This window comes from Chiroxiphia lanceolata, chromosome 9 (assembly GCF_009829145.1).
Source record: "Chiroxiphia lanceolata isolate bChiLan1 chromosome 9, bChiLan1.pri, whole genome shotgun sequence".
In the NCBI taxonomy this organism is placed as follows: domain Eukaryota; kingdom Metazoa; phylum Chordata; class Aves; order Passeriformes; family Pipridae; genus Chiroxiphia; species Chiroxiphia lanceolata.
The window spans coordinates 20,174,981-20,246,175 of record NC_045645.1 but is presented as its reverse complement, the minus strand read 5'-3'; the positions used below and the strand labels follow the sequence as shown (position 1 = coordinate 20,246,175).

The window sequence follows — 71,195 nt, the reverse complement described above, 5'->3', positions numbered from 1 at the left end:
CGATTATTTACTATGATAGAAATTACAATGGTGTTCAGAAAATGGAAATCCCTTCCTATTGTAAACACAAATAATTTCTAAGGAAGAGCAGACTCTTACCTGTATCTGCTACATTTCGTACGTAAGGAAATCTGCTTTGCCCCTGCTTGTGTGACCTTGGCAAATCACATAATCTTGGCAACCCTCAGAGTTCACATGGCCCCAGAGCTGGACCAAAGTCCAGGATCATGCAGGGGCAGGGCAGATTGCCCTTGGCAGCCTGTGCTGCACTGGGGAGGGCAGAGCAAGAGGGATCATTAGAACCCTGCGAGACAACACTTTGGCAATCTACATCCTACCTGGGAACAATCATCAGTACTGCAGGGAAAAAACAAAAGATGCAAGATAACTAAAATGGCAGAGCCACTGTGTTTGCTGAAAGAAAAAAATAGAACTAGCGATCAAAAGCTTTGGCAAATAAAGGACTCAGGGTTTATTGTTACCTCCAGCGGAGATTTCATTGTCCTTATGTTGTGCACCATGCTATTACACTAAGGGTATGAAATTAAATTTCCTTTCTTCTCCAAGACTATTTGCAAGCTGCTCCCACATCAACACATACTTCTTACTTGCAATGGCTGCCAAATTTTGAAGATGATAAAACAAACCAATCAATTCCTGTTTAAAATGATCAGATAATAGGTTGCAAAAAAAAAAAAATTTCTTTCTGACTGCATTTCAAACCCCTATTGAGCTAAAAGGGGGTTGTGTGTGAAAAAATCTGAAACCTCTAAGAAACAGCCATTTTAAGGGAAGGTTGAAATGGTCTTTTCAGGGCTTTCTCTTTATTTTGAAAATTTTTAGAAATATAGATTTGAACAGACCAAAGAAAGGGATGAGACACCCTAAAAGGAAAGTATGAAACAATATTTAAATGATGTGTGATTTCATTCTTGCCTGAGGGCATGCTGAATTCATAAAGAGGGTCCCCCAGGATATTTCACAGTGTGGTGGTACACAGCCTGCTTCCCTGACAGGTCATTACTGCATATCATGCTGGGATCCAGTACACGGCACGCTGGTGGCTGCTTTACCTGCCTTGGTCTCAGTGTAGTCCCTGTAAACATAAGTCAAGGACTCTGTCTTTGTCATCCCAGATGTCCAAGGAGTCTCACAAGACGGGTGATTGATTTCCACTATAGGACAGAGCTGTCGGAAAAAGTTGTCTTCAGTTCAGAAGGTTTATAAATGAGCTCCTTGAAAAATTTAAGTGCATAACGTGGTCAGTTATGTGGGGTTGGCCTACTGAAGAACTCCTTTCTGACTTTGTGCACAGTAGCAGACTCCAAGTGACTGAAATAAGTTCATTAAAAAGCAGGAGAGATTAGAAAAAGTATAGAATAAGAGGAGGGCAGAATGTAAAATACATAATAGAGATGCATTAGAATGAATGAAACAGTGAGGAAAAAATACTTCCTTAGTGGATACAGTGAGGGCACACCTCTCAGCTAGCAGAAAAACTGCCTTTCTATATTACTTGGTGTATCAGCTGAAAAAATCTGTGGTTGGTGTGAAAGTTCTGCATGGCTGTTTTGAAAGCTATGCTGGCTCCTCTGGACTTGCATGAGGTGTCAGTGCACTGATGACAGTGAAGGAGGAGGAACTCCCCCTCCCAAGCCAATCTTCCTCTGCCAATAAATTATCATCTGACCTTGGCCCACATTCTGCCCAGTCAAGTAGCAGAGCAATGATAGAGTAAAAAACATAAGTGCTTGAAGATATTTTAGGCCAAGTTTGATGATCTAAGGCCTTTAGCAACTACAGGTATTCAGAAGTTTGCATTGCTTCTGCAAACTGTTAGTGAACAAAAGCTTTTAAATAGGATTTGATGCTTATAACTTTGAGAGGAAATCACTTAGATTTTCTGTTTTCTAATTAGTGTAGCTGTGAACATTTTAGGGATACACTGAAAATAGGAATACAGTGTTACTTCTGTCCAGTAAAATATTCAGCCTTCTGAATCAAGACAAAATTTCAAGGTTTTAGACATGCAGGTTATTTAGATATGTTTGCATTTAGATTCAGAAACTGAAAAATTAGTCTTCTGGGACTAAAATACTACTTAGTAATAATAACAGATAAAGATTCAGGGCGTGGCCACGCAATGAGAAAAAAACCAGAACACTCAACTTTTATCCTAGATTAACAGAATTTAACTTTTGGCCAGTTAAAATAGTTATTCAAATCCATTGTGGTCTTCCTGTAAGTATTCTAATTAATTGGACATTGAATTTTCTTTTTGAAATATGGTTAAAAAAAAAGCATCTACTTAGTATTAGAGTGGGAAGTGTAACCTGTGACCTTATTGTTCTTATTTTAAATCTTAATGAGCAGTTTTTATTATAATGGAATAGAAAAATGTGTGAATCAATAGAGTTTCAGTACTAACTAGCAGAATTGAGGAAGTGCATCTGGGGATAAAAATAGCTAGAGGCTGTTTTGTAGTTTTTACTAATCTACCTTGTGAAATATTCACCTATGTACTTTTTCTTTCTTCCTTCCTTTCTTTAGACTTTCTTAGAAATAACCTCAGTTTATTGATTTGTTTTACCCCAGATTTCTAAATTATAAAAGTAGTTGGGACTCCTGGTTTTACCAGATACCTGTCACCTTGACAGCACTTGTAGGTTTGAATCATAGTTACTGCTGTGTTTGGGAAAGTCCTTAGTTTATGAAGGCCCTGCTAGATCATTGTATGGGAACATCAGAAACCAAGGCTATCTCACTGCACTAATTTGTAACACAAAATTGTACATCAGTGCTTTATGTGAGGTTTAATAATATCTTCTTGTTTGAGCACTAGTGTTTTTAAGCCAACAACACAATAATATGAGAAATAGAAGGCAGGGTGTGGAGGACATGTGGACATGACTAATCAATGCATGCTCATTCTCTGTTTGATCTGCATTACTGAATTTAATCCTGCTTCTCTGTGGATACAGATGGCTCCTTTGCATTGCAGCCAGCCTGGGTTTTCTACATAAAAACAGAAAACAGTGGATGGCCACATGGGAATGCATGGCTGGCGTACTGCACAAAGCTCAATTTCTTCACTTGCTCACAAGGTAGGAACATAGTGGAAGTAAATAGATGAAGAACTAATAATTCTAAAATGGAGATAAATTTAATGCTACACTCAAAAAGTGACCAGGCAAGTAAATGTGCAGTCATGTCATGGCAGGAAATGAAGCTTCTCTACCTCAGCTTCCCCATCTATAAAGGGATTTGGTCCACAAAGGTTCTTGGCATCTTAACATTTTTAGACCACTCTATAGATCATGCAACTTTTCTTTCATGAGACTATTCCTAATTAAAAATGGTTTCTGGTTAGGACACTTTCCTTCAGGCTCATCTGCTTTTGTAATATCCCATTATTTCTAGTTTCTATATTCCATTATTCTCTCAGCTTACTCTTAAGTTCCTCTTCCAACACAGTGATAGTTGCCATACCACCCTTGGTCAATGTTCAACTACATTACATAATTCTCATAGATGTTCCTCATCAGTCAAATTGTTCTGTGCTTAAACATTAGCATTACTTTTTGGGTTTTTTTCCCTAAGCTCAATATTTCACCATCTATCATTGCCCTTCTTTTATAACTTGTCAGCCAATTTTAAATCCATGAGACAGTGCTCATTTCTAACCCAAATGAGATTAATTTTTAAGTATGATTTCTGAGGTACTGCATCTGATGTCTTCTGAAACTTGATGCAAGATCCAAAATTGCTGCATGTTACAAATTTGTGACCACCCCACTGCAGTCACCCTGTGCTCCAACACATATGTCTAGGATCATAGTTTCACTCATTGCTGTTTATTGCTCATGTTTCTGCTGTCAGCTGCTGACTTTCTTTTTTGAAAAAACCCAAAACCTCACTTCCGTTATTTTCCTAGGGATTGTAATGGGATTTACCAGATGATATTTTCCACGATTACTCTTTATTCATCTTCTAAAGTTCAGTGCCATCCAGCCATCTGGTGTTTCATTAGTTCTGCAAAAGCCCTAGCCTACAAAGAAAAAAAAATACTCACATGGCTAATTTTAACTATGTGAATCCTAATGATGCAAAGGAGACTGCTCATATTTTTGCGCGAGGCATATAGATAAGTCTTAAAGGACCAGGCCATAAAATAATTTTTTAAAAGGTTTCTGTGTTTAATAGTATAAAGTAATTAGCATGGAAAATGCAATGTACTTCACGCACAAGTGCTAATAGGCCTGGATTTAAGGTTTTCCATGCATTTCTCTACCAGCTCTTTATCAATCACCTACGCATCAGATTTTTGATAATAAGAAGAGCAGCGTAAGTGTTCACATGAAGCATGTTGATTGATGTATGCTTTCAGGAAATTTGGAATCCGATGCAAAATGTTCATCATTTCTTAATTAGCCATTTTGCTTTCCCTCTTCCTCATGGTGCCAGAGATCTACATACCAGCACAGTCAATTTAGAATCAGCATGATCTTTTTTTTTGGTCTTCTTAAATAGCAGATTTTATCTCTTAAATTACTTGTCCTCACCGATATATCTGCAAAACCCTATCTTATTTGTTCTGTATTCTGCTATGAGAATTCATTTTTTTCTGTCTAGAAGGGTGTTACTGCAAAGGAGCAGCTTTATTCTATATCCTCTTTTCTGAGAAACACCTTTCGATTTGTTAATGCACTGCTTAGTTGAAAACATCCATCGTGTTGCAATTTTTAGAGTGCCATCATTTAGGTTTGAACCATTTTGTGAAAGGCGATTGTTATTGCTTTATATCATAAATATCCTTCAAACACCCACTCTTTGAACCTGTGACTCATCAGTCTGGCATCTCAAATTCCCTTCTGTTAATTACAAAATACCGATCTTGCTCATTACCACCGTAACAATAACACCTAGTTAGGAATAGAAAGCTGCTTCTCCTGGCAAACTGCAATGTTTCATGTTTCATTGCTTTCTGCCACTTAGCTTATTAAATCAGTTTGCACATAGCCAGCTTTCCACATGCCTCTGCAAAATCCTGAATGTCCTTTTGTAGGCTTGTGAGTTCAGACTGGGTGATGTGGAATACTCAGAATGAATGTCAGTTGTTACCATTAACTGCTGGAGCTTACCCCAGCTCATAAAGGCATTGTTGTGCATTCTCTTAAGGAACGTAGGAAACTATGTATTTTTATCTCTTTGAATATGGATCAGCAAAACAATGAGAAATCAAGTGTGTTTTCCTAGGACCTATAGTAACTCTGCAAGTGAATTTTCTGAAAACCATTAAAAGGCTTAGCTGCAACATTGTTCCTTCTGAAAAGGTACAGCCTCCAAGCCGGTCATTAATGGCTAGAAAATATTAATCAGATAAGGTAGAGGCAAATTCACCTGACTATCCCTAACTGATTGGAGACAGCAGGGGGTATTCAGGGTTATTTTATCTGCTTTTATATAATGTATTTTTTTATGTGCATTTTCATACAAGAACCAGCACTTCCCCAGCCTGGCAGAGAGGAATCTTCCAACAATAACTCACCCAAGAGAAACAGACTGGCCAAACTCTGGAGTTGGACTATGTACAAATTTAAATAATCAACAAATACCTCTTCCCCTAAAACAAAACCAAACCACAACATATCCACAGTAGCATCTTTAAGTTGAAGATATTTAAATTATGTAATCACATTCCAGATGAGAAATTGTTAATGGCAAGCAAGTGTTTGGTCTACATAACAATACTAAACTCACACTTGGAAGTTTACACAGTTAAGTAAGTTTGAAATAAACACTAGAATGAACGACTTTCACAGATCGGGGGAAAAAGGTTGTACATAAACATCCTGACAAAAGAAGAAAGTCACTTTTAGAAAGCCTCTAGATTTAAAGCACTGTGAATTCATTTCAGGCTTAGCATTACAGTCCTGATGGACCAGGATGCTCTCTGGGATAAGCAAACAGAATCTCGAAAGAAGAAACTTCAGCAGAGCCAAGTCAGTTAAAGATCGTTTAATGCAAAATCTCCATGCAATTTCCTTTTATTTAAACCATTATTAGAAATAGCCTTCAGCTTATCACATGTGAAGCATAAGCTTCCTTTGGTATTAACTCTGACACTTGGGGGATTATATTAATATAGGTGATAGTACCTGTTAGTGAGCATTTGATTGCCCTCAATGCAGAAGGATTTACTCTTGTTATTGATTCGTTGGCTAATATATTGGTTGGAAATCCCCTGGTATTGCTGGTAGTGGCGTATTCTAAATTTTATTGGAGTTGTGAGCGATTTTCCCCTGTCTTTAAACTTATGATCACTTTATAAAACGAAGAGCCCAAGAGTAAGCTGAAAAACAAATCCTTGTTTTTATTTTGCTGAAAAGGAAAGCTGTCTTGTTTTGCTTTGTTCCTGGTTGTTGATTGCATTAGTCTGGCTTTTGTCATGGTTACTCTTGAGACTGGTAACAAATGGAGAATACATTGCAACAGGAGCCAGCAAGAGAGAAGCCATTACCTCTAATGGGCAAAGGGTCACCAGGGCAAATTTTGTTTCACAAAGAGGATAGAAATGAAACCCGTCTACCCTTTAGTTGCCATGAGTAAGCATATGGGCTGATGAAACTTCTTTTAAAGCACTATTTTCCTCCTAATGATTTCCCTAAATCCTTTAGGCAGGAGTTAATGAAAGCCAAGGATAAGTCAGATTACACTCTTGCCAGCCTGACCCCTGAGTTCAGGGTCGTGGGCATCCAGGCAGCCCCTGCCCACTCACACATACCATGGCAGGCAGGCGGCCTGTGGGGCCAAGGGGACAGGCAAGGTCTGTCCCCTTGCCTGCAGGCAGGACACAGCCAGGGAGCAGGTCCATGCACCTCTGAGAGTGTGTGGTGATGACAGCAAGCAACTGGCTTCCATTCCTGTGCTGTGCCCTGGTCTGTGCTCCAGTAATCAATATATTCTTACTCTTTGTTATGTGGTCCCCAGAGTGGTAAATTGATTTATCTTTATCTGTTCTTCACCAAGCCGTAATTCCTCTGTCCTTACACACTGAAATTTCTGGTAGAATACCATAGAACTGTCACAAATAATAAACGCAGAATTGGGCCTCTAGGACACTAAATGTCTCCTCTTTAGCTTTTCTTTAAGACTGATTCATAAAACTTGTTCAGAACTAACAGCAACAACGAAAAAGAGAGTTTAATTAAACCCATATTGGGAAATGTCTAAAGAAATAAAGTGTTTCATTATGTTCTCTTAATATATCCTACAATATTCATCGAATTAAGTTTGGCACTCAAGTTATTTTTAAGATGTGGCACAAATAAGACAACCTAAGATATCATATGATTGCTCCAGCTGAGATATAATAGTTGAAAGTCATTTTTTCCAATAAAAATAACAGTGAATAGTGCTATTAATTCATTGTAATGATGCTACTGGGAGAAGTGTATGACTTCCACTGCTGAATAATCAACAAAAGTAAATTAGCTTTAAGCAACAAAATGTGTCTGTATGTGTAAGTCTGTGAGGGTAAATGACCTTGAGAATGAAGAATTGAGAAAAGCAAATTAAATACAGTTTTAACCATCATAAGAATGTTTTTTTTTTAAATTATGTATTTTGAAATGCAGTCCATGTGAATTCAACACTCTGCAAGGCAAAATTCATTGTCATTCACTTCTTACATATTATAACTAAAAGGCAAAGATGTATATACTTCTACCTGAAACCTCTCCGAATTTCAGCTTTATCACACAAAGAAATATGGTTCCTGGTGCATTTCATTTTTGCTTCTAACTCAAGAAAATCAGAAGCAAAACATTAAATTTAGTAAATCTGCAGTTTCTTACCCCTTGTCCCTCAGTCCTCGTTGTTTTCAAGAGGGATGTATTTAAAGAGAAAGCATTTATCTCCATTGCAGACATTTTTGATTTCCATTGCAGATGGTTTTGGCCAGCCTTTTCAAGCTGATTTAAAACATTCAACTTCTCAACATAGGAAATTCTTTTTTTAGCTGTATTTATCTATTAACTTGAGTTTTTTCTTTCTTTCTTTCCTACTGTTCTCAGAAGGTACATATTTTCCTAAAACTACCTGCTTTTCACTTCCAGTGCATTTTTGCTATTTAATCAGGTGTGCATATTGTGCACTTTTACCTCTTCAAACAAAATGTGGTTGTTCAAACCCATCTTGTTGCCTTTGAAAAAAAAGAATACTTTGCCTTTTTTGCAGTTCATTCCTTACATTTGTTCATATATAGATACTCACCTACACTTTCTTAATGATTCTTCGCATTTTTTCTGATCACTTTCCTTCCTTTGTGTTGCTTCTACTTGCAGCCCCTCTCACCAGATTGGTAGCTGTACAGCAGCCGTATACTTTTTTCTCTCTTAAACAGTCTTAAATACATTAAATGTGTATTCATGTATCAAATGAGAGAAGCTGCTGTGTCGTGAATCTGATTGACACAGACTTTTACTGAAAAGAAAGAAAAAAAAAATTACTTTTGAAGACTACATGGTTTTCAGTTTGGAGTACTTAAATATTCATAGCTGAAAAATTGGAAATATCTGATTAAGTGTTGATTATTTAATGTAAGATTATCCCCCAGTAATGGCTCTTTCTTATTTGTTTGTTTTAACATGGTTGTTTTCCTACAAAAATGTAGATAGAGATATATAAAGCAGAGTCAAAGACTTAATGAAATATTGATTTTTATCTAGGGTTGAAAGGAACCAGTACTTCCACAGTTTCTCTGCTGCAAATGTTTTGTGCATGAATATATACAGAGTATTTTTGAACATAACCTCAGAGTGGCCACTGTGAAATTATTATACTGGATTGGCATACAACTGTTACCAACAACTACTTTCAAGTAGAATTTAGGATAACATTTTGGCAGATATGCACATCAAGGGACATGTGAATTCACTAATATTTCTACAGCTTAAAAGGGCAACTTGAATGATGATAAATGTATGAGATATAATTGGAAGCAAATTAGAGATGGATTAGTATTGTCATTCTAATCATGATTTACTTTAAGAAACTGGAATCTTACAGTACTGATGTACTTCAGCCCCTCAGTATTTCAGGCAATACTGTAAACATTTTTGTGCTTTTGTGTGGCTTTAGAGTCAGGTGAAGAATCCACATTTGGTAATCAGTTATAGGACTCAAACCTCTTTTGGTGATAAATCGTCTAAAATAAATATTGCGGTGTTCACATGTATCTGTTAGATGGTGTTATTGACTAAAAATATGTAAATAATTTTTAAAAAGTATGATACATATGATGAATTCATTTTGACGGTGCTGAATGATACTGGCTAAGACAAATATATCTTTCATTGATTAGAATGAACCCTTTGGATTTTTGTTGTCTGGAATTATCTAGAACTACAAAATTGCAATTAATATAAAATTTATACTTTTTGTTATGGCTCTTAGTGATAAATCTTTTTAAGGATATTTAAAGAAGACAGAAAAGTCTGGACATGGATAATGCAACTAGAAAAAAAGACCTGTTTGGAATTTTTTGTGGTGTTTACTCAAGTTGACACTGAGCATAACATCAGTAGGAGTTCTCACAGATGAAATTCGAATATCCTACATGTATTCCTACAGAAGACATGGCTAATAAAGAAAGAGCTATTGTCTTTCAGTAAGTCTGGATTTGATACAATGAAGTAGCATCTAAGAGGACTGAGGAAAATATCAAGAATCCAAGAGCACCATCCACAAAAGCCCCCTCAGCAGCTGATTGCCATCTGAGATCATGATGAAGTTATCCAGGTCAAAAGGTCTCCATTTCATTTTCATATATCTGCAGGCTAGACAAGTGACAAATTTTCTCTAGGAGAAAGTGGTAAAACAGATTTTTGTCTTTGTAAATTGGGATTTGCTCAGGGAAGGTTTTCAGCCATATGACAACTGCAGTTACTTCAGACTCTTGCAGGTAGTTTGCCAGTGCAATGAGTGCTCCAAACTGAATGGATACCCTATTATGCTGTATTCCTAACATAGCTGTGGATTTTTATTCCTTTTCTGAAAGAGCTTGGATCTGATGGTGAGTAACCTGCATGTCATAGGTATGTAGTTTTCAAACTTTCTGTGTACAGAAGACATATCTGGAAGAAAATGAACTTTGATTTATCCATACCTGGAAGTGTTCCCCAGAGTTATGAAGAGTATATACATAAAAGTAATAGTCCTGCCAGAAAATATTCAGAGACAAAAACTCACAGAATCCTGGAAGCCAAAAGTAAGCAACACAAAGCAAAAAGTAAGAATAATTTCTATTCTTTTGTTAAATTATGTTTATTTAGAGACTGGCATATGGATAAATAATTTATTGTTTAAAAATAGATTTTAGGTATATGGATTTACACATAGATATGTACAAGTCTATACATTATATATACAGATATAGATTTACATATAAAGTTATATATTTTTTAGATATATAGGTAAGATATTTAAATATTTTTAAAGATCAGATCAATGATCAAGGGAATATTAATTGAGATCAGTTGGAAAATCAAACAGAATGAAAATACAAAGGAAATCTCCTGAGTTATTTTGGCTTTTTTTGGAAAAAATACATGTCAAAAATACTGCAGAATATGCCAAGTTGGAAGGGACCCACAAGGGTCATCAATATATTGCCATGTTGAAAAATATAATCTTCAGAGTGCTTCACTTCTGCTTGTCAGTAGGTCTATTTAATTAATTTTAATTACTTCTATCTGTAAAAAGTCAGAGACAAAAAGGCCAGAGAGCTCTGTGGGCACTCATTTAAAGGGACAGTTAAATATTAAGCCAAAATCTATTAATGTCTCAAGATACATTTGCCTTTGACTTTGCTATCTCCATCTTCAGTTTAAAAGGAATGAAATTTTACTAGAAGAATGTTTTAAGCATGAAAACAACTGTATGTATTTTGTATATAAAAATTATGTAATTATCATTAGATGTCTCAGAAGACAGACGCTCAGAAAAATAGATTTACAAAGTAAGTTATTTTGAAGTTGGAAGAGAAAGTTCCCTTACTTTTCCTAGTAATAAGCAGATAATTCATGCTCCACAATTTCCTTGATTCACATAACCTCTTTGTGCTCAAGAAATATTTTTAAACTGATAGGGATTTTCCTCAGATTTATTCAAGATCCAAAAGTATTCACCAAACATTTCTTTAAATTGTTTTCTATTCAGCGTGATCTGCAGTTCACATTGCTTTGTTTAGCTGAGAGCTGCCAAACAGTGCTTCGGGGGTTTTTCCCACCCACTCACTCATTAGGTGTCCAAGCACAAATTTCAGATTAGAGCACTGAAATGGACTTTCGGCAAAAGTCCCCGGAAGGGGCGTCAGCCAGCTGCCGGTTACAAACAAGGACAGAAGGGCTACAAACTTCAGCTAAAGAAAATTCATTCACAAACACTTGTGAACAGTTACATCATTAGCCAACTTGTTCTGATTTCACCCAGTTACATCATACATTAGCACAAGACCTAAGCTATCTGAGGACTGTGTTCATCACTTAATGCTGTGTGTGAAAACAAATGCTGCTTTCAGCTCTGTAAACAAATGAGGGGTACCCAGAAATATGTTATGTCCTGTCCATATAAATAAAGAATAGGTAAAAAAGGATGACTCTATCAGTACAGGAGTAGCACTTTGAGTGGTGGGAGTCTGTAGGCAGCACGGTGTTGAACTGCACAACAGATTTCCAGGACACTTCACACTAAAATGAGAAGAACAGATTTTTATTAAACATATATTGTCTGAAAAAATCTAGAGATCATTTTTGCTGATGTTCTTTGTAATCTTCCAGCTAAAGAAAAGAGTCAGTTATTTTACAACACAGAAATAATTGCTAATGGCTAATTAAGGTGAACGAGAAGGGAAGGCATTCATTGTCATCTCAGTCCCACCAGAGGGGTCACATTAACACTTAGCATTCAGTAAGCTGGAGGCAGTACTTTTTAAGTATGTCTAAGGATAGACAGACTGTGGTCTTCTTTCTTCCATACGTTTTTGCAACTTAGCTTTTTGTATCTTGCCAGATTTTGCACTACTTGCAATAATGGGAAATGTTCAGTCTTTACACAGCACATGCATGAGAGTTAGTCAGGGTATTATATTATTTATCATCAGACTATCCTTCCCAGAGATATTTGTGCACTGCCTCTCAGGGAAAAAAAAAAAGGGGGAAAAAAAAGGAAAAAAACCCCAAACACCTACAGCAAATTGTTTATCGTAGGACCATGCTAATTGTGGACTGTGTAGGGGATGTAATTTGTTCTGTTTGTCTGGCTACTGGGGGTTGGCAGCAGGAAGGAGGGGGAGTTTGTTTATTTTTCAGTTTTGCTGTTTGCTTTTCTGTTAAAGATATGATGATCCGAATTCTAGTGCCTGTGACTCGAACTGTTAAAACTGTCTTGCCAGAGCAGAATAATGTTCCAGATTTGGCACAAACCTTGGAAAATACTTCCAGGTTTTACAAATGGTAACTTTGCCCATGTTTGAGGCAATGTCATATTCCTTGCAAAGTTCCTCACCTCAGAACTACATTTCAGTTTATTTAGTCACTGTCACTCAAGTATAATAGGAAGCTCTTAATAAACTGATTTAGTGATCATTTTAACAATCCTTTCAAATAAATTAAAATAGAATAGTTTCAGTTGGAAGGGACCTACAACAATCATCTAATCCAACTACCTGACCACTTTTGGGCTGACCAAAGGACATTATTAAGAGCACTGTCCAAATGTCTCTTGAACACTGACAGGCTTGGGGTGTTGACCACTCTCTAGGGAAGCCTGTTCCAGTACATGACCAGTACATGACCAGTCCTTTAATAAAGCAATGCTTCCTAATGTCCAGACTAAACCTTGCCTGATTCACATCTTATCTACAGGCTTTGCCAGTGTCTCAAAACCTTCCCATTTGACCTGTTAAGACTCTGGTTAGAGGAAATGTTCCCCCCTGCCCCAGTGTTGTAGCTTAGTGTCCGTAGTAGCTCCATATGCTCGGTAGGAAGACAAACTGTGGATTACACGGCTGTGAGAGGCAGGAAGGACAACGACTGCTCAGCGGGGACAACATCTTTGGGAGCCTCTTGTGTCACACAGTGTGTGTGAGCCTGTGTGGAGGTGCATGTGTGTGAAACAATCAGGCACAGAGGGACTACTCAGCCTTTCCGATCTTTATGTGTAAGTCATGTTTCTACTCAGACATTTGGGCCTTGAAGCCCAATCACTGTTTGGAATTTTTTTTTAATGCACTGTCAATCTGAGAGGCAGCAGAAGTGGTAATGTACTTGGGCCACGTTGATGCTCTGCTTTGCTTTTTATGGCACCTTGTGAAACAAATGTTTGAATAAATTTCATACAGGCTAAAAATCCGAGGCTCTAAAGTTCTTGAAAGGTTGGCTGAAAAAAATCCTTTATGAGATTTTATCCAAAGTATATTGGCGTTGGCAGTTGCACAGTAACAGTGAGGAATTGCAGTGTGTTTCGGCTGTGTCCCAGGAAGACTCCTGGCTGAAGCAGCAACTCAGAGGCTTTTGATGAGCTACTGGCATGATGGAAATGTGTTTCAAAGTGTAAGTCAACTATCAGAGCCCTAAAGACTTACACAGCTGAAAATAAAATACTGTTTTCTCTAAACTCTAGCCACAGTGGGCTTTTAACAATGGTTTGCAACTTGCTGGATAATCTAGATGTGAAAACCCAGATTTGAAGGATCAGTTTTGGCACCCAAACTCATACTGGGTTTTCTAGGTTTCCCTGAATCCATAAGAACTAAGGCGCAAGAACAATTCTAAAAGGTAAAGCAAAAGGTTTTTTATAAAGTTGCCTCTTTAATCTATGAAATAGCATATAAAGTAAAAAACTCATTCACAGAATTTTTTTTTTTTTTACTAAAAAGCTGCAGAATCTTTAAAACAAGTGGCACTTCCATCCTTATCTAACATGTGGAGGTTTTAACATAAACTGACTTCAGTGATTTACACTTTGGCATTGCCTATTAAAAGTACACTAAAGAAGAAACTAGAAGAAGCAGGTATTAACAGTGGATACTTTTAATATTATAAAGAAGTTTCAACTGCATTTTCTGGGAAAGTCCTCATAGGGGACTGAAAGGACGTTTACACAGAGATATGCTATGTAATTTGTTTTGCATGCTCATTTGGAGTTCTAACAGAAAGTTTTCAAGACCTAACCAGAGAGAGTCTTCCTAAGCAAATAAAACTATAATAGTTATCTAACATATGCCTTCAACCATCTGTGCTTTGCTGGCTTATAAAATTTCTATAAGAGTTTGTTTTGATGATGTAAGCAGCATTTTCTCATGCTTTCTATGCATGAGAAAACAAACAAATGCAGGGATACTGCACTGCCATTCCATAAATTAAATATTGTCAGTAACCTGTTTTCTGTAGGAAACAATGCTGGCACTCCATTTTCTCTGCACTACTTATAAACCAATAGACCTGAGCCTTAGGGGGAAAAAAATAAAATAAAATAACCTTATCTCTGATCATATAGATTGCCTTTTTCTGCACCATTTTTCTGTTAAAGCAAATATTATTAATAAACATTTTTTAAGACTGATGTTCATTTAACAAAAGCTAGGAAAAGCTTAGAAAGCTCATCTGACGTAGAAAAGGAACAAATTAATATTGTGATTAATGTGTATTTCTAGAACTAAAACTTTGTCCTGAAAGAAACATGTTTCTTTTACAGACAGAAGAGTAAGAGGACTCTAATATTAAATCTTTTTGATGCTTTAAACATATTAAGTATATTTAAAGATATTTCTCTTAGGGTAAATATGAAGTGATGAAATTTTGGTTCTGTTAAACTGGGTGATAAAACCACCATAGCAGATTCCTTTAGATCCATAAAGTGTCTAGTTCAGTTGTTGAGACTAAGTTAAAAGTGTCCATGCTCTTGAGAACCTTTCTGCTAAATATAAGCTTCCATTTTTCTGATTTAGAAATTTAGCTGAATACTTATAAACACAAAAGTAGCCCCTGGAGAGCTCTGTCTGGATTGCTCTCTGGACTATGCATTTTGAAAATGCACAATAAACTTCTGAAGCTGGTATATCTTTCAGGGCTGTTGAGTGTGAGTGCCGCGTGTTCAAAGAGCTCGGAAATCTGCTCACTCACCTGGCTTTTACTCTTCTGGTCAGTATTTCAATAACATTTTGAGAAGTTAAATTTACAGTGCCATATTTTCTTCTATAAATTAGAACGTTTGCTTACTGAATCACTTTTCATGCAAAAATGTTGAAATTATCATATAACTGTCTTTTGACTTTTTAATAGGTATGAAAAAATCTGACAATTTCTGCTATCATCAAGTGTGCTGATGTTAAAGCTTTAGCTGAACCCATGTTTTATTATTTTTAAGTCTCTGTGGGTTTTGAAAATTCATTCCTCCTATTGCTGGTTTTCTAGTTTTATGTGCTACCCAGAGGTTGCTGAAAAAACTGTCACATCTTCCTGCTCATTATCAACTGCTCTTCCTCTTTCTAGTTCTAACAGTTTTATATTATTCTGATTTTGTGGGGGGAAAACCCAAAACACTACTGTTACAAGTTTTTAAATACTCTGGAGTAGGAGATAGACGGGGGAGATATTCCAAATATTTCAATGCCAACAAATTTAAACGGAGGGTGATTTTAACAGGACACTGGAAGGACATTGTTGAATTTGGAGCAGAATGGTGACTCCACACTCATGTTGAATGCCGCCAGAAAAGTACATTTGACTTGTACCTAGTGTTCCTTTCTTTTGCTAGGAAAACTTTCAAAAATTCAGTCATCTTTGAAAAGCAGAAAATAGATTTGAGTACCAGGGGAAATAGCGTGAAGCCTTGCAGAGCTTTTGCAGTCTCATAGAGAAGATGTGAAAAGGGCCTACAAGAGAGATCTAGAGATGCAGATGAGATTCAGCCACATTTTGCTAAAATGATTGGGGTAACCTAGTCTACAGAAACGTGTTCAGAAGCCATCTTTTAACGACAATATTTCAGCTGTAAATCACTTGCTGTGAGCAGTTCAGATTCTTGTTGTCGATTGTTGCCTTTCGGTGTCATAGCAGTATTGGTACTCACCCGTTAAACCTAGTCAGTACAGGAAGTTACTGCAAGGTAAACATAAAGATATGACACTGTAGTACAGTGAGCTTTTCTCTATTAATTTCCTTTATACAGTACCTGTGGGCAAAAAAGACAAGGTAATCAATTCCACTTTCTGTAGTAGCCCACAAGGAGTAGCTGTTGCACACTAAATGTGTGTAACAGCCCTTTTCCATACAGTAATGCCCACATCTGTGTCACCTTGGGTAACTTTAGATCAGTCTTGGGGCTGTAGCATTATTCTGATTTTCAGTTTGAGTATGAAGCAGCCAACATCAATGCCACTACAACACGAACCTCAATTTAGATTTTGGATGCCTTGATTCTTATTTTCTCAATGCTACATTATCCATTATTTACATTTGCTCATCCTATTCACTGTAGGGTAGTCAGAGCAGATTATGGGATGTGTCATGGTTCCCAAAAGTACTCTTTGCAAATGACAATTCTTCCCAAAACGACAGTACAATATTAGACAATGGGTACATTCTGCAATCACTCCCAGATATATGCCTTGCAGGAAACCTTCTTGGGGTATTGATTTTTCAAATATGCCAAAGCTTAAAGTTTTTATCTCCTTGAGTATCTTTGAGCTGCATGTCACCTGAAGAGTATGCACACATATGAACACAACATATACACACAAATATACCCACCCACCCATTTCTCAGGCAGTGGGTTAGGACCACTAGAGGATGAAAGACACTCAAAAGCAAAGAAAATTTGATGCTTCTTCTGATTTCCTTCTACTCTGTCCTTTTTTTTTTCCTTAGGTTACCTTTTGCCACCTCTCAAACACAAAAATAAAACCAGTGATTCTTGCCTCTGTGGCAGCACTATTGCTCTTTAATAGCAAATAAAAATGCTAACAAAAACGTTTTTTGCTGTAGTAAGGATTCATTAACCTGAAAACATTGTGAAAGAATGATCTGAGTTATATTTAAGATAGAATGAAGAAATGTAAGGCTAGAAACCTTGAGGCTTTGTGCTTTTTTTTTTTAATTTAACTAAGCAGTTCCTCACATCTAAAGAAGCTATCCCACAATTTTCCTTTACATTCTTTTCTTGCACTTTCTACAGAAGCTGGTCACTTTCAAGGACAGAATATTGTACAAGATATGTGGGGCTTCTGCTCTGGCACAGCAGATCCAGTGCTCAAATTCAAGGTGACTTCTGGCACAGCTTGTTGTTGTCTTTTGGTCCTATAGCCCTGTGTCATCCCCTGATAAGGTATGGCAGAGTGACAAGTTACCTAGGTGCATTTAATGTGAAATGAAATATGGTGCCTTTTTTTGCTTCTGTTTATTAATTTTTTATTTTAATGGCATGTCATCTTAAAATATATACTTGAAAATAGTTTCGAACTAGGGAGCATATTAGTCTACAGGTCACTTTATTATTTATTTATACTTTCTTCCACACTGTCATGCTACCAAAAATGCAGCAAAGAGATTCTGAGTTTTAGGAGAACTGGAAAATGCCACAGTACAGAGTGAATAAAGTAATTAACAATATCAGATATTATTATCTTTTCTTGGTGTGTTTTGAAGACAAAAATACAAACATATATATATATGATATATAAATATATATAGTCTGGAAAACAGTGATTTTCCATATTTGCACAGGAAAATACTAAAAGTTCTGCTAAATACTTTCCTGGTTCTGACCTTCCAGATCTCCACTGCTTTGGTGGACCCTTTTGCATCCTGACCTGTAGCAGTAACGGCTTGTTATGATAAATCATGGAAGGTTGTTTTTAAGGACCAGTTTCCCACACACTTGATACTAAAGGCTGGATATGTATCCTTCATCTCTATTTCACTTCATACAAGTTGAGCTGGTAGGTAGCTAAGATCGCTCTTTGCCCATAAAGACAGAACTCCCCATGGGACTCACAAACATGTAACTAGGTGTGAATGTCTAGTCTAAATGCTAGAGGTGTAGGAGAAAATTAAATTTCTAATACTTGTGTGGAGAACTGTTACGTCTTTCTCAGGAAAACTTGAATTATGACAGAGGAGTTACACTGAGATCAATGTGAAGTTTTTGTTTCCATGAAGAGTAGGTATTAATGGCTACTGATGAAAATTACGAAGCAAAATAAAGGTTAAAAATCATGCCTGAGCTGATGTTTGTCCACAATGCCTGAATGTTTAGGCAAGCAGTGACTAGAAAAGGTGGATTTGTCTGGCACTTGATATCATCTTCTTGAGAAGAATTCTAGCTGCAAGGGTGAGACTGTGCAATTCAAGATATAAGACAGATATAAGATTCAAGATATGATGCAGAAATAAGTATGGTAAGATACTTGTTGGTTATTTTAAAATTAGTTCTGAGTAATACAGTAAGTATCTTATTGTCTAATAAGGCTTTGGTTTTAAATAGTTTGGTTTAAAAGACATTCTTAGGAGTTGCTATTTTCTGGAAATTCTGTACAATTTTTCCATGAGAATTGAGCTCAGTTTCTGATCCAGTAGAAATGGCATACTTAGGACTAAAAACTGCACTCTTAAATTAAGGTCCAGAGTAGCTGTGCATAAGCATCCAAGGACAGACTTATTTTCCTCAGGGTGTCTTCTACTTTGATGTTCCTAGAGTTTGTAACCTTTTAAAGTTAATGGGAGTTACATGGTATAGTATACATCAAGGAAAAAAGATATACCCTGCAGTTAAATATAATAACATTCCTCTTCATAGACCAGTACTATGTTCACATTGCTGAAAAACATCCCTTGAAAGATGCTCTGTACTAGTGATTTGCATCTGTCAGTGCAAACAGAAACAGATATGTTGCGTTTGTCATGGCAATTGGCAGACTAACAAGTTCTTACTACACCATGACAAATCTTTAGTGTGGCAAATCAGCAGCTCTGCAGCCTGCAACTGCCAGCTCCCTAGCAGAGTGCTCTCTGAGACAGGGACTAAAACACCAGGTGCTGACCTGCTGTAAGCGATTTCCCGTATGATTCTGGAGGCAGGCGTGTGTCTAGGACTCCTCTTGCCACTCTAACAGTGTACAGACAAGACTAGATTTTCTGACTTTATATCATGATGTATGTCCCTGGAATAGAATTTCTTTATAATTCCTCATCACTCCTTTTAGCACTGTACAAGCATACATGTGTGTGTTTATGCACAGGAGTTCATGTGCCTTTGAGGAAACCCTTTGGCTGCAAGACCATCCAGCTCTCACTCCCATACTGGGTAAGATCACCACCTGTCTTTGACCCACTGCTGCAGAAACACTTTGCTGTGATTGTTTTGTTATAAGAGATGACAGCAATAACTATTTAATAACATAACCTGGAAGTGCCCCAGAAAGGGAATATGATGTTTACCCTTGAGTATATAGTATCATTTTATCTGCTTGCTCTGAATGACACCTTTTGCATGCAGCACATTTTATATTTACGAAGCAATGCCACAGATTGCATTCCTGCATCTGCTCTCTCTGCTACCTGAAATTGGCTGTAAATATTAATGTGAGAGCTAATGCACAAAAAATAGCTGCCAGACACTATTTAATGACCTCAAATTTCTCTTCTCCAGAAACTGAGGACATGAAAGAGAAAAAGAGTGTCCACTTGTTCATTGATTGCAATACGTTCCTTATCTCTATGCATTTTGTCTTGAAATCCAGTAGCATTGTTCCACTGTAGCATTGTTCCACTGGAGTCTGAGCCACAGTTTTGTACTGTTCTACAGTACTTCTTGAAAGGAGAATTAAAACAAACCCTGGAGATATTCCTAACTTGTGATTACCTTTCTTGAAAATATCCATCTTTCTTACATTGTAGTTGTAAACAAGTGTTATGTGTACTATCTGCTATGAATGGTCATAGCACTATTGTTTTAGTGGAGTAAGCTTTATATTTTAAACAGTAATGCCATCTTGTGGTATGACAAGTTTTATCGTTCTGTTTCTTTTTGCAACCTTCTTTTTCTTTATTGTTTTGGCAAGAATTCCTGAAATGCCATGGCACGTGCAACAGAATAGGTATTGTCCCAGTTGCAAAACATTCACAGAAAAAAAAAAAAAAGCCCATATCTGCATGTCATAAACTATTTCACCAGACTTTTAGCAAGATAATTTTGTCTTCTTCCACTGAAAGGAAGGGAGTAGGTAGACAGTGCTTTTATTAGAAGGGTCATTGTGAGACATGTGATTGTAAGAGCTGCCTTATTAATTATTGCCCACTTTTGAAATGGAGTTTGTTCCAGACACATACCCTTCAGCAAGTGTCTGGTCTCTTTATGTGTGGCTTCTGGACCACTGGTAAGCTACAAGAAATTCACAAGACCATTCACCATCTACAGTCCAAAAAGGGACCTGTAGTATCTTAAGAGTACTTTTATTTCAGATGCTAACGATAAGGGCTCAGAAAAAATGTTCTGAATTCACAGTGAGAGAGGTCCAATTTCTATTTTTCTCAAAAATTCATTGCTTTCTGTGTTTGCAGAGTGCTAGTATTAAGGGACCATGCGCTGGCTCACTGTTGACAATGTTAATCATAATGTACCACTGACACTGGCCTCAGAAGATGCCCTGTTAGAGTTCAAGACATGCAGTCCACTGGCAATGGACAGGACTACTCAGCATTTCAAAGAGCAACTGCAATTAGCCTCTTGGTCCAGAAAACTGAAGATACAATACCTTTGCCCACTTAAGTGACATGAAAGTATCAAGTCTTTTTACTGTACCAAACATTTGTCAGGTAACTCTGAGCTCTGCCTTGTTAGATGACTTGCTGAGCACCTGATGTTACACAGTCCCACTGAAAGAAAGAGGCTGTGACTTCTGCTGCAGCTTAAGAGACAGGCACGATTTCTTTTCCCCTCTCTTTTCTATGAAAAATGTCAAGCTACTTATTGTCTGCTCAAACTTTCATAGAAAACAGCAAGTCTCATATCAGAACTACTTACATTCTTGGTATCAAATCTTCTAGTGACCCCAAGAGAGCATCACTCAGAGTGACACCCAGAGCCAGGGCTTTCCATATCTGAAGCCAAGGCCCTGCAAGCAAGCAATGGTTTCCCTGGGTCTTTACTCTTTCCCATTTATCCTCGAATTGTTCTACGTGGTATAAAATCAGTAGTTTTCAAGATTCTGGATTTGAGGTCCTGTAGAAATTTGCCAAGTACTAAACAGGTACCTTTGAAAATCTCAGCTGTGTGAAACACTGTATAGTGCATATGAACTTTAACTTTTTCTTTCAGGACACTTGTGTTGAGCCTACGAATCAGGATTTCTTATTTTGGACGCCAAGTCTAGGGATACCACATTGTCAGAGAGGGAAGTTTACTGACAAAGAACTTTTCTTAATAAACCAAGGATTCCTGACAAACTTTCTGCATATTAAAGCTTATCAAAGTTGTACAGTCTGTGAAGGATTCTGTTTTAACTTTCCTGACCACAAATCTAAAAAGATGAGTTTGTGGAAGTCATATCTTCAGCCTGGAAAGTCCCAAAATGAGTAGTCTTCTGTTGGAAATATGCTAAAGAAAAACAACAGGATCTGTATTTATCCATGAGTTTCAGGACTGAGTTATAATACTTATTGACATCCTTTTTTTGTGCTTGACCGGTGAGCATTGCTAGAAGATCTGTGCTACATAGTTTGTACTTTTATTCCTAATAGCCTGTCCCAGAAATACCATTATGATTGGTAGGAAAATTTTCCTCTGTAATAAACCAGAAAGCAAACACATGAAAATAAGATTTCAGCAATCTGTATGTCTTCTGATGGATAAAAGCAAAACACATAATTCTTTCACTGTAGTGATACAGAAAATGCAGAGTTATCGTGGCTCAGGTTTCAGAATACACTGCAAATGATGTACTGCACATCCTTTACACCTAGAACCAGACTGAGATAAAAGATGAGATTACATTTATTTATGCATGAATGTAGCGAACATCTGCCAAAAATGTTGACCATCTGCTCTGTCATCAGCAGAGATCTTGTTCTAAAAGCTAAATCAAAAGATCAGCTGTCTTGTGTGTCTTGTGTATCTTGTTCTCGCTTAACAGAAACAAAATTCTAAAGTTATCCCTCTGTAGGTGTGATGGTGACCTGCAGCAGGTACCTACTTATTGAGTCAAAATTAACAGCTGGAGCTGTAGTGAGCATAATGACAGTTAAAATGTTTAGACTCTATCAAAGACTAAAAGTCCTCAAGTTAGTTGTACTGCTTAAAACAGTCACTCTATATAATTGTAATACAGAATTTTTAGATGTATAAAAGCCAGTGACACAGAAATTAAAATAAATACGCTTAAGGTGATGCTAAAGTCTGGAATGAAACTGTTGAACTTGTATATTCTTTATAATTCAGGGTACATGGTAACATAGGTTCTATGACTGCATAAACAAAATGTAATACAATAATACATGACAAAGTAGTGTTTAATATGAGAAACTGAGTTTTGTAGTGTTCTGATTTTAACATAATTGCTCAAATTACAGAATAGAACATTTCATTTTTTGTTGCATTTTCAGGTGTTGTTTTTTTTTTCTTGTTTCCCTCCTTGCCAAAATGAAGGAAAATAAGAGGTAGGTGTTACATTACTTCAGTGCTCCCTAACAGGAAAGTGTTAAAGAACAGGATATAATCATGTCGTTTGACTTACTTAATGGGGTTTTGTATTGCTTGCACAGCCATCACTGGCCTTGCAGAATTTTACTGTGTTAGTTTTAACAATACAAATGTGGAAGCTTTGCAGGACTGTGAAAACTTCAATAAAGAGTCAACTTCCTCATAAAGGGAAATCTTCCAGAACCAGTGATCTTCAGGGACTGACTCCCCTGGCTCAGGCTGCCTGAGGAGCTGCTCCGGCAAGAAACACCCAGTGTTACTGCAGCTCAGGCAAGCTGAAACTGCTGCCAACATTTACAATATTTTGTTCCTGTTGTCAAAACCCGAAGTCTTCTCTAATTGAGGCTGCTGATAACAGTATATTGTTGGTGCTTAGTACTTAGGAAAAAGGCAGCATTTATGCTATGTGCTTATTTCTAATTCACTAGAACTGTTTTGTCTGGCATTGGAGTGAACTTGTTTCTGTGAACTGAGTACAGTCTGTCAGCAAAAATTACATGACTTCATCATTTTCTATCAATACCAATTAGCAGCTATTTTCCAGAACAGTCCAATTTAGATTGAGCTAAGCTATTAATGTTATTAGTATTTATATTATCCTGATGATCATGATCCAGCTTCTTTAATTAGGCACATCAGTGTGTCTAAGATTGCACTTTTTTAGACAGTCTTTTTATTTTTTTATTTTTTTATTTTTTTGTTAGAGACCCATTAGCCTTACTGACACATCACTTTGTTCCCAGAAACATGTGGCATTTGGGCCTTATCTTTGAATTACACGTGATCTTTCTGAAATATTTTTTAATCAAAAAATCATAGGATGGCATTCAAGGAGTAGATATTATTTGAAATAAAAAAAAAAAAATTAGTAATGCTTCACTACATGCAAACCTGGGCTGTAGAGTAGTAGAGGTAACAGAATAAAGCATTATATTTACACATGAGAAAAGCAAATTTCTTTTCTCTCGTGAATTTACTGTGTCTCTTTCAAAACCCTCCCCATGACAATACCTTCATCAGGCCTGCTCACAGGATTAGCTTTGCTGGGCACAGGGTGGCCGTTGTCACACAGAGGCCACGAGAGCCCATCCTGCAGCACCAGCACAAAGTGGGCAGGGCAGGGCTGGCCAGGGAAGTGCCACTGCCACGCCCGGGATGGCTGGGCAGGTCCTCTCCTGGGCAGGTCCTCTCCTGGGCAGGTCCTCAGAGAGGTGCCAGACTCCTGAGACTGGAGCCACACAGCCAAGTAACAAAGAGGAGGTGGGTCCTGGTGTGTGAGTCCCTGAATGCTGCCCAAGCCCTGCCACAGCAACAAGGGTTTGCCAGAGCTCAGCCTGTCCTCAGCCCCTTACCAACTCACTGTAGTTAACTCCTGGGCTGGATAGTACCGGAAAAAAACCCTGTGATATTTCATATATATTTGATGCATTTTTTCCTCCACGCAGAATGGCCTGTTTCAACATATCAGATGTTCAAACAGATTACATTAGCATACTATCTCTGAACAAAGCACTTTACCCCATGTCAAAGTTGTCCAGGTAATGGCAAAAAGTAATTCTGAAGGTTGATATTAAGTATAATTGAATGCATTCAGGGCACAACTGCAAATCTCTTGAAACTGCCATAAACTGTGCAAAGCTACTTCCTCAGTGACAGTTTGTTGAGCATAAAAATGGAATCTGAAGATCCTAAGCTATTTATTTCAATTCAGTGAGATACTCAGCAAAGCTTACAATTTTGCTATATTCTGTAGAAATGCAGTGTCTCCTGAACACACAGATGATGCTATCTGTATTATAAATATGGATACAACACTGCCTTTGTGTGTATCTCTGTTTATATGCAATATATACACATCAGCACCTAGAGTAAGAATATGTTAATTTAAATACTTTCAGAATTAGAGGGCAACAGAATTTTGGTTTTATACACTCTTTATCTCTGGCCTAGTGTAAATTTGTTTCTAAAGTAAATAGCAAAATGGTTTAACATAGAAAAATTGTGCCTATGACTTCAATGGCAGCATGGAAAATCCTCTAGAATGTTTAGATATTTGTTTCAACGAATTTGTTCACTCACATACATTAAAAGTTTGGCAAGTCCTCAGTTTTGCTGATCCAAGTATTTGTGGAGTTGTGTGGGTAGCTCCAAGCTAAAAACAGGCAACGGATGTCATGAATGTAAAGAGTGTCTTAAAGAGTATTGCATAGTTGTGAACAAAACAATTTTCTAATGCCATGACACAAGAAATTTTTTTTTTGATGGTTAGTTTTTTTGAGAGCAGAATGCCTTTAATTTTTCAAGAATGATAGAAAAATGCATGGAATTGTAGACTGAAGAGGTGTTGCCAAGGTGCTCTACAGCAGTACATTCTGAAAAGCCCAAAGTAATTTTAATTACTAGCAGCACAAATGTATTTTGAGCAGCCGAGTAAGTAATTATTTCATTCTGTATGTGACTGTCTTGTAGTTGGACAGCAAATAGACATGTCAGCTCTCGTACTTTCTTTATTTTATGTGTGAAAGTATCAGATCATGTGAGGCAAAAAAATCTACTGAATCATGCAGTATTAGAAAAATTTTGTTACTAGAATTTTGTGTCTACTTAAATAAAAAAGAGGAAGGGAAAAATTGAAGTGGGTTTCATTTTGTGGCAGTTGATTTAAGCCTAATTAATCTACACTACACTGACATTCAACATACACTTAGTTTCTCTGCTATTGATAGGAAATATTGTCAGGGAAAAGAAAAGGTGTTATTTAAGGTGATTAATGAGTAAAGAACTATAATATGGAAATGTAAATTTTATATTGCCGATAAAAAGAAATCTGCCCATAAAGTCCATTAGGCGCTAGAATAGCACATCAAAAGAAGTCACTGATGCATCAACAAAGCCATGTTCAAAGTAGACCAGATAAAACATTTAAGAGGCAAGTCGAGAGGATCATCTTGTAATTATAGTGCAACTGATATGACCCCAGTGGTCTTATCCAACCTTCTGATCTCTAAGTGTGGGATAAACATAACATGGCATTTGAGTGTGAAGATCAAATGAACAGAAAGCCACTTGTGAATCTGGAAGATGAGTATTTTTCCAAAGTCAGCAGACATAGGAAGAGCAATTTTATTTAATCCATGGCAAATGGGAAAGATAGGAATAGTAAATCAGGGCTGAGTTATGGGGTGTTCCCTTCTTTTAGAAAAAAATAGCCCTCCATAGTGAAGTTATATCACTTCTCCAATTTTGTCAGCTTTGTAAATATGCTGTAGACCAAATATGGCTATTCTAAAGTGAATTTTTTTATCCTATGAGCCCAGGCAGCAATTATTTGAGCTTTGACAATTTCCAAGCACAGATATTCTTTCCAAACCTTAAAGACAGAAAAGTTTGGACAATAATGGTGCAAAAAAAAGTCGTATTTTAAATACAGACCAATTCCAATACTTGAACTATACCATGGTGTCCTGTAAGATAATGAGTCAACATTTTAGTAACCACCTCCCCCACACACATTCCAAGGGAACAGCTCAGGAATAATACCAGTGTAAATTAGGCCAATGTCTGAATGTTCATTATTATAAACATAATTAGTTCCCTGTAGTCATCTTGCCCAAATTCTAAAGGTTAACTTTCTTCAAGGGTCTCCTGACCGACTCCATGCTCCATAGAGCATTCAGAAGGTTGCAGAAATTAGCATCCACAGTTATTACTGTTTGTCAACTATGAGCACACAGAAACTGCTAAGCTTCCAAAGGCTTTATTCCCAAGTGAAATGAAAAATAAAATATCAAGGCAACATTGTATATTACCATGACATCACCCCGTTGTTTTTTTTTTTTCTGTGGGGAAAAAAACAAACCAAAAACATAAATCTTGGAATAAAAAGAAAGTATAATGCAGTTAATTAAGGTGGCTACTTCTCAGTCTTAGTGCCTGGATAATGCAATCTAGTTATTATTTTAGGACCAATGAAGACAGTGGAAGACAATGTCATTCTCTGACAAATGTTTGGCATTTCCATTTTCAACTCACAAGTGCCACAGCACTACTCACACTTTTCTGCTCTCCTACAGGGTGTAAGTCACTTTCTTAATCCTACATTAAATGCTCTGGCTATTTATGGCAATTCTCAATTCTTCAGTGTGCCAACTGGGTGAAAATCCAAACACTCACTCTCACTTTGACTCTAGTAGCCAGAGAGAATTCACCACTATTGTCTCAGTGTCACCAGAATATTCATAACCAAGACTTTCGTATTAAATGCAATCTGAAAGACAACATGTTTAGTAATATATTTGGTAATAGCAGTCATTCTTACCACCATCATTCTGATTTAACATTTAGGCAAAGTTAAAATTGCCATAGCATGAAAACACTTGCAAAGAAAATATCTGTATATTGTTTAGCATACATTGTGAAATGAGACTAATAGATTAACACTGTTAAAAACACAGATTGCAGATAAACACATGATCAACAATTTAAAAGTTAGTGTTGTGTGATGAGTTCTTAATTTGTTCCCCTTAAAACAAAATGATAACTTGAATAAAATTTTTCAGTCTCTATAAAAAAGACAATAGACTGTTAGCTTCCCTTTACAGAACTTCTTCTGTTAGAAAAATAACAGAGATTCAGGGAAATAATAAGCTGACACAGACATACACAGAGCTGAACAAAATTTTCCAGCACTGAGATGAGAAAATAAATTGCCATGAATAATTCAGGAAACTTAACCCTCTGGTCCACTCATGGACAGTACACTAGAAGTTCATGGTTTTTCTAATACCACTATTTATTTCACCTTAACTGACAAATATGTAATTTTAACTCTGTGGATTAAACCCACTAGAAGGATAAATAATCTTGTGATGTATCAAACTCATGCTTTCTTTTTTCTAACTGGATGAATGTGAAAGTGTTTACTTCCTGAATGTGTCCACATATATAACTTAAATATGTGCAGTTGCATATACAAGTAGCCATTTACTTTGCTTTATTGTGCACCACTTCCATTAAATTCTGATCACTATTATGCTGAAAGCTACATATAGAGACAGAACTATTGGGAAAAAAAAAAAAAGAAAAAAAGGAGAAAAAGAAAGTGAAAAAGAAAAATAAAGAGGAAAAAAAAGAATGAACAAATCTACAGACTTATTACGCATCTACAGAATCAGAAATTAATGTTGACTGAGACAATTATTTCTCCAGTTTATCAAATTACTTGCTTACCTCCTTTAATCTCCACTCAGTGACTGCTACTTATACCCAGTAATGCTCTGAGAAGGCATCTTCATATGTTGCATAGCAAATCCTCCAAAGTTGGAGGAAAATGACTTCAGCTATAAAGATAGGGATTTTATTGTGACTTACAGAAGATAAGAGATAAAATAATCAGAAAACTCTTATTGCCTGGAACCAGCCCCTTAAAGTGTGAGCTTTCATACTACTGGTGTGTTCTCTGATTACAGTAGTCTGATTTTTGTGTGCAAGATCCTGATAGATATGGATAAAACTAACTAAATAAAAAGTAAATTAAACAATGAAATATATTATTTGAAATTAATAATGTTTGTGAATTTGCATTTTATGGTATTACACGGTGTTCTGCTTAATTCAGTGCAGTGTGCTTTGTTTACACATATTCAGAGAGCATGTGGCCAAAACAAAAGGACATAGCAAGAAAATTATACCTACTGCTATGCTTTATTTTATTGTTCTTTTTCTATATTTTAATTGTCACAGGCTGAAGTGAACAAGTGTTTTATATTTACAAAACTGAATTATCTACTGCCTTTCCCACCCCACTACAATAAAACATCCCATCACAAGATATATTTAGAAAGCAAAGGACATTTTTTCTTTATCACCCAGTTAAACACAACTACAATTAATTAAATGAGAAAATTATAAATTATTCCTCATTGATTTTGCAGGTGTTAACTGTTAAGGGTTTACCAGCAGCCCCAAAATTTCCTTAGTGTATAGAGGACAGAAGTTAAGATGGTCAACTAGAGGACCATAGTAAAGTTTAAACAAGAATTGTTAGAGTCTTAAAATTTCTCTGTAAAACCATTTAACTACTGTTCCTAAAATGTTCTCTAAGGGATATCATTGCTAATAATGGATACTTACAGACCATCTGGGTGAAATAAGTTAAAGAATTTTTCTTGTACCTACACTGCAAATTAATTATCTCTGCATTGATCTTCCTTCTGTTCCAGTCTACTTCCCTTAAATGCCTCCATATGTTGTACAGCACAAAACAAACCATGTTTGAACAATGTGTTGATATATACAAAATTCTGCTTAATTTCAGTTATGGTACCTGTGAAATGTAGATATTCCAAATCATACTTTCATAGGCTTCATATTGCTTGAATATGGTAGTTACAGGACAATAGTTATAGCCTCATTCCACTGTTACTCCAGCACATTATAAAGAAAATAAACAGCTTGTTCTTTATTTAAAGGTGTCCTCAACACTCACCATTAGTAGCTTTGGTGTACCATAAATGCAAAAGCTTTCATAAAACCATCATTGCTTTTGGGGTTGTTCATTTTCTACATTATCCAAGAGGACACTATATTTCTGTAAAAAGATGAAATTGTTCAAAGAGTGGAGGTGTCTGAATCTAACACAGTTCCTTTAAGCTTCTCAAAGAGCACAAAGGAAGAGCTGGCTAGGATGGAAATGGTACTTGTCATGTGACAGAAGAGGCAGAAAAGCAGGAAAAGCAAAACTGGGATAAATGTGGAAGTCTAATAGAACAGAGTAGAACAGAGGGCAGCTGGAGCAGCTGAACCAGGGACAAAAGAAGGACAGAAGGCAAGTTTCTCAGATACACTATTATCTTATTCATCATAAGTAAAGATGGATGGATTCACCTTCTGCATAACCAATGTCAAATGAGCAATTCTTCATGACCCAGCAGCTGCATTCATGCTCTTCTCCAGTGAAGGAACTGAAGAACTAGTTAAAATTCTCTGGAAATCTCACAGATCTCAAACGAAAAATAATCTATTACTAACTGTCATCTTTCTTCCATTCACTTTAAAATCCATCTGATAACCAGATAGTACATAAAAGTCAGCAGTATTTACCTTTGCTCATAAATTTTTTTCCAATCAGCTACCTGGTATATCCCTAAAACTGGAAATATTGTTTTCTGTGTGCTTAATCCCAGCTGGTTAGGTCTGGGGACTTTTCCCATGTTTAAATTCTACACCAGATTTCAAAATAAAATACAAAAATGAGAAGAGAGTGTACCTGGAAAACTCCAAATCTGGAGTGAAAATAAAAGCCAACTCTTATTCAAATCTTTACTTTCTTTTACATCTCAGAATTTCTAGAGTTTGAGATAGTATTTTGGAAGGCTTGAGACTTGTCATATTGCAAAAAAAAAAATAAAAACCTATAACAGGTTTTGACATTACTCAATTAAACTCACTGGTTGGCCAATGAAAGTGAGCACCACTTGCCACAGAAAATGAAATATTGCATAATGCCCATAAAATTCTAAAGTTTTACACTTCAGCAGATCTGTTAGACATCTTCTTGTGCCCCAGCAAACATCTTACTTTAAACTTGATAAATTTCATAACATAATTCCAATTTTTCCCTGATTACTAGTATACAAGATTAAGGCCTTAGTGCCTTCAATTTACATACAGAAGAGTGAGAATAGAAATTATAACAATAAATATTTCCTAATACTAAAATTTTTTAAAAAACTTAGTAATCATCAGTAAAGCTGACTGTAACTCTGGGGTTTGTGAGATATCTGAAAGACCTGGCATTGCTCTGGATGACACTGTTGCTTCCTTCATCATCTTTGTGCTCATACTATAATGCAATGTGTCAAAAAGCCTGAAATTAAAAGGAACAAAAAACAGGTCAGGTCCTTTCAAAGCAGTGAACATTTGGCCCACAAAGTTTTACTTACACATAAGGAAACAGTCTCATGGTTTCTTTTTCTCCATATTTCTATTTAATTCCACTGTGAAATGCAGAGCCATCTGAGTCTACATTAGGCAAAACACTCACTGCAAAACACTCCAACATAATTGGAAAGCAGATCCACATATGTTCACAGGCACAGACATAATCTTCTCCATATTCAGCACCGCCTGTTGATTTATGGACACCTCAGATCAATGTGTGTCATTTCAGTCATTTGCCACAAAAGCTGTGGGGCTTGGAGGTGGATTTGTAATTTGAAATGTGGACTGATGATTCCATTTGGGATTGGGTAGTGTCTGAATAATAGCTAGTATGGAATCACAGTGTTTCTGAGGGTTAGAGCTGAATGCAGGGCTTAAACAAACATGGGTACAGTAACCCAGGAGGAGCAGGCAGTGCCAATCAATTTCAAAGGGGCAGGAGGGCTCCTGACCTGCCCCTGTGGGCAAACAACAGGTTTGCACTGGCTATGAACATCCTGCCACATGAATCTCCCGATCTCTGACAATGCTCCAGTGAGTGGATCCAAGGGCTGCGTGGGTGGATCCAGGTAGTGCTGGACATAGCCAGCACGGCAGACAGATGGTAGGTCCAGCACTGGGCCAGGGACACTCTTCCTACACCATGACTGCTTTGACAGACACTCTGAGCCCTCGGGCACTCTGAGAGCCAATAACCACCCCCAACATCCACACATACTCTCTCTCACCACAAAAGGGTGGGAGAGAGAGCCCTTAAAAATACACCTTGACCTCAAAAATTGCAAATCTGAGCAACCCTCTTCTATTTTCCCCTCCAGACCAGGCCGCAATAAGTACTTTTGGCCTAGCAGACACTCTGACTTAAAGCAAAGCTCACACTTGCCTTTTAAGTCAGTATTTTCTCACAGCTGACAAGGAAATAGGGAAAGTTCTGTCTGTGTAATTCTCTGAGATATTACAGAATAAGGGAGCCTAACGCACCACAGAGACAAGAATATGCTGTGTTTCAGCCACTGTCACAAGGGGTAAGCAATGCCTGGATATACAGCGACATTCTTGGAACACCTTTGGAACCCCCCACAGTGAATGTTCATTTGCAGCAAACCACTGGGGATAACAACAGAAGAGCTGTGGGTTTGATTTGTACGGGCACAAACTGTAACCCACTGGCTTGACTGAAGCCACAGACTGGAATAACTGCTTGGCATGGCCCAGCTTCCTTCACTGGCCAAGACCCCAGGTTTGGTTTGCCACAAGAAAGGGATGAACTGTATGTAGGCACTGCTTGTAGCTGACTGCCCACAACATGGCTGCTGTGGGATACAGCTGTGTGTGCATGTATTAGCCTTGGAAATACTGCATTTTAACATACTGAGGTGCTGGTTTGGGGGGGGGGGGGTTATTTATTTTATTTTCTCCTGTTAAGTGGGAATTGAAGTGCTGCATTGCCTTAAAACCTATGCCACTAGTTATGAGGTAATAAAGTTACATCCAATTAATTAAGGGAAAAAGCACTACTCTTCAATTTACTTGCCATTTACTATTTACTAGATACAGAATCATTCATGCTCAAAAACCAGGAAACCACATATAGGGGAAACAGTAATGCACAGAGGAGGACACTTCTCTGGAGTTACAATTTCGCATCAACATGAATTGCAATAAATGGATCTTCAGCGTCAGTATTAATCTGGAAATTAGCCTTTCCATCACCAGAAACATACACCTGTTTTCCAGTACATTTGTTGTCCTCCTTTTGTCCAGAAATAACATCACAGTACGTACCAGCAGGCAGTCCAGTTTGCAAATAAACACTCATATTCCTGTGTGAAAATAAACAAATGCTAGTTATCCATTATTTTAAAAACAAACATTTCAAATTGTGTGCAAGATTTTTGAACCTGATGCTACTCCCTTACTTTGAAGAGCAATGTGAAGCATGAGCTTTCTGATCCTAGCCCTGTTTCATTCCCTATGCTCCCAGCACCAAGCCTGCCAGAGTTCAAGAAGTGTTTGGAAAATACTCTTGGGCACATGTGACTCTTGGGAATGGTCCTGTGCAGGGCTAAGGGTTGGACTCGATGATCCTTGTGTGTCCTTTCCAACTCAGAATATTCTGTGATTCTGTGATTTTAGCTCTCTAGACTTGGCATACACTTGAATAACTCGGGTTGTATTGCTGATGAGGGATGCTATGGTTCTCTCTGGGTACAGTGTTTCTCTCATTGACTTACCAGTCATCATTATTGAAAATGATGAAGCCTTTATTACCACGGCCAAAAGCTACTTGATTGCTGCCGTTGTCCCACCAGTTGGAGAAAGGCTCACCGTCCACCACGTTACGGAAGATAACCATGTTCCTGAAAATACAAGGAACGGCTGTCACTGCAGCTGCAAGAGCTCTAAAGCCATGAGGAATATGAAGCAAAAGCAACTGCTTTCACTTAGTTTTTTCTCCCACAGTGTCCTACTTTATCTGACGCCAGCGATGTTCACAAACCCAGTCGTTGCCACAGGTAGTGTCCTCATTGATTGTCACAGGCTTTATTGAGCCATCCGAGTTACTTGGGGGTCCAACCCAGTCATTGATGTCCTGTAATTCAAAAGTTTATAACTTCTTACTGAAAATGCAGAGAGCCTCTTGGGAGAGAAAAGCTAGATGGAGCATCGAATTTTCACCAGCTAGATCCAACATGGCCCAGTGAAATCCCTTAACACACTGAAATGTGCTGGACTACTTCTAGGGCCCTGCTCTGGTCCTTATCCACCACAAATGCATTGTCAGCATTACAGGCTTACCTTTCCATCGACAAAATATCTTGGCCAGCGGAAACTTGACATCACACGTGTGAACCCATACGGATGGGCCAGCATGAAACCAACTGCCATTTTATAGAGCCTGTTGGTTGGACAAAGCAAGTCATGAGATGTGCAAAGAGCAACCTGCCAGAGAACAGACAGACAAGAGCAATCCCTTACCTGGCATCCCAGAAGGTCAGAATAGCAGATCCACCGGCCCCGTGCCCCCGCTGGTTGTCATGATTGTCCACAAACACCAGGGCTCTGTCGGAAGGCACAAAGCCCCAGCCTTCTCCCCAGTTCCTAGCCAAAAACACAAAGAGTTGAAGCTACCCTGTCAACTGTTGTATCCAGTGTAGCCCAGATAAATAGCAGCATTTCCATCCTTACTTTAGGTAGGCCATCTTTTCTCCGTTCCACTTGCGGATCACTGTCCCCAGCTTTGCACCGTATTTGAACTCTGTCACTCGGCCATTTCCAAAGTACTCGCTGCCTGTGATCGGCTCTCCACCCAGGTCAATTACCTGGGACAGGAAGAAAAATCTGTGCATCTGTTCTTGCCTCATAGAGTCCAAAAATGCAGTGTAAAGAACTCAACATTAGTTCTTGCTTTACATTGAGAAAAAAGTACTTAAATATGTTTATTTCTGCTGTGTAAATCAATCCAAAGTCAGTATAATACATGATGGACTCATTCAAAAACATGACTGAAGAAAGAAAAGGTAAAGTTGATTGACAATGTGTTGTGGAGGCATTTTTAAAAAGCAAAATTACTTATGCGTGCAGCACTGTTCCCAAGAAAGCTCTTTCTGGGGTAAGTTGGATGAAGACATACTGCTGTTCCTCTGAAGGAGGAAGGTAAAAGAGATGCAAAAGACAAAAACAAACATAAAGGGCAAAACAGGGGATTACCTCCTGGAAAATGAATGGTTTTGTTCCTTCAGGAAACCATGCAGTATTTAGATCTTTCAGCTTGTCCAGAAATGCTTTAATGTCTCCAGGCCACATGTGCTTGGCAGCATCAATTCGGAAGCCTGCTACGCCAATGTCAATGAGATGGTTCATGTACTCAGCCACCTTTGAGCGCACGTAGTCCTTCTCCAGGGCCAGATCCAGAAGGCTGGTCAAGCGGCAGTCCCGGACCTGGGCAACAGAAAAATGAAAGAGAAAGGAGGAGAGGGTCGGAGAGGAGAGGGTCGGAGAGAAGAGGGTCGGAGAGGAGAGGAGAGGGTTGGAGAGGGTCGGAGAGGAGAGGGTCGGAGAAGAGAGGAGAGGGTCGGAGAGGAGAGGGTTGGAGAGGGTCGGAGAGGAGAGGAGGGGAGGGAGGGGAGGGGAGGGGAGGGGAGGGGAGGGGAGGAGATTATATCTGTGTATTATATCAAAGGAGGTGGAGGGGGTGGTAGTTTGATTGGATAGTGTGGTATTTGAGCATGATGTAAATGCTATGGGACAAGGGACAAAGAATGTGCTGGTTTTGGCAAGACACAGTTAATTTTCTTCAAAGTAGCTGGTATGGGGCTGTGTTTTGGATTTGTGCTGAAAACAGGGGTGATAACTCTGTGCAAGCACTGCTCAGCAATTACTAAAACTAAACTCCTGTGTTAAGACTTTTTCTGTTCCTCACCCCACCCAACCAGCGAGTAGGCTGGAGACTCACAAGGAGCTGGGAGGGGACACAGCCAGGACAGCTGACCCTAACTGACCAAAGGGATATTCTATGCTCAGCAGATAAAGAAGAAGGGGATGGTGGGAAGAAGAAGGGGATGATGTTTGGAGGGAAGGCATTTTTCTTCCCAGGTTACCCTTACACATGATGGAGCCCTACTCTTCTGGAGGCAGTCAAACATCTGCCTTCCCATGGGAAGTGGTGAATAAATTCCTTGTTTTGATTTGCTTGCACATGTAGCTTTTGCTTAACCTATTAAACTGTCTTTATCTCAATCCATGAGTTTTCTCAGTTTTACTCTTCTGATTCTCTCCTCCGTAAGCAAGCAGCTGTGTGGTGTTTAGTTGCTGACTGGGTTAAACCACATCAGTCCTTTTTGGTGCCAAATGTGGGGCTCAAAGGCTTTGAAATAACAAGTTTGATTGGAATGTGCTAGATGGAATTTATAGCTGTTATTGCTCTTTGGCTATTAATTGGCAGGCTGCTGTGCTTGCACAGGGCTCACTTGTGTATTAGAGTCTAGAGCTCATTAGTGGCTGCTTTTTGCCTTTGCTGCTGGCTGTTCCTGTGCTGCTGATCACCTCACTCTGGGAACATTTGGATTTTGGCAGTGGAGATGCTCCTGGGCTGGCAGGTGGCCAGGACATTGCTGCTGTTTCTGTGCTGCTGTACCAGACAGGCTGGAACTACAGAGTGAACTCGAATCAAAGGGACTGTAACCTGTGGATGGATCCACAGTGGAGCAGGTACATCTCGAAGTGTCTGTGGTCATGGCTATGTCTGTGCCACAGCAGGTGCCCCTCTGAAGGGATTGGGGCCCAAGGACACGACTGTTCTGCAGCAGGTACACCTTGAAGCATCAGTGGCTGTGCTGGAGCACCTCAAAGTGTTTGGCCATGGACAAGCCCATGACAGAGCAGGAACACCCCTGGAGGGGCTGCAGCCAGGGCTAAGGCCGTGTTGGTAGGCTCTAAAGGAACAGTGGCTGTGGGTGAGGCCACACTGGAGCAGGTGTATCCCTGAAGACTCTGTGGCCCATGGATAGGGCCATGCTGGAACAGGTGCCCCTCAAAGTGACTGTGGCTGTGGATAAGTCTGTGCCACAGCAGGTGTCCTCCTGAAGAGACTGTGGCTCATAGATAAGGCTCTTTCTGCAGCAGGTACAGCACTGAGGGACTGTAGTCTGTGGATAAGTCCAAGGCAGAGCAGGGGTAAGGGGAGGAATTCATTGCAATGTTAAACACAGTGGTCCAGTCCAAAGGGACTGGGGTGGAGATTGAAATGGAAAGACCTTTAAACTGTTGTAACCCAGGATTTCAGATACATGTTATAGGAATTAACACATTAGGAGCCACCTGAACCAGTGCAGGGCAAGCCTTACATGAAGCAGTGCCAGTGCAGAAATATCATAGTGTATTGCTGCAAAGTGGCCAAAGAGCTTGAGAAAGAACTGTTACACATTCCAACTACAAAAATCAGTAACTTGCTCAACCAGGGCACCACCTTGCACTGCTCTCAATTTTCCAAGGGGGCTCCTTATCATGATCAGCTGAGCTTATAAGCTATAAGAATGAGGTCATGGGCTGAGTTGAGTACATTGGGCTCAGTTCAGGGGAAAACTTCCACACGCAGGTTCTTGATTTCTCACTACTCAGAATATTTTGCACCACTAGCACCTATGGTTACAACCTCATTCACTTGTAAAGTGACTAAGCACAGATTTTGTGAGAAACTACACCCTTTGTTTTGTCTTACTGTGGAGTTTACACATGTTAAAAAAAAAAAAAAAGAATCAAAACTTTTGCCAGAGGAAGTTACCTGATATATATCACCATAATTTTCAATTTCTCCACTTCCACTGTGACATTTGCCATCATTGAAATCCCAGCCAGAGTACGGCACAGCTGGAAAATCTCTGTTTCCAGCATTAAAATAACTTCCACAGGTAGAATGTGTGCCTGAGCCACCTGCAGCCCCACACATGTGGTTGACGACAGCATCCACATAAATACGAACCTGGAAAAGCAATGTGAGCATTTCACTATGTTTTGTAGTGATTGTGAAGTGATAGCCTCAACTTTACCACATCACTATTGACTTTTTTCCACTTCAGTTTCTTCTCAGTATATGTTTCCTTAGAGGAAAGCAGCAGTACCTTCCCTCAGCTGATACAGCACTTCTTGCCATATCAGATACAGATTTTTCAAGGCACTTACTCCAACATTGTTGCATCTGGTCACCATGTCTTTGAACTCATCTTCGTTTCCTGACCGAGTGCAGAGCTTGTAGCTAATGGGCTGGTATCTTTCCCACCAAGGTCTGTTTGGGTTAGTAACAACAATATTTTCATTTGGAGGTGAAACCTGTAGATGAAATTATATACTTTGATAAGAAATCAATTGGTTTTATTTTGACATTTTAAGGGCAAAATGCATTTATTTTGACATTTTAAGGGCAAGATGCATTCAGCATCTCTGCCCTCAGAGGCAGGCTAGCATCCAACCCAGCCTCTCTCCCACAGCATAAGCCCAGGTTTGAGAGATATCTGTCTTGTACACTGGCAAGAAAGAGGTTTTATTTTTTTTCTGTGGGTTGCCCAGGTCCAGCATGGGCCTACTTTCAAGGGCATGTGCACGGGAAGGCTGAAGCCACAGGAAGTATTTGTAACTGGAGTGGTGACAGCCTTAGACAAGCCAAACCTCAATGCTTATGCACTTGCCTCAGAACAAGGTAAGAGTCTTAGCTTTTACTTAGTTTTCAGGGGAAGCCTTTCAGGGGAAGGCATGCCCCTTTGTAACTGACCTGCTAGAGATACAAAATCATTGGCCCTGTAGGCCTGTTAGGGTTGCCTCTAGCAGCAGTTACTACTTCCAACCCTCCCTCTCCAACAGCAAAGTTACTTGGAGATGGCTGTTTCCATCTCAGGGATTTTGATTTATTAATTAAATGCTACAATGCCATTTTCCTACTACTCTTACCTGAACACCTCCAAATCCATTAGGAGCTAAATAGCGTTCACACTCCAGAGCAATATCCGCCCAGCGCCATTCAAAGAGATGTACAATAGATGTCCTCTTAGAGAGGGTGTTGGGGTTGTACTGCCCCCAGCAAAACCCCACAGCTGCGAGGAGGAGGAGCAGGACTTGCATGGTGCCATCTACTGAAGGCACTCTAGTCTCTCCACAGGCTATTTATGTTCCTGCAAGATGACAAAGTTCCTACCACAGCTGTCAAAACTCACATGGATCAATGCTATGAGTTATTATTTAGCTAGCTAGATCAATGCTATCAGTTATTATTTAGCTAGCTAGCTCAATTTAATTCTTTCGGTTGGTTTTTCTCCTGGATTGCCCAACAGCTGAAGATAAAATACCTTTTCACAGTGATTATACACTATCATAAACTAAGCAGTCTGTGAGCAGTGTACCCAAATTCAGAATTGCACTCTTTCCTGTAAACAAAAATACTTTATCAAAAGTATTCCAAAACATAACACAAAGACCCTGAAAGGGGTCTTTGGAAGGTAAAAGGAGGGAGAGGTGATTGAAAGATGAAAACCTAACAGTACTAGGAGAATGACTGAGTTTATCTAACCCTGACAGCTGGACACCTCTGAATGCTGGCAGAGTTCAAACCAGGGTACCTGATCAGCCACTCTCAGTCAATAACAGCTCTATCACACAACAGGTTGTGGATCTTCCCCAGGTGAATCACATTGGTAACTAGAAACTGATGCCTTTTCATACCTGAAGCATTGCTCTAGTGTCACTGCCCAGTCCCTGCTAGGAACTGTTATCAGTTTTCTTCACACAGGTGGTTGTGCAGAATAGCTGTCACTGTACCTGACTGAAAGTGATCCAAGCTGTGTTTCCTTCTCCAGCAGAAACTTTGCATAAGGTTTCATCTCATTTTAAATGACCATTGATTCATCTGAGCCAAGGAACACAACCTAAAATCAGATGTAAATGATACTGCAGATGAGCGTTAGCTGACTGACATAAAACAGAATCTGAAAGCCAGAGCTGTTGCCCAAGTCCCTTTTGGTTTTTCCTACAATTTTCTCCTTTGAAAAAACAAAAAACTTCTGACTTTAGCTCATGAGATGCTTTCAGGTCTTCATACAGAACTGACTTATAAAATCAAGGCCTTAGCAACAATTCTCCATGCATAAGCTTGAGTCATACCAACACCACTCTGAAAGAATACAAAGACCATAAAATTCCTGACATTTGAGGAATACCTGTGACAAAAAAAAAAGTTAGAAAAAAGGTCACATCTACTCCAGAAGAAAAGAAACATCAGTACACTTTGTACCCAAACTACGTCTAGTGTGTTCTTTCTGAAACTAGCTGTACCAATATGTCACATGCATCCTTCTCTTTCCCAGAATTTGTCTTCAAGGACAAAACACAGAAGCATTTGTCCACCTGTTCATTTTCATGTCACAGACCTTATTAAAGGTCTCTTTTCCCACTAATATAATGAAATAGTAAATTACTGCAAATGACCTTGCCTACTCACTAACAGCAAGGAACCAGTGAGCGATTGCACCTTGTGATTACCAACTCAGTGAGAACAGACCCCCTCATCCCTCAATATTACTGAAAGCAACCAAATGTGCCTCAGGTTAATCTTTATATCATCATTCCCTGTGGGGTTCCATTGATGAGATGGCATGTCACTGCATGACTTTCAGCTTCCAGTGGCATGCGTTTTCCGCTGAAAAAATATGCTGCTGTCAGCCAAGAAGAGTAAGGACCCATCCTTGCTAGCCTGATGCAATGGATGGCAAACCCACCGGGAAAGAGGACTGGGAGCCCTCACATGACAGGCTGTGCAGGCTGTGACTGACTGTCCAAGGGTTTTGCAAGGAATGCTAATTTAACACACAAAGGGCTGGTGGGTGGTTTAGATAAATAACTAAGTCAGTTGAGTGCATTAGCTGATAATGTAACTGTTTATCCCAGAGTTAATTAAAAGGGGTGAATATCTCCTTGGTTTAGCCAGACCAGCATGGGGAAGAATGTACACATAGCTCAGTACAACAGAGGTTACGCAAAATTAAAAACTAACAGAAGTGTTTTTGTAGGTAGCAATGGGCTTTAGCTCGTTTCAACCCACATATTCCTTTTCCATGACTAGGAATGCCCACCATCCTACTGGTGATTGTATTATAGGCAGCAGTAATGGAGATCAAGTCAATTTTGGGGTAACTGTGGAAGAACTAAGTTTTTTACTTGTACAGGCACAAGGTGACTGTGAACCAGGTAATACACAGGTCTGACTGATGCCAAAGGCTGGAATAAATAACTGGCACAGGCCAGCTTCCTCTGACCCAGACCCCATGTTTGGTTTGTCACAAAAAAGGCCAGACTTGATTTGAATGCCATTTTTTATTCACTAGATACACAGAATGTACAGATCAACAGAGGAAACACATTTTCAACTGAGTTATCATTTGGAGGCAACTTGAATTGTGCCATGTTTCAGCACAAAGGTGTCTTCTCTTGGTTTTTGGACATCCTGTAAATTCCCAGTCCTACTTGCCCCTAAAGAGAACCACACTACTTCCACTCATGCACAGAGCAGCACCATTTTAATTTAAGTAATTTCAATTTTCTCCTTTCATTTTGTATTTGTACTTTAACTGAATAAAGCACGCTTAAAAATGCAAGCAGGTGTACAGCACCACTCCCAGATGTGCACTGGCATCACTAGCTCCTGTCTCTGTAGAGCAGCTGCTCAGTATTTCATTAGTATTAACTAATAGACTTTGCTCTACCTTGGTTCATTTGGTGCTGGACATTCATCCCACCTCTATGCTCTTAGCAAAAATACAGAAGAGAAGAAACAACAGGTGCACAACAGATCTGACTATAATTTAGCATCAACGTGAATGGCAATGAATGGGTCTTCATCCTCATTACCAATCAGGAAATTAGCCACGCCATCAGCAGCAACGTGAACTTCAACTGCTGTACAATGGTCACCACTCTTTTGCCCAGAAATGACATCACAGTAAGTGCCAGCAGGCAGACCGGTCTGCAGAGTTACATTCAAAGACCTTTGGAAAAGACTGAAATGCAGTAAGGATTATGTGGACTCTAAAATGCTCTGCAGCTCATATTGGAGACCTTCTCAGATGTTAGGTAATTCTGTAGTTATCCTGTAGCACTTCTCTGGACACTGCAGAATCTGTTCAACCACTACATCCTTCAAATTGCTCATCATCACAGCCTGCTTCTAATTATTACAGCCTTGACATGCTCTTGTTCTCTTATCATATCATTCTGGTATAAAAGATTGCAATACAGTTTTTAAAATTGTCACTTTTAGACCAAATTCCCCAGTTTACAAGTTGCTTCATTTCTATAAGTTCAGACTTTGCTGGCTGACCCTGCTCAGCGACACAGCCAACTTCAGAACTGGGAAATAGCAAGATCAGAGTACAAGGCCTAACTGCCAAGAGTGAAAAGTGTTCCAGTTAGAGTGGAGAATGATAAGTTTAAACTGTCAGAAAAAGAGACAGAGGATGCATCTGTTCCAAAGATCTGCTGGAGCCAGCAACACCCTAAAAGCTGTCACTATTAACTAGATTTTTAAAACAAATAATAAATTATTTATAATAAAATAAATTATAATTTATTCTCCTCTTACTTACCAGTCATCATTATTGAAAATGATGAAGCCTTTATTACCACGGCCAAAAGCTACTTGATTGCTGCCGTTGTCCCACCAGTTGGAGAAAGGCTCACCGTCCACCACGTTACGGAAGATAACCATGTTCCTGAAAATACAAGGAACGGCTGTCACTGCAGCTGCAAGAGCTCTAAAGCCATGAGGAATATGAAGCAAAAGCAACTGCTTTCACTTAGTTTTTTCTCCCACAGTGTCCTACTTTATCTGACGCCAGCGATGTTCACAAACCCAGTCGTTGCCACAGGTAGTGTCCTCATTGATTGTCACAGGCTTTATTGAGCCATCCGAGTTACTTGGGGGTCCAACCCAGTCATTGATGTCCTGTAATTCAAAAGTTTATAACTTCTTACTGAAAATGCAGAGAGCCTCTTGGGAGAGAAAAGCTAGATGGAGCATCGAATTTTCACCAGCTAGATCCAACATGGCCCAGTGAAATCCCTTAACACACTGAAATGTGCTGGACTACTTCTAGGGCCCTGCTCTGGTCCTTATCCACCACAAATGCATTGTCAGCATTACAGGCTTACCTTTCCATCGACAAAATATCTTGGCCAGCGGAAACTTGACATCACACGTGTGAACCCATACGGATGGGCCAGCATGAAACCAACTGCCATTTTATAGAGCCTGTTGGTTGGACAAAGCAAGTCATGAGATGTGCAAAGAGCAACCTGCCAGAGAACAGACAGACAAGAGCAATCCCTTACCTGGCATCCCAGAAGGTCAGAATAGCAGATCCACCGGCCCCGTGCCCCCGCTGGTTGTCATGATTGTCCACAAACACCAGGGCTCTGTCGGAAGGCACAAAGCCCCAGCCTTCTCCCCAGTTCCTAGCCAAAAACACAAAGAGCTGAAGCTACCCTGTCAACTGTTGTATCCAGTGTAGCCCAGATAAATAGCAGCATTTCCATCCTTACTTTAGGTAGGCCATCTTTTCTCCGTTCCACTTGCGGATCACTGTCCCCAGCTTTGCACCGTATTTGAACTCTGTCACTCGGCCATTTCCAAAGTACTCGCTGCCTGTGATCGGCTCTCCACCCAGGTCAATTACCTGGGACAGAAAAGACACGGTACTGCTTTCTACTTAAAAACCAAACAAGTAAAACATTGTTTTAAGCAAGAGGTAATACTCGAGCTAATTATATTTTTTGGCCTTCCTGCAAAATTGTATTTAAATACAATTTTCCCCTTTTACCTCAACCTAGCTGTGAACTTGTTTTCCATCTCCATCCTATATCTCCTTATGCTGATTGTTCACTAATACATAATTAATGCTTGAGCCGTATCAACTTCATATTTAGTTTAGTCACCAATGCCTCTGCTTCCAGCAGTTAGGCAGCCACATTTCATTCTGTAGCTAAACACTGTTTCATTATTGGCTCTAGTGCTTGCAGGCCCGATACTGATTTAATAAAATGTGTCTATCAACTTTAGCTTCTGCTGACTGAAACCAGCAACTACCTGCTTCTTAGGTCTTGTTCGGATTCCTTATTCAAATATAAAGTACAAATTCAGAACATCAAGCAACACTAGTTATGGCATTGGAAAACAAAGTTTCAGACTGTAGACACCAGTTATGTCTTCTGTTACAATTTATTATCCAGAATTTAAAATTCAGGAAGTGAAATGTTTTTTTAGACCAACAGATTTTTTTACATTAACTTCAATGCAGTAAATTTCATCTCAAGTGAAATTTCCAGGTGAAAATTCCAGAAGATGCAAAACATCTGGGGTATTCTGCACACCAACTACCATTTATGGGCAGATTAGATATTTGCAAATTATGGTTATTAAATCTTGATGATGATTTCTATAAATCTTGAATCTGAAAGGTGCTTGGGCTCAGCCAAGCAAAGCGTTGCTTTCTGTGTGTGAATGAGTCCATACTGTGCCTACAAAAAAAATGCATTTGTTCAGTAAAATTTGAAAAAAAAAAAAAAGATTACCTCCTGGTAAATGAAAGGTTTAGTTCCTTCAGGAAACCACGCAGTATTTAGATCTTTCAGCTTGTCTAAAATCGCCTTCACATCCCCAGGCCACATGTGCTTGGCAGCATCAATTCGGAAGCCTGCTACGCCAATGTCAATGAGATGGTTCATGTACTCCGCCACCTTCGAGCGCACGTAGTCCTTCCCCAGGGCCAGATCCAGAAGGCTGACCAAGCGGCAGTCCCGGACCTGGGCAAAAATTCTGAAATGAAGCATTTTTCCCCTAATAAACCAAACATAGTGTTCTGCATACATTTTGAATTTTCTTGCCTACATTACAATGTCAAATAAAGCATTCACTAGCCTTTGTATACCAAGCATATCTTTGCCTTGGACAGGTACCTTGGACAGTCATCTACACAGAAGGAGCATTAAGAAATCTGCATTTACCCAATTTACACATTTGCAGGTGCTGAAGGATTAGATTATAACAGCCAAGCTATTACCTTTATAATCAGCTTTTTAAATGCAAGTATAAGGCAAAGTACGATAAATTATTTTTACTCAGTACAGTCACTTCTTTTCTGATACATGAAAGATTTCTAGAAATTATATTCCTAAATATTTTCAAAATCGCAACTTACTTTAGCCTTCTAAAAAATTAAACTCTAATTTCCTGTAAATACAAAATGATGGGCATTGATTTTCATCAAAAGAATACTTTAAACAGACACTGAGTATACTGAGATGCTTTTTCTAAGAACTCTCATTATAGGTTTCCATGGTTATGCACATCTTCCTGGAAAGAGCATGGTGCATTAGTCTGTCTTGCAAACTGTACTAAAGAACAGTTCCTTTAGAACTTCTTCTGTCATTTCTCCAAAACCCCTTTCCCCTCAACTTAGATTCAGGAAAGATCAAAGGCATTTGAAAGGTATAAGACATTATTCAAGAAAAGTAGGTATTTATTAGTAGGTATTTATTTTTAGAAGATAATTTTTTATTCTTTAGTAGTTATGAAGTCCTGACCTCAAAATCTAACATAGAGGAATAGATAAGCTCCTAGGAAATATCTGAACAGAAGGTCAATTTTCAAGATTTTGGCATTACTATTTTCCTTTAAAGAATCCTAATCTCTCTTTTCTGAAATTGAGACCAAAGAAAACTTCCAAATTACAATAAGAGGCAAAAAATAACTCTTACTTTTTTTTAAACACAAAACTCCCACACAAGGTAATCGCTAAATAGATTTTATGAGTTTGACATTGTCTTTATAAAGTACTTAAGTATATTTGTCTAAATCTGAAACTGAGCCATTGTCTCAAATAGAGCTATCTCTTTAAGAAGTGGCATTCCTGATAGCAGCACTAACATCTGTTATTAATTTGGATGGTTTTCTATGAGGCATTTTGTTTTAAAAAATGTCTGACTGTAAATGAGAGCAGAGAAACCACAGCACAGGAACAGATGTACACGAAAATCATAGTTCTAGGTTTACCTGAGATATATCATGATAATTCTCAATGTCTCCACTTCTAGATTTACATTTACCATCATTAAAGTCCCAGCCAGAATACGGCACAGCTGGAAAATCCTCAGTCTTTGCATTGAAATAGCTTCCACAAGTAGCATGGTCACCAGCACCAGCATTAGCTCCACACATATGGTTGATTACTGCATCCACATAAATATATACCTAGAGAATAATATTCACATAACAATTTGAGAAAGCTTCTTCCCACAGCATCACTAATTAATGTTCTCCCTCCCACACCTCCTGCCTTATCCCCCTATATATGCTTGATTGCTTCACCCAATATTTTATTCATATTATTTTTCTTTTATTAGCATACAGCAAAGGTGATACAGCATGCAGCCCTACAAACAAGCAGATAACATTGCACTCATTTTTTAAAATGGTAGAAAGGAGGATCTTGGGAACTATGGACCTGCCAGTGTCACCTCTGTGTCTGGGAAGATCATGGAACAGATCACAAAATCACAGAATGATTTGGGTTGGAAGGGACCTAAAGATCACCTAGTTCCAACCCCTTGGCCATGTGCAGGTACACCTTCCACTAGATCAGGGTGCTCAGAGGCCCATCCAGCCTGGATCCTCCTAGAAACTGTGCTAAAGCACGCGAAGGACAAGAAGGTAATTTAAGACAAGGAGCACAGTTTCACCCAAGTCCTGTCTGAGTAACCTAGTGGCCTTCTATGATGGAGTGACTGCATCAGTGGACAAGGCAAGAGTTACAGATGTCATTAATCTGTACTTCTGTAAGGCCATTGACACCATCTCCCACAACATCCCTCTCTCCAGATTGGAGAGATTGGATTTGATGGGTGGGCTATTCAGTGGATGAGGAATTGGTTGGATGGTCGCGTCCAGAGGGTAGTGGCCAACATCTCAGAGTCCCAATGGAAATCAGTGACATGTGGTGTCCCTCAGGGATCCGTACTGGGACCAGTGTTATTTAGTGTCTTCATCAATGACACAGATGAAGGGATCAAGTGCACCCTCAGCAAGTCTGCAGATGACACCAAGTTGAGTGGTACAGCTGACACACCTGAGGGATGAGATGCCATCCAGAGGGACCTGGACAAACTTTAGAAGTGGGGCCATGGGGACTCTCATGAGGTTCAACAAGGCCAAGTGCAAGTTTAGCCTAAATACAGGAAGCTTTTTCACAATGAGGGTGGTGAAATACTAGCACAGGTTGCCCAAAGAGGTGGTAGATTCCCCATTGCTGGAAACATTCAAGGTCAGATTGAATGGGGCTCTGAGGAACCTGATCTAGTTGATGATGTCCCTGTTTATTGCAGGGGGGTTGGACTAGGATGACCTTTTAAGGTCCCTTCCAAACAAAACTATTCCACAAAAAACCCCACCATCTTCACTCCAGTGCTACCATGTCTTCCCTTTCAAATTACTGCTTGTCTGTATCCTTGCATTGTTAACACCAGAAGGTTTTCAAAGCACTTACTCCAACGTTGTTGCACCTGGTCACCATGTCTCTAAATTCAGTTTCATTTCCAGATCGCGTGCACAGCTTGTAGCTGACAGGCTGGTATCTTTCCCACCATGGCTGCTTGGGGTCAGTAACAATAACATTTTCATTTGGAGGTGAAATCTGTGAATAAAACAATGGCACTTGGTAACAGGATACTGATAGTGGTTAATGTGTTTGCCCACATTAGAGAAAGAACATAACCCATATAGATACTCAGTATCCTCTGCTTACACTGAAAATAAAAGACTTAGGCCTGGCTTTCAGCAGGTAGAAAAATACTATAAAAATGAGGTCCATGGACATAGTGTCCTAATAGATTTTGTTACTGCAGGCCTCAAAGATAAAAAAAAATGTCTCAAATCAAAGAATTAGGTCAGCAGATATAGGATCAGAAAGGAACTGACTGTATAACAACTGATGTAACATCCTGCTCTTAAAACTGATCCAACTTCCCATTTTTGTAGTGTTTTGGATAAAAGCATTCTTGACTTAATTCTTGCAAGTTTCCAGGTGAGTTACACCTCTTCCAAAATTTTACAGACTCTCTTTAGGATACTTTTCAGGCAACAAGCTTTTGCTGCTACCTCCACAAGTCTCTGGGCACAACCACTTGATCCCACCATTTCTCAGAAAGATCCCTAGGCTGCAGTCTACTTAGCTGCCACAGCTTTGTGACCATCTCAGCAAGCCATCATCTGAAAATCTTCCTTTCTGAGACACTGTCAAAGAATGGCTTAAAAAGACATATAGGCATATACCACAGTCTGAAAAATCAGTTTAAAAATCAGTCAGGTCTGTGTGTCTGGAAAGAAGGTTGCAAAGAAAAGCTGTTATTATTTGAATATTATGGTAGAGTTCTTACTCAGGTCAGCTTGCAAACTTCTGGGCTACAAGAGACAGGCAGGCTTCTCACCAATTTTTTCCTGAGCAATCTGACATGCAACCTGAAACAGCTTAATAAGCGTCTGCTCTCCAGCCACACTACCCCACCCATCTGACAGTACTGGTTCTACAAGAACATGTCTCTGTTGTTCAGACAGAACAGACTCACATAGGCACACCCCCACCAGAACCTGTGTTCAGTTCATTTCTGCCTGCTCACAGCAGGTTCCTACAAAGAAGGGTCTCTTAATGGCTTACTGTGACACTTCACTTAACAGAGAGAAACTTGCCAGTTTGGGTGAACACAAATAGCAGCCTTTCATACTTAATTATTTAAACCTTCAGCACTTTGTTATTCTGAGAGCCATTTTTTCAGTCACAGTTCTATTTTATGTTTATCTAGCTCTTAAGAGCTTCCCTCGATTTAAATAATATCAAGCAGATAAACATAGGTTATTCTTCACAGCAGTAAAAAAAAAAAAAAAAAAAGATTTAGCCAACAATATGCAATTCTAATTCATCTAAATGTAATAGCACAGAATGCAAAATGTGCACTTTGGAACAATGAAATAAAGTCATGCTTTCTCAATGATAGCTGAAGAATATATCTGTCAGCATTTACTACTTCCATTACCAATTTCTATTTTTCTTTCTCACTACCTGTCCTTTGAACATTTTGAACAAAATTGAACATTTTCTCTGAAAAACAAATTATCGTCCATGTAGCAATTTTACTACCTACTGATAGGAACAGACATACCTGAACTCCTCCAAATCCATTAGGAGCTAAATAGCGTTCACACTCCAGGGCAATATCCTCCCAGCGCCATTCAAAGAGATGCACAATAGATGTCCTCTTAGAGAGGGTGTGGGGGTTGTACAGCCCCCAGCAAAACCCTACAATTAACAGAAGAAAACAGATACCCATCCTGTGCTCTGTGATCAGCTGCACTCTTCCTACTACCTATTTATGTTCCTGCAAGAAGGTAAAGTACACATTAGAAAATACACATTTAAAAGTAAATGCCCACCTCTGGCACTATATTTAACTTGACTGTCATTTTGTATGAGAACTGGATTCTATCTATGCTATATCAACCTCCCATACTTAGAGTAACTTTGTTTTCCTGAAGTTACAACTAAGATGTTGATAGGCTGCCTCCCATAAGTTGTATTTTTATTAGTATAAAGCCAAAAATGACCCCAAAAGGCAAAAGAGTTGTTATATAAACTAAAATGGATATTTTGTTTCGCATTTTAATCCCTAATATTTTACATTCCTATTTATCCTTGAGAGGCATCTTTTTTTCAAAATGGCATTACTATGACTTGCACATATTTAGACAAGAGAAGCAGAATATTTCTTACTGTGAGTTGTCACAAACCCCCACATATTTTAGAGGTCTAACATGAGTGTCTGTCATTCATGATATTCATGACACCTGTCATCCAAACAACCACCCTAACCTTGGAAGATCTCTCAGACACAGAAATTATTATAGTGACTCAAAACCAGAAGTGCTAATGTCTAATCTCTGTACACTTGTACAACTTCTGTGGAGATACTGTCCTCCCAAAGGACACAAGGCAATGGCAGACATTAGAAGTGCTGTGAAGCTCCATAATCAAGAAATCTCCTTCTCAGGGCCAAGGTACAGGGTTCTGCATATGAAGAAGCTTTCCAGAGGAGGAAAATCAGCTGCATTACCTTCTGATGAGCTAGGCTAGGAACTCTATTTCCCAATTCATATCCTATTTGTATTTACCTGTGGACAAAAACAGAAGACAAGCTTTATATTTAAATTGTCTCTCCTTTTTTTCACCTAAAGAGATACAATCTGTAACAAACCAGAAGTTAAACAACTATCAAGGTTTTCATTACTCTATTTAGGAACTTGTTTTGCACTCTTCTTGTTTAGAAGTTGATTCGGACAGTCTGAGATACAAAAAGTACTACAAGGAGGACTTTTGCAAACAAAAGGGCTGAACTACTACTTCCCTTAAACAACAAAACACAAAATCTTGTTACTTTCCTCTTTGTATCTGTTTATTATAAAAAGCTACACTAATATAGAAACAACACAGGGCAAAGTGGGAATAGGGAGATTCCTAGGTGTTGTTATAGGGAACACCGAACACTTCACAGAAGGTTTAAACATGAACACAAGGGCCTTCAAGGTTTGCTACATGAAGGAAAACAGTGCCTTTCCTGATTTAATACACATTTGGGAATGCACTGCTGAAAACTCCAACCTGTTATGATACCCAGGCCAAAGTTTATATCAAATCTTCCATGACTTCCACAAAATGATCCTCATTTTTGTTTCAAGGAAATGATAATTCATATCCATCAGGTAGCAGAGCTGTACTCTTTGGAGCAAATTCAAGCACAAAATACACCAGTTTATATATAGTACAGAATCTGCTTTCCAGAGCCTGTTGCTATCAGCTGTCACTATTCTTCACAAGCAGATAGAGTTATTTGGAATCAATAGTTTGGTATATTTAGCTTGCTTTTCTGCTTGTGAACAAAATAATTTTAATGAAATTATTTACTTGTAGATCTTTGGTAAAGGATACAGATAAATTTCAGCCACTAGCAGTTGTTGTGTGCATCCATTTTCATGAAAAAATGCTTCTTTGCCCTGATAGGAAGAACATACATTAACAGAAAACGAGCTAAGAGGGTTTGATTTTCTCTGATGAGAGAAGCCATTTATCAGACTGGCAAATTTTACTTACAGCAGTAAGTACATAAAGCAGTAAATTACACAAAGCAGTAAGACTAATGTACTTTGACCCAACCAGCTCCAAGGCCTAATGCTTGAAGACCCAATGTTGTTTTTCATTTCTTTGAAATAGATACATGGTTGTTCTGACTTCAGTACAAGTAATGATAAGAGAATGAGGATGTTGAAATCCCCACCACATTCTGATGGCTCTGGCTTCACAACGCTTTTCAAACTTAAAAACTAATAGGCCTGTATTCACCCATGGAAGAGGGCACAACTGACTGGACTTCAGAGAACATGCGAGAAAACTGCCTCTGAAGAGCATTACTGCTGTCTTGGACAGCATGAGATCTCAGGTCACCTTATCTTCTAGGTTAGTCTGTGCTGTGAAGCTCAGCTGCAATCTCCAACACACCAGCAGCAGCATTTACATCTGCGAGAGGTCTGACGCAGGCCTGCTGAAGCTGTTACAGGATAGCAAAGCAGTGTCCCTGTCACTTCGAGTGGCTCCCCACAGGACTCCCCTCACCAGCTCCGTGTTTCGCACGGGCGAACCAAACCCCGCTTCGGCCGCTCCTCCAGGGCCCGGCAGGGGCAGAGCCGCCGGCCGCGAGTGCGCCGGGCCGGGCCCCCTGGCTCCCCGAGCTCCCCCGGCCGCGCACACGCCGAGAACAGCGGCGGAGCCCCGGGACCCCGTACGTACGTGCTGGGCCGGGCTCAGTCCCGCACCCGCCGCCCGCCCGCAGCACCGCCCCTTCCGCCGGGACGGAGCCGGGCACCGCACAACTGCGCCAGAGCCCCGGGGAAGAGCCGAGCCCGCCTCGGTATACCCTATTTGGGATAGCGATTTTCTTTCCCCTGCAATGCTTGTTTTGTTTGCCACTGGTTTCCTAAAGTAGCTTGCCTTGCTACTGTTCCTGTTTTAGGCCAAACACTGCAGCTTCTACCCCAACTAGCAGCTCCTGGCAGAAGGTCCTTACATGTTATATATAGACGACTATATATAGCTATTTACTTTAGTTTTGGTTTTGTCTATTCCCAGAGAAAAGAAACATTTTTCTATGACTAACTCCATTAGTTACTTTGTATGTCAAAGCCACTCTAGCAACACTAAAGTAGAAAATATCTAAAAGTTTCATATTACACACGATTATGCTGATTCAATATAAGATTACAGTCTGGAATATATTTGTTCTTGAGATTTGGGAAAGGAAGGCTCTAGGGATATACAGTTATTGCATGCCTTAAAAAAGTATTTCTGTCCTTGAGCACAGCACCACCTTGCTGTTACCCTACTTCACTGCTTTGAAAACTCGCTGGCCTTTTATGCACTATTTTAATAACTTGGTCCTGTACTTGTAGCTCAACACGGGTGTCAGGACACACTATCATAGAACCATAGAAACAAAGCCCAAAATACAAACCGCCAGCAGAAACAGGTATACAAAAACCCAGCTGACTTAAAGGACTGAAAGCTTTTCCTCCCGACTTCCAAAAAATGTTCTCTCAGCAACACTGCAAAAGTTTCCTTGACAGTTTATGAGTGTAAGAAGGTGGACATCATGTTTTATTTGTATTTTACTTTAGTAATTCATGGCTGGGCTTCGCGAACGAAGATTTAGGAAGGTTCTATCCACGTTTGTTACAGGCACGCTGGTGACTTACGAGGCCAATACGAGACAGACATATCCGATTGCAAAAGGCACAGCAGAAAGACTCCTTAGGTGGTGTATTCAGCAGGATACGATTCTTTCTGCATTGTCTACTTTAATAATTAAAACCCCACCAAAAAATACAGCTTAGCTTTATTCATAATGGAATGGCCACAGAACACACACACACAAAAAAAGAATTAAGCTACTTTTTTTTTTCTCACCTCTAAGCATCATAAATCCTTCAGCCACTCTCATAAAACTTCTCTCAGTATATTTTTCCTGGTCTATAAGTCCAAAAACAAGTAAGATAAACTAACAAACAACTACACAGTCCACATGGGAATGCAACAAATAAGCTAAAAAAGAATTCCAGTAAAAGCATTTTATAGTAATGGGATAAGCCAATTCATATGGAAAAAACCAGCAAAGATACACTTACTTTGGTCCAGCCATCACAACTAGTGATTTGGACTGCTTGCAGCTGGAATAATGACAAAATAAATCTTTTACATCAGCCAGTTACTAGACCATCAATCATGACTTAGTATTTTATGGAATAACTTTTTCTTTAAGTCCACTAGACTGGACTCTCTATTGCCAAGTAAACATCATTTCAGTGTTTCCCACATGGTTTTAGACAGTTACACTAATTTGCCAAATATGTAAGAAATCCTACTATGTGACCTCCATAGCATTTATTATTATTAATCACAGTTCAACAGGGCAAGGACCACATTTACACAGGTTTAACACTGCTTTAACTGCTACTGTTGTTTTATTGACTTCAGTCTCACTACTGACATTTTTCAAGATGCAGGTGAACAATGAAAGTTAATTATTAAGTAAAACAGTGCCTAATTTCGTACAAATTCATGTCGGTGCACTAGTCCTCCTGCTGGTTCCAAGACAAGAAAAAGATCCGTCCAACTCAAAACCCCCACAATAAAAGCCAAAATGAAGAGAGAAAGGCAAAACAAAGAGAAAGGAAATAATTTATTAGATTTCACAAGCAAACTAACATACATTTATCATATAAGTCTTGGGACACTTTAAAGATGTGAAATCTTTAAGACGAGAAAATTTATAGTCTGCCAATTTATAGTCTGCCTTAAATACTTTAGAAATGCTACTACGCACAGTTCAAGAGTCCTGATGATTACACTGCTTCTTCCCCCAGCTTGATAATACTTGAAAGAGATGGAACACAAAAGGGACCTGGAACATCACAAAGGCATGTTAAAAGTAAGAACAACCAGAAAACAGCACTGTTATACTTTGTTTTGACAACTAAACTGAAAGATGTTAAAGTATTTTAAGAAGTGCTTAATGTCTGAAAAAAATATGACTTAATAGATGCAGGCTGTATTAATTTTAAATTACAGAAAGTTAAATAGTAATGTAGTATGAAACCCACAAGAAAATTAAGTCACTGGCAACAACACTACCTCAGTGCAGAGAACAATCTAAAAAAAAAAACCAACAAAAAGGTAGCAGTGATTAATAGTTGAGTATTAGTTCAACTTCAAATACTTCATTGCAAGTTATTATTAATTTTTTTCTTTACTCAAAAAAGACATAGTAAGGAATGTATAAACTGAATCAACTACAGATTGTTTCTCATATACCAGGACAACAGTAATCATCAAATGATCTAAATACCTGTCAACCCCTTAATATTAGGAATTGCTCTGCAACATATTTTAGCCAACATATTAATATAATAGTATTCATATTTAAAGAAAATCAAAGTGACACCCTCAGTGTGAGCTCAGCACAGCTCCACATACATCAGCTTGTTTGAGCTGGAACTGTTTCACTAAGGAAGGGGATCACAAATTAGTAAGGTATATGACCTTTGAGGAAAAAGGTGGAGGCCACCTTTTAAGACTAAGAACCTTTAATGTGTCTATTCACACAACACAGAAAACTCATTGATTTCTTTTTTCCCCCTGAAAAAGCATCTTCTTCTTTTCAAAATTACCAGATTAGCTCAAGCTTTAAACATGTAAACTCCTCCCCACACCTACTCTGTATGAAAACTTAGATGTAGTTGAGTGCTACGGGAAACATTGCACAAAAAAAGGATACAACAAGAAAGGATACACTCTGCATGACAGTATTACTGCAGTATTTACGCAGGAATGTTTCTAAAGAAGAACAGCAGAATGTGGTTTAATTTTACTTGATTCTCAGTATTGCATACATATAACTTTATGCTACCTATCAAAAGCAAATATGCCTGTTTGATAAAATACAGTTCTGACACCTTATGAGATTTAAAGAGGGCTGATGGATCCACCAACACTAATCCATATTCAAAAGTAAATACATTTTTTGTAACTGGAACTACTAGGACACCACCAGATTTTTCTGTTTCATTAATTCTCCTTCAAGTCTTTGCCATTTTACAGACTCACTTTTTTTTTTCCCCCATCAGGTCCAAAACCCAAACACATTTCCATTTAATGCTGGCTTTCAAGTCACTTCTTCCTAAGAAGAAGCTGGAGAAGTCTCAGCATCAGTTTCTTCTACATAACCTTTCTCCCAAAAAGTTGTATTTTAGCTACTAACTGAACTTTTCGCCAGTCAGTCAAGAAAGACATTTCAGCCAGCGAGGACTTACACAGTATTTTTATAGACCATATGTATTATCTTTTCCACAAAGGATAAAATCTCTATAGAGAAAATTTTAAAAACCCCAAACAAACAAACAAAAAACCCCATGAAACACAAAACCAGACTCAGATTTCTAAAATGGAATTTTGCATCATAAATCAGCATCCACCAGAATATTCCAGTAGGAAAAGGAAAACATAGTCATGCACAAATAGGGTTCCATTTAATCATTAGTTGGGAAATCAAACAAATATTTTCAACTAAACCTCATGGATCCTTACAAATCTGTATCATTCTAAACATTCTGTGATTGCTACGTACAAACAGTCAAGGTAAGGGATCAGTTCTGCCCATGATACATTAAACCAATGACACCTGCAAGATGGCAATTCAGGTAAGACTTTCGAGTGCACAATTAAGTCTTGCATAAGTATGTTTTTGTTCACTCTAAAAAATGCTTCTGAGTTGACCATCAACATAATTAATAACCAAGTAAGCACTTTGTTATTTTCTTCATGTAATTCAAGTTTTTATCATGTTTAGTGAATTCAGAATTAATGTACAAAATCAGTTGCAAAGACATGGAATTCCTAAAAAGAATAAAAATGCTCAGGCTTCATCTATCAGGCTTTCCAATAGCTAAAATGTTTCAAGTTTCTTTTTTGAATATCAAGACACTTAGTAATCTTATTAGATGTTAGATAAAATATAAATACAAGTTTTTGCTAACAAGGCAGGAGTAGGAAACAAGACTGAAACTGTCTCATCAACACTTGTTCCTAATAAGCCATGGCTCATTTCTCTCTTTTCAATGACCAATACAGAAGAATGCCTGTAAAAAAAATTACTTTTAATTTTACAAAATATAGATTTTGCAAACCACAATCAGTTGTACAAAATAGGAACTTCTAAGACCAAGTAGTATCTCAGATATGAGGGAAACAAACATAATCTGATTAAGAAATCCTTAGGACAATGGATACAACAAGGAACATACAATTAACATACACAATAACCATTCTGTGGGGTCTCCAACCAATTTGTACAAATCAAAACCAACTGTTCACATCCTTTATTTCAAACTTCAGGTTTTCTTCAAAGTAACAAGGATCAAACCTCCAGATTAAAAACACATCATGGATTAAGTAGAATGCTTCATAAGCATTCAGCCTAAGATTTGAGTTCATTTTGTCTTAACTGGTGGCATATCCAGAGCAATCCCCAACTGTAACCAGTGATTAAGTTCAGTGCCCTTTAAATTTGAACTCGTTGATCTATCAGAGGGTGCAGACTGAGAACTGAGTGCTTCTTATTCTTACATCAGTTACTTCACATGAGAATTTGAGAGTTCACTATGCAAATGTTTTCAGGCCATGAAACCCCTCACAGTTAAATTAGAGCTCATTTTGCTTGAGTTAAAAGGAAATAAATAGAGTGAGCAGTAGTGAAGTAAAGCTACATCATAAGAAATAATAGCAATTACTTTCTGCTATAAATTACTTTCCCAACATGTTATGATGGGATAATAATGCCAAAAATCAGGACCTACACATTCCACAAAGGAAGCCTTGATCAATGCAGCATTAAGCAGCATGTTCTGACAGAAAATCCTTCACTAATTCAGATAAGTTTAAAGGATGCTGCAACAGCACTAAGATCTCATCTTCCAAAGTTGGCAAAGCCAAAGGTCCTTTACAGCTAGCAGAAGTTCATTGCTGGAACCAGTTCTTCAGCATCACTTTACTCCTTCCCTTCCATCCCTACTATTGTAAAGAGGCAACTCTTTTCAATACCAAAACCCTGGAAGATTACTAAAAGGTAAGTGGTCCAATTCCACAGAATTATTCTCCTTAGCTCCCCAGATTAAGGATTAGAGAGACTGACAAGTACCCTATGGTATCAGGAGCAGTGAAATGTCAGTCTCTGAGTTTTTAAACAGGGGAAGAAGCAACGTTTTAAACTTACACCAACTATATACCTTGCACTCTGTTTTCCTTATATAAGCACACATTTAAGAAAAGAAAATTGTATGGAATGTTTCCTGGTATTCCTAAATAAGTGATTAAAGAGATATTACATAAAAACAAACGCACACACTAACAAAAAAAATCCAAGCCTAATTATTTATTTTTATTTTCAGGCAGAGAGTCCATACCTTGTGCAGTGTTCTACTTTTTCCTTTTCCCTTCGTTGGCATCCTGTTTTGGTCTAGCTGAACGAGCAAATTGCTGAGATTCTGTTAAGGACTACAAGTGTCTGTGATATGTAGAAGCCAATCAAGAAGAAAAAAAAAGATTACTTCTGCAAATTACAGTCTAGAAAGTGATCTTTACCTGTGAATCAATTCTACTACAGTATAAAGTATTATAACAATAGTGTCCATTAGTCAAAGATTAGGACCTCACCATTACACAGTACTAAAGTTATTAAGAGAGACTGTCCAAGAGTTTGCAATACTAAGTAAATAAGGAGAACTAACTGGAAATAGGTTTGGTGCAGAGTAACTACAGAGGGATGAATGCTTGATATCTGCAATCTTCCATCTCAGCGTGTTAATTCTGTAACTTTGATGTCTCAGAATTTAAGAGGAAAAAAGGTAAAAGGAACAGAGGTTGGGATAAATGTGAGCACAAATGAAATGAAACAAACTATGAAACATTCAAGTGAAAAATAAGGAAAGATTTACAGACAAAAAACAGTGCCAGGCAACTAAAAAGTGACAGTTCCAGCTGGAGACCCAGTGTAAACAGAGACAACTGACCTGAATAGGAACACTTCTTATGTTCTTAATTCTGTAAACATAGGCCCAACCAAGTCAAAAAGTTTGTACTTAATATAAATACAGAGGTAAGACCAGAGAATCTTATTGTCTTATATTATCACCTCTACTTTCCTATTTTAGAAGAGGTGCCTCTATTTTTTTTCAGCTACCATAAAACTGCATAACACTGTGTTATGCTGACTGGTTTTCTGTGTTTCCTCTTTTGTAGAACACTATGACAGCAAAACAAGAGAATGACGGACAGATTACAAAGAATATAATGTAAATGTTTGAAGAAAAAGATACAACCACCATGGGTTTTTCAAATAAGACATATCCATTTGCTTCTTTTAACGCTTTAGCAGCTGCTTTTTCATTAGGAAGTCCAATGAAAGCCTGTCCCTTCATACGGCCTTCTTTCATCAAACGTATATCAAACCTAGAGGCAAAATGGAGAATTGGGAATTACTCAGGTTTCACAAAACTTTCCTATTTCACAGTAAAAAATGCGATTCTCATGCATCAAATTGGAGAAATAGCAGAAACAGGAGCAAGGCCTACAAGCAGGAATGATGTCCTTGGAGACCATTTTGCCTGGGGGAACCATTTACTAAAAAGTAACATCGGACTGCAGGATGGCAAATTGGTGTGCAGTACTACTAAATAGGACATGCAAAATGACCAGATACACACAATCATCTACACTGTTCATAAAACAATTCTATTTCTGTACTTGAGATAAATGAAGATTTTCAGATGAAACACATTTTTTCTTTATGCAGAAACATAAAAAACAATGACTAGTTCTAAAAATCACAATTTTCAACAGTTTTGTAGAAGATAACATAAGAAACTTAAATCTAACCAAGTACCAAATGAACTTACATATTTCGTTCCACTTCTGACTGGAAGTCAACGTATCTTCCAAAAATGAACTTGAGATCCTGAAATTAAAGTGTAGGTATAAGAGAAAAGCTAAGAAAAAACCCTTTTGGATAAATATTTAATTTGCTTGTTTACCTACCTTTTCCTGGACTTGTTTAGCTAAATTCTTCACATATATCCTGCAATTTGGATCACCTGGCTCATAGTTTTTGAAAACAGAAAATTTTTCCATTTCTTAAAGAAGATAAAAAATAGAGAATGTTTTAGTTCATTTACTTTGCATATTTGCTCAGTACATAAAATAACTTATCATCAACTAAGAAAGGAATTACTTATTTAAACTATTTGTTTCAACAAATCAAAAAGGTATTACTAGATAATACATTCTCAGTTATACCTTCTCTAGAAAGTCTGTTTTTTTCTAGATCCTTTCTAGAAATAAATTCTGATGGTATTTCATCCTCCTCCTCTTCAGTTTCCATTTTATCATTTGAGCTAGGAGCTGGGAAAATCCTTCCAAAGCCTGTATTATTGATTTCTTCTGTGGTTGCAGAAAGATCTGAAATTTCAACACATTATTTAAGCGGTTTGTATGTTTATTCACAAGAGGATCAAGAGCAAGCAAAAGAAGTATACTCCTTTCAGTAATATTTTAATATAGTAGACTTTGTAAAGCAATTTGAACACATCCTTTAGAAAATGAGTCTTAATCCCTGGTTTGACAAAAGCATCTGCTCTATATGGTCCTATAAAACCCAATGTACTACAAACGAAAGCTGTGGCACATGCTAGTTAGCATAAAACAAGCCTTCCTGCTCAAGCTTGTATCCCTTTCAGTGGTGTATCTAATTTTGATTTAAAAAAAAATGAGTATTACTATAAAGTACTAAGAAACACAGACTGACCGTAACCCTATAAAAAACCATCACATCTCATTGCTATTATCACCCAGCACTATTATAGCAGATAATCAGTGCACCACAGAGAAGGACTTGGCAATCACTTGGATGCTGCTCTCTAAGAGCTGGAAAAGGAAAATCTGAAATTACCCTGATATATTCATTTACACTATAAAATACTGAGAATGCATTTGTAACATTTGCTAAAAACATCTTAACTTTTAAAAGGCAGTGCAATTCACCATAAACCTACAGAGCACATAGGAGAGAAAGAGACTTTTAAAATCCTCTGTATCCTTTACAAAGCTTGTAACATAGGAAAAACAGCAAATGCAAACATGACACAACTTGATGTTGAAAGCTCCAGTACAAAAGAAGAACTTCCTGGCCTAAATTTCAGCACCTTTCTACACATTGAACCCAGATGATTTTAATATTAAATACATTGGAAGTACAAAGTCTTACCATTTTTTTCTTCTTTTTCTGAGTTTATCTGAAGAACAGCTGGGATGTCAGTACTAATATGAAATTCTATTTTTTTATGACCTACATGATGTGGCTGCTCAAAGACATCTGAAGGTGACAGTGTAGGGTGCAAATTACTGTTTAAAAAAAACATGTTAATTAAAGATTCAGACACTGATGAATGCATATTCAAATACAAGATTTCTTCCAGACGTATTTTATGCTGTTGTTTACCACAAATACATGTGTTCTCCATTTCATAAATCTCACCCAACACAGTTCAAGTTGATCAGAACACAAATACAGTAGGTATCGCTGGCAGTGAGAGCAAAATCAAGAATCGCATACCACATTACAACACAAACAGGCATTTATTAAAAACTTTAGCAGTTACTTAAATATGAAAAATAACTGGCCTTGCTGCTGCTCTCACCTAGTGTAAAAAAATATACCACATTTTAAAAAAATATAGTAAATCACTAGGAGGAAGCAGGTGGCTATTAGGAAAAATCCATTCACAATCACTCATCACCATACAGAAATACTACACTGGTGACTACTGTGCCACAGAACTGCAGCTCCAAAACCCAAACTTATCTTAAACCAAGTCCAGTATCATAATTCTATTATAACTTTTAATTTTAAGAAGTATTCAAAAAAATAGACCCAGATTGCTTTTGTCACAGCTGTGATACAGAATTAGTTATCTTTTTTATGAAAAGGAATTTTTATTAGTTTGATAGCAAGAGAAACACAGAGCTTGAATAGGCACACTTTACAGATTAAGGTAGTTCAGCAGACTTTAGTTCAAATTACAGGAAAATTTGGACTTTTTGAGCAATAAAACCAAGCATGAGGATAAGGGAAGACCATCTTCCCTTCATCTGCCAAATTCAGCTATCAGTGAAGAATGCTTGTTTTAAAAAAGCAACACTAAAGCAAACATGATGCAGAGAACACAATTTAGTAAAAGGAGTTATCTTCTGAAAAAGTGAAAAAAACCACAGAAAAAATACAAACCTGTGGGGAGTACACACAGGAACATTCAGTAAGTCTTTAATTCTTTGCTTTTTTCTAACACCGCGTCTCTTTGTGTTTATTGGTCTTTTAGGCTGAAGGGTTGCTAATTCCATTAACTTGGTCATTCTATATTAACAAAAATAAAAAACAAACCAAAACAAAGTGGTTTACAGTTTATTTGAAAATACTCATTATGAAAACCCTTCCCCTCTCCTTAAAGCCCTTGAAACAGAACTTTTCAGAATATGATTATAAAACTAGGTACCTTAAAAATGAAACTACACTAATAATCTATAATTGTAATGAGGTCAATGACGCCCTTCCTTCCCCAAGCATGCTCCTAATTAGGACACTGAAGCTGTAAGGAAAGCTGTGACACCCCAAGCTGAACCTTAATTTATAACACAATTTCCACTCAACAGGAGTGCCTTTTTCCAAATGCATGTCTCTTTCTGAATAAAGCACAGTGACTTTCTGATTTACTTTTCAGTTTAAATAGCAAATAAAAAACCCTGTTTTTTTAATTTTAGTATGAGTTTAAAGATTAAACAAACCCCACACCTATGATGCAATTTAGTCCCAAAACTGCAAGAGCATCCTCAGCACACAACCTCCAATTATTAATATACGATTCAGGCTGAGTAGTTAATTCAGTAAAGATATGGAACAATGAAGAATTCAAAAAACAAACTAATGTTTCCTTGTAACTGCACTGTGGGGTTTTTTTGACATGAGAACAAATGATAAATTGCACACCAATAGGCCGTTTTCCTTTTCTTACTGCATTTAAAACAGCACTGTCCTTCTGTTATTAAGTTGATCTGGAGTTTCTCTAAGCACCTTGAAAGATTTTTATATACTATCTACTAGATACTATATCTATGTACTGCAAATGTTAAGAGAGATTCCACCACTTGCTGAACTAGAAGCTAGTAGAGTAAAGGCACCCACCACTTTAAGTGAGCCCAAAAGCTTGCACATGACTGCAAAACACGTACCTCTCCTTTTCCTCATCATTATCACTTTCATATTCCGATTCATCCCCACTAGATAGTTGCTCTTCTTCCTCTTCAGGCAAAGGAGGCTCTTCAGGAGGCAGAGGTGGGATTGGGGGAGGTGGCACAGGCACTGGTAAATACTCTTCATACTAATTATGGGGAAAAAGTTTAAAAAAGTATCTAAACTTTGTATGAAAATAAAAAGTGTGTACCTTCTTTTCCTTTACTTAATAAAAACAGTCAAAGCAATAAATTATAATATGACAAGAAGCATTTTCTTAAGGTATGCTTATAAGGATCTAGATGCTATTTTGGTAAACCACATTACTAATGAAAAACTTTCCACAACCAAAAAGAAAATGTTGGTGTTTTCTGAAGCACAACAGTGAATGTTTTAATTCTTTCAAGCTGAGGTAATAAGAAATATGGCAAACCCATGGTCCTGTGTTTTCATCTTGCACTCAGCTTTAAGGATTTTCCTGAGAAGAATATGGTCAAAACGTACAGGTGGAGGCCTAAGCTCCAAAGCCATCTCAGTTTCTACAGTGAGCCAAAAGTTTGAAACATTCTAGTGCTACTGTCACATATGTGTATTTCTTTGTTCTAAGTACAGTCAAAAAGATTTCTTTAGAAGACCAACATGCACACTGTACCCAGTGAAATGCAGCAGTATTTGCTATCCTCTAGAGATTTCTCCAGTTTTTAGAACTTAGATCTCCTACCACATTACTGGTATTTTAAATTGTGAATCACTTCCACAGTACTTAAAACATATATTTAAAAAGTTACCACAGGAGGGCGAGCAGTAATCGGTCCAAAGGGTGGAGGAAGATTCATTTTATTCATTAGATGAAGTACCTGAAATTATTCAAAATAAGCAAGGTTTCCTTAAACAAATTAGTGACAACAGTTCCTTGCTAGGCATCATAGCCAGTAACTTCTGGCAGCTGTAAATCAGCAGAGTTTTAACGTTAGTGAACAATGTGAAAGCCTGCACCTGAGACGCCATACTAATGGTAAATAAAAGCAACACCCTAAAAAGGCTAATCAGAAAAGCAAAGCATCTTCTCAACTGAAATTCCAAGTACTCAAGTCACATCTAATTAGGAAGACCATATCCAGTTAAGTCTTCAGTAAGCTACCTCTGGTCAATAAAATCGTATTATCTCAACATGGTAAAAAATTAAGACTGATTAACACTGTCACAGAAAAAGTAACTTATTATTTACTGTGACAAAAATAATTATTTCTGTGCATAACTGAAAGAGGAAAAATGAGATTTGATTTTTATACCTGATTTTGTTTCCTGTTTTTTACTTACCTGGACATAAAATTTGGGCACGCTTGCCAAGGCATTTGCTATATTTGCTAGAATTGCACTTGAAGGTGGTGGGTACAAATATTTGAGGCAGGAATTGATGGGAAAGGTGAGGCTGAGGAAAAAAATTAAAAACAAGACACCTTAACACCACTGCCACTGGTAACACTTAATGATTACTAGAAGCTTAACTATTCATTACATCTGAAGCAACACTGAAATATCATTATTTTCCCAAGAACAGCTTTGGGCCCCTTACATTGACTTTAACACCAGGGAATAGGCCCCAGTGCATGACAGACTTACTGGGCTGGGCACAATGAAAGTATCAACCTAAGCAGAAAGCCTAAGTACATAGAAACAATCAAAGCATCCAAAACCAAAAGCACAGCATAGCAGGCTGTACCAACATCATAAACTCAATACTCAGAGTGCTGAATTTATTAGCCTCCAAAAAACTTGTTCTTCATGTATGCAGAAATGCAAATAGCTGGGGGGGCTGGAGGGGGGGGAGCAGGAAAGAAGCAGCGGCATCTGGAAAACCAAAAATCAGTGGTATTCTGCTGTTAACACTGGGACAACCTACCCAGCCCTCAGACTCCTCCTGAAAAAACAATGCATAGTGCTAGAAGGCTACTGTGCAATCCACAGCTTCACAGCTCAAAGCACCAGTTACTACTTGACTACGAGGATCCTAAACTTGAGGAATTGAGACTTCAACTTTAAGACAATTCCTACAGCTATGCCTGTGGAATAGCAGCATACTAGAAAACAAAACTATTGTTCAACAGTACATAGCACATTTCAAAATAAGCTGTAACAGAATAAAATAATTAACACAAATAAAAAAACCACTAACCCATGGTTGGGTGCAATCCCATTCTCTATTTTAACACAGCTTGGTTCTACCTTCTCTTCTTCTTTCACTGGGTCTTCTGAACTGAAAATTAATTTAATCTTAATTAAAAGAGGGCTAAATTTAAATGCTTCATGTAGTATATATAAAATAGGCATCATCTATTAATAAATACAAGAAATTGATTAACACAGGTATTTTTAACATCTTTATCAATGGTATTACTACAGCCATTATCAATGCTTCACAATTAATACACGTGGACAATTATAGCAGCCACAGTCTTCTAAAATAAGTACTTTGCAGATTTAAATAAGCCTCCCTATATTAAAACACTCTTGACTTCAATCTACTCATAGGAAAAGAACTAAAATGATTTCATGCTGCGCTCTGTTCAGACTTTATAAATTCAAAGGTATTAAATTATTGATTTGTTCATATTCAGAGAGTAACTTGAAACCTCTACTACAGTTGTTTTAATTAAACACTATCACATAGCTTTTATCACTTAGTTACATATTCCAGAGGTAATGACACAGGTCTAATGTGAGGAACGCAGTCACTTATCTGTGGATCTGAACCTCCTTGTTAACACTTCTTTGTGGTTACAATTTTTCCTTTGAGTTAAAAGGACTACCAAAGTATCATGAATACAGAATTTCCTCTCCTTGACCACAATCATAACTATATTACGCACATACCTTTTACACTTCTCTGAGACAGAAGGCTGGCTAAGGACCTGTACACTCTCTTGCTCCTTCGCAAATTCAACAACCAAGGTGTGACCTAAAAGTTTCAGCTGATGCAGCCTTGATAAAGCCTTCAAGTAATTATAGTGGAGAAAAGAAAGAAAGGGAAGAGGAAAAACATGAGAATAATTTTAAAGCATAATTGTTTCTCCTTTGACTGGTAAATTAGCCATAGGATGCAGTCTCAACTGCTTTAAGCTCAGCCTGTGCCACTATGAACACAGGCAGCCCTGCACTGTGTCTGCCTTCACAGCCTTGCTTTTAGTGCCTCTTTCTTGCTGGCAGGAAGAGACAAGGTTGCACAACCAGAACCATGGCAGAGTTAGGTCATCTGAACACAGTGGCAGGACTGCAGCCTCACCAGTGATACTTATTACACAAACTAGTACATCTCTGTGATTTCAAGTAACCAGCCTCTTGCTCATAAACTACAAACATACTGAACTCCGTTAGTAGCAGCTGGGAATCTTAAGATCAAGATTCTTAAAAGTGACAGTAGGAAGATCCAGCATTCTGCAAGTCCAGAACACAACAGGCTGCTAACAACTGACACAAGCAACCTAATTCACCACTGTTCACCTCACACAGTATTTGTAACTTTTTGAGTACACCTCTGAAATGTAGCCTAAAAAAAATAAAAGCAACGCAAAAAAAACCAAAACCCAAACACCAGGGCATAAGGTGGAAGTTCTAGACACAGGCTTTTTAGCAGATTAGTATTTAAAAAGCACTATTAACATTACCTTTTTGGCATCTAAGTCTCCCACTAATGTGGTAGTTTTCTTAACAAAGTTGGCATTCAAGGCAGCCTTGAACTGTGTACGTCACTAGGGAATTTTATGGCAAATATGGAATTAGGCAGGAAACAAGAAAATTATGTTTGGTTTCGTTTGTATATAAATGTACATACATCCCTGACAGAGCCCAGTTCAGCGTCAGCTCCTCTAAGTTTATCATGCTCTATGTGAAAGGTTGGATCAGATGACTTCCACAAGCAATTTTCAACTCAACTTTCTTAGGAGTCTACAGAAATGTTCATTTCATCAAGTCCTGCAAGCAAATCCTGCAACAGAACTCTAATACTACATTGCGCTGCCTTGTTTTTTCCTAGCGCTGAGTAGTAGATGATGTGCAAAACATTTTAGAGCACAATTGGCAATCCAGAAAAGTGCTTTGCCAAACCATTCAATAACAAGCTCAATACAAACCTTTGCAGCTGCATTTTCACTGGGAAAGGTGGCAAAAGCAGTATGTTTCTAGAAAACAAGCAAAAAAAATTACTGTATATAATATATATATATATATTATACTGCATTCAAAAAGTTGAGATTGCATGTAAAATATATGTCCACAAGAAATTTGTAAGTTCAAGTTTACATATTTGAAAGCTTCCAGACAGTAGTCACCTAACTCCCAGGTGGAGCAAACATGAACGACTAGAAAACATTTTTCTTAAGAATTTAAGATATAAACCTCCAGCAGTCAAAAATCAAGACAGGAACTCAGCTGCTTGAGGAACATAGAAAAAGCTTTTTTCTATCAGCAAAAGTTATCCTAAACTGCAAAAAAGTACGTATGGATAAAGAGGTCTAATCCTCTTTTCAAACAAGAAATTTATTTCAGCACCTCACAGTAGCACATTCTCATCAGAGCAATTTCTAAAATACTATTCCCACTACAAAAGTTGCAACTATTGTTGTGCTTTGAATGGTTTCTACCTAACATTTTCCTCTACTTTTAAGGTTTTAAAAGGATGCAAGCTTTTCAAATTAAATCAAAGCCTCACAGAATACAGAGTTCATCTCAAAGTTATATTTGTTTTAACAAATATAATTACTTCAACTTGCCACTACGTGATTTGGTACCCAAAATGATTGTAACAAAGTCGGTATTTTTGAAAGCCTATAAAGAAAGCATGACTCTGACAGAACACGTAGACATCAATTATCTGTAGCTCTGCAGGAATATAAGGCTCTTTCCGAACAGCATCTGTCACCAAACAGATACGCCCGTGTTTTTTTAACTTGGAAAAAGAAAAAAAAACAAATAGAGATTTCTACAGACACACCTGTGAAAGTGCGCCCCTACACCTGCAAGAGGCCCCTCTGCACTGCTCTTCCACAGCCCCATCGCTACGAGCCAGCGAGGCCGAAGCTGCGGCCCGGGGCACCCTAAGCCCGCCGCTCTCCCGCCCTCCCCGCGGGGCTCCCCGCCCGGCACACCAGCTCGGCCCCGCTGCGGCCTGCCCCGGGCCCCGGCCCTCACCAGCCGCCCGTGGTCCGACAGGACGCGCACAGACACCGCCCCAAAGTGCTGCAGCAGATCCTCCTTCTCCGCCGCCGTCAGCTCGGCGGGCAGGTGCCGCACCAGCAGCGTCCGCCCGCGCCGCCGCGACACGCCGGGGTGCGGCGGGACAGCTCCCGAACCCGGAACACCGCTGAGGTGCGGCGGGACAGCCCCCGGGACACCCCCTGGACCCGGGACACAGCTGGAGTGCGGCGGTACAGCCCCCGGGACACCGCCCGGCCCGCCCGCCCGCAGCTCCCCACAGCCCGGCGCCGCCATCGCACCGCGGGACCGGCGCGCGCAGGGGCAACTCGCGCGAGAGCAGAGGCGGGGCCTGAGGCCTCAAGTCTCGCGACACTGACAGAGCCCGGGAGTGGGCTGGATCCGCGCGCGGCGGGGCGGGGACGGTACCCCTCGGTTGCGACTGTGCGGCTGCTCACAGACACAGTGTGCCCGAGTCACGTCCCAAAGGATGCCCCTCACACACACGGCGTGCCCGAGTCACGTCCCAAAGGATGCCCCAAAGCGGGACAAAACCATCCCGCTCCAACAGTTCAGAGCTTGTCCTCAGACCAATTCTAAGCTGAAGAGAGTTGACGGACCAGCGAGCTACTGACACCTCACCGGGACAGTCATTAACCTGCTGCCCTGGTGTCTGGGCAAGGCAGGCGGTGTGGGTGGAGCACGGCCACAATGACAACCTGGGACGGAACCCAGGGCGAGCAGTGAGGACAGAGGCAGATCGCAGCCAGTAACCACTGCAGCCACAAGGGCTGCTCCAACCCTGCCTTGCTTCGGAGGGCAAAGGTGGTGATCTCAAAAGAGGGGGAATCCCCAGCCTTGACTGATGAAATCTCAGGTTTTACCACACCTAATTAGTTGTTTGCTGGCTGGCCAAAGCACCACCTGCCTGTGTCACTGTTGCCACTGGCTGTGGGTCCCACAGAGCCACTCGCCCGATGCCGCTGTGCAGAGCCTGCAGGCCCTGCGCTGGGGTGCACTGAAGCCACCACAGAAAAAACATGTTTGGAAGGCTGTGCAGCATTCCCTGCTGAATAGGGAATGGCTGTTTCTTGTAGCCTTCAATAGAAAAAAACCAAGGCCTTCAGTCCATAAAGTCTTCAAGGCCCCTTCTGTTTCTTGAAGAGTCACGACGGACCTGGCACCATATGTGCAGTACACCTGGAGGGTCTTAGGCCGTGCTTATTTTGTGACTGAACACTGGCAGTCTGGGAAAAGATCTGGCCATAGTGGGTGGTCACAGGGATCTCATTCAGTACATCTGATGACAGTCCAAGTTCATCCAAATGAGTTTGGGAAGGAGTTGGCTGAAAAACAATCTTTAAAAAGGATGTAGGAGAAAAGCAGAAATTTAGGAGCAATTTCTTACAGGGTCCATTAATGCATTTTTGTTGCTGTTATTAGGATAAGCTGGGAAATATCTATGAACTTGGAAACAGGTGGAATAATTAACATAGTGTGCAAATAGGGCAGTGTACTTTCTCTCTTGGTAACACCAGCAGTGCTGGTTTTTCTAAGGCTGTTAAAACTTTAAAAGTAACACCAACCAGCCTAGCCAACTCTCTGTGTGACTTGTGGTTTGTATAAAGTCCAGAAGACTTTCTGGGATATGCTGGTCAACATGCAGTTGTAGCAGATGGGGAGGATGAGGATTGCAAAAGCAATTCTGTGGTGGCTGTTCTGCGGCATCCTGTTTAAATTGGCCTGACTTTCAGTTCACTCCTGGGTAATGACTTCAGACAACTTCTTATGCAGCAGGTCTGTGAAACTTGTAGGCAAACGAAACTTCCCTGTTTCCCTTCTAGTTCTCTAGGTACATTCCAATTATTAATCTGCACATCATTTGCCAGATGGGGAAATAATTATATCACTTCAAATATGTTTTCCTTTCAGAACTAAGAAACACTGTTCTCAGTTCCGCTCAGAAAAGTCTGAGAAAAATATGTACTTTTTAATTACATTGAACAAGTGACAAGAACAGTTTCACTTCAAATAATTCTGATATCTGATGGCTGTTCATCCCACCTCTCCCTCCTAGTACAGAATCCCCCCCAAAGAAAGAGAAAAACTCTCTTAAAGTCTCTTCACCCTGACAGACCAGACTGCTGAAGATGAACGTCTCTAAACCAGAGGTTTAACAAAGTATCATGCAAGTCAAGGTGGTAAAATTGTGCATGTGATTTTTCTAAGATGCAGAAAGAAAAAAAATTGCCCTTTCTCTCCCCCTCACGTCAACAGGCAAAATAGATGAGTAATATGTTATTTTCTTTTTACTTTCCAAGGTGTTAAATTTGTAGACTCTTAAACAATAGAGTTCTTCAACAGCAGTGCCTTGTGGTTTTGTGTAGAAATTCATGGTTAAGTTCTTTGCTTATACAGAGAGAAATTTCAATGCAAGTGTTTTAGTAATGCTAGTATGAGTCAGAACTACAGACTCATTCAGGTTAGAAAGGAAAGAGATCCTTTTGCAGCAATCTGTAGTCTAGTCTTCTACTCAAAGCAGGGTCAGCACTAAAATCCAACCACATCACTTAGTACTCTCTCCAGCTTGCTCTCAAAAGGTCCTAAGGGTGAAGATTCTATAGCCTGCATAAACAAGCTTTTCCATTCCTTAATTAACCTCCTAGTGATTTTCTTTTCTCCCTTTCTATCCGTTTGGAACTGACAATTAACTCCATGAAGACACAATTTCAAATTCCAATTAAAATTTATTGAGTTGGTAAGAAATACAAGTTTGAAAAAAAAAAGTGAAGAAAGCCAGCTTTGCAGAACACTCCAATGTTTTGCACATCACTCATTACCCACCTGCATAAGGCTGTCTATTAGTGACATCAAGTCAGCAGTGACCAGGGGCAGATACGGTTGTCCAAAGCAATAGAAGTCCAACTCAGCCTGTCCTTTACAGTTACTTAGGAAAGCAGCAAATTAGTGCCACATTGAATGATACACAGGTTTATTTAAATCTATAAAAAATATGCAATGGTCCACCTGAAAGAGATGAGTTTTCTTTTGGATGGTGTGAGTTAGTGAGTTCACAGATTTTTGAAAAGTACTTATCTGCATCATTAAGCAGTCAAAAGTGAGCATTACTATAAGAGCAGCAATGCTACTGTTTCGTGCAGAAATTAAGATACACAAAGATGTCATCATCCTGATAAAGTGAGACCAGAAAGCTAAATGTTGAAGAAAATAAAAGCTGCAGTGTGGATTTTTTTATTTTTTTTTTTTAATATGCCTCTAGGTATTTTCTCTTGCCTCCAGTATATATTCCAGTTGGCTGGACACGAGGAAACTCTGAGTGAGGGGACAAGTAGCTGCATTAGCATGAAGATAAGCCCAAAGCTTGTTTTACCTTCTCTACAAAATACTGTATATCCATGTACTTAAATGAATCTGTGAGGGCAACCTAACATATTGGAACCCTCTTGTTTGACTAGGACCAGACAGGCCATGAGAAGCAGAGTTTTAAATGGCCCCCAAACTGGTAACACAATTCATAGAATAAATAACATTGTATAATGGGGTCACATTCTTTTATTAATGGAATTGCATATTAGATTTAGCACTATAGAAAGACTGTACAACTGAATTTACTGACTCTTCTGCTTTTGTATTCATCCTTTACTGACACGAGAAAAAAACCTTTCAGATTACAACAGCAGAAACTCTAAATAACCTTAATTCAAGTTTCTTCTTCCAGAAAGAAAAGTATAGACTTTTAATGCAATTTGAGAGGCTGTCAACAAAGGCTTTTTCAAAGAAAACAATCTTTTCACTAAAGGGAGGAAAAAATGCTTTCCTCAGTTATTTTTCTCAAATGATACAGTTGTTTTTCTTGGGTGGGTTTTTTTTTCTGCTTTAATGAAACACATGAAAGACTTTTGTTACTCTCTATCCATTCTGTACATTATTCAAACTATGGCCACTGGAATTCTAGTATCAGAATAAGGAAAGCATTGTCCCTGCGCACTGAAAAACCTCAGCAGCAAGTTCTAGTAATTCCTTTACTATTTAAACAAAGTTCCCAGAGTTTGTTCCAACAGTGGTGCATTTTGCCTTTCTTTCCCTATGCAGTTGTGTTCTGATTGCTTTTCCTCCAAGCCTTTGTTTGAATAAAAAAATTTGTGACAACGCATCTGCATGTTTCAGCATGTCTCGCAGCATAGGTATAAGAAACCATTTATTGCCACAGTTTCTGTATTATGAAGTGCCACATTTTAACAGTGAAGCGTCAATCAAAACAAATT

General features: G+C 38.7%; 3 protein-coding genes across 11 annotated transcripts; all 3 read right to left on the bottom strand.

The window, feature by feature from the left end:
• Positions 1 to 29,661: 29,661 nt before the first annotated feature.
• LOC116790675 (pancreatic alpha-amylase) lies at positions 29,662 to 38,328 on the bottom strand. Of its 3 annotated transcripts, XM_032695842.1 has the most exons (12): positions 38,143 to 38,328; positions 37,381 to 37,527; positions 36,983 to 37,180; positions 34,411 to 34,641; positions 33,889 to 34,022; positions 33,679 to 33,801; positions 33,499 to 33,598; positions 33,171 to 33,292; positions 32,934 to 33,059; positions 32,424 to 32,522; positions 30,549 to 30,625; positions 29,662 to 29,720 (listed from the first exon to the last, which is right to left on the bottom strand). In XM_032695842.1, exons 1-12 carry the CDS (start codon positions 38,311 to 38,313, stop codon positions 29,677 to 29,679), a joined length of 1,572 nt encoding a protein of 523 aa, XP_032551733.1. In that variant the 5' UTR covers positions 38,314 to 38,328; the 3' UTR covers positions 29,662 to 29,676. The 3 variants fall into 3 exon arrangements, with proteins under 3 accessions (XP_032551733.1, XP_032551735.1, XP_032551734.1); XM_032695844.1 differs by lacking the exons at positions 29,662 to 29,720; positions 30,549 to 30,625 and adding an exon at positions 30,861 to 30,885; XM_032695843.1 differs by lacking the exons at positions 29,662 to 29,720; positions 30,549 to 30,625 and having other exon boundaries at positions 32,199 to 32,522.
• A 2,210-nt stretch (positions 38,329 to 40,538) lies between these two features.
• LOC116790677 (pancreatic alpha-amylase-like) lies at positions 40,539 to 51,180 on the bottom strand. 6 transcript variants are annotated; one of them, XM_032695847.1, is made up of 13 exons: positions 51,123 to 51,160; positions 50,781 to 50,883; positions 49,396 to 49,453; positions 48,448 to 48,663; positions 46,779 to 46,925; positions 45,290 to 45,487; positions 43,810 to 44,040; positions 42,781 to 42,914; positions 42,571 to 42,693; positions 42,391 to 42,490; positions 42,063 to 42,184; positions 41,826 to 41,951; positions 40,539 to 41,228 (listed from the first exon to the last, which is right to left on the bottom strand). In XM_032695847.1, exons 4-13 carry the CDS (start codon positions 48,613 to 48,615, stop codon positions 41,039 to 41,041), a joined length of 1,539 nt encoding a protein of 512 aa, XP_032551738.1. In that variant the 5' UTR covers positions 48,616 to 48,663; positions 49,396 to 49,453; positions 50,781 to 50,883; positions 51,123 to 51,160; the 3' UTR covers positions 40,539 to 41,038. The 6 variants fall into 6 exon arrangements, with proteins under 6 accessions (XP_032551738.1, XP_032551740.1, XP_032551741.1 ...); XM_032695849.1 differs by lacking the exon at positions 50,781 to 50,883 and having other exon boundaries at positions 51,123 to 51,180; XM_032695850.1 differs by lacking the exon at positions 49,396 to 49,453.
• A 1,868-nt stretch (positions 51,181 to 53,048) lies between these two features.
• On the bottom strand, positions 53,049 to 67,214 carry RNPC3 (RNA binding region (RNP1, RRM) containing 3). Of its 2 annotated transcripts, XR_004358454.1 has the most exons (16): positions 66,907 to 67,214; positions 65,850 to 65,897; positions 64,594 to 64,712; positions 63,896 to 63,976; positions 63,040 to 63,151; positions 62,508 to 62,576; positions 61,719 to 61,867; positions 60,721 to 60,846; positions 59,701 to 59,837; positions 58,734 to 58,895; positions 58,476 to 58,570; positions 58,337 to 58,395; positions 57,758 to 57,890; positions 56,846 to 56,918; positions 53,489 to 54,221; positions 53,049 to 53,289 (listed from the first exon to the last, which is right to left on the bottom strand). XR_004358454.1 is itself a non-coding variant. In XM_032695841.1 (15 exons), exons 1-14 carry the CDS (start codon positions 67,204 to 67,206, stop codon positions 56,859 to 56,861), a joined length of 1,650 nt encoding a protein of 549 aa, XP_032551732.1. In that variant the 5' UTR covers positions 67,207 to 67,214; the 3' UTR covers positions 53,049 to 53,289; positions 56,846 to 56,858. The 2 variants fall into 2 exon arrangements, 1 of the variants encoding a protein (XP_032551732.1); XM_032695841.1 differs by lacking the exon at positions 53,489 to 54,221.
• Between the last annotated feature and the right edge of the window lie 3,981 nt (positions 67,215 to 71,195).

What these genes read in the sequence shown, in the direction of transcription:
- RNPC3 (XM_032695841.1), bottom strand. Translation starts at nt 67,206, where the DNA reads ATGGCGGCGCCGGGCTGTGGGGAGCTGCGGGCGGGCGGGCCGGGCGGT. An exon ending in AATGATGAGGAAAAGGAGAG is followed by an intron (nt 60,847 to 61,718) that starts GTACGTGTTTTG and finishes TTGTTAATATAG; the next exon opens with AATGACCAAGTTAATGGAAT. An exon ending in TCAGAAGTGGAACGAAATAT is followed by an intron (nt 57,891 to 58,336) that starts GTAAGTTCATTT and finishes TTTTGCCTCTAG; the next exon opens with GTTTGATATACGTTTGATGA.
- LOC116790675 (XM_032695842.1), bottom strand. Translation starts at nt 38,313, where the DNA reads ATGCAAGTCCTGCTCCTCCTCCTCGCAGCTGTGGGGTTTTGCTGGGGG. An exon ending in GAAAAGATGGCCTACCTAAA is followed by an intron (nt 33,802 to 33,888) that starts GTAAGGATGGAA and finishes GTTTTTGGCTAG; the next exon opens with GAACTGGGGAGAAGGCTGGG. An exon ending in AAATGTACTGGAAAACAGGT is followed by an intron (nt 30,626 to 32,423) that starts GTATGTTTCTGG and finishes TTTTAATTTCAG; the next exon opens with GCTTTTTGACACATTGCATT.
- LOC116790677 (XM_032695845.1), bottom strand. Translation starts at nt 50,718, where the DNA reads ATGTTCTCTGAAGTCCAGTCAGTTGTGCCCTCTTCCATGG. An exon ending in ATGGATTTGGAGGAGTTCAG is followed by an intron (nt 46,926 to 48,447) that starts GTATGTCTGTTC and finishes TTTTATTCACAG; the next exon opens with ATTTCACCTCCAAATGAAAA. An exon ending in ATTATCATGATATATCTCAG is followed by an intron (nt 44,041 to 45,289) that starts GTAAACCTAGAA and finishes ATTTTTGCCCAG; the next exon opens with GTCCGGGACTGCCGCTTGGT.